The following is a 72089-nucleotide window of genomic DNA, read 5'->3' on the forward strand; positions in this document are numbered from 1 at the left end:
AAACACAGTTCTCATTTTCTTTCCCTCATTATTAATTAGTCATCCAAAACAGGAAAAGAACTTTTTTTCCATTCATTTCTCTCTTTCTCCCTCTATCCAAACAGACTGTAAATCTCAGGCAAGTTTCCATGGACGGACAATATTATTTGTATTTTTATCATTTCTAAGAATTCAAATTTCTATTTTTAGAATCCAGCCTGTCATGCCAATGGGTGCAAAGCCTCTCGTGCTTCCTATGACTTTGAATTTTATGGTTGCGATAGGATTGTTTAAGACTTAGTTTTTTTTTTTTTTCTTTTTTTTTTCTTTTTGTCATAATGGAATTTTTCCATTTCGAGTATTGCCTTTAATACAGGTTCCCCTTTTGCTCAGAACTACCAAACAAAGGCCTTGAATTAAAAATGGGAGAGTTGCCATTCTGTTCACGGAGATTTTCATAGTGAGCCTGAGGGTTCCGCAATAACTTACATAGCTTTTTAGAATTATTAAAATCTTCATTGCCTAATTAAACAGAACCACAATTTCTGTCAGGTCCACTGTTAGATGAGTGGAAGTTACCATCTTGTCTTCCAAAAAAAATAACAAGAAAGATACACTTGACTTTGTTAGTGCACTTTAAATCTCTTGGGTAACTTTTTTCTATCACTAATGAAAAATGTCCACTCATCTGATGTAGAAATTAACAAAAAAAAAAAAAAAACGGACGAACCGATTTGGCTGCCATAAAAATATTAATATTAATAGCCAAAATTACAAGGTCAAAATTGACTACTGAACATGAAAATTTAATTGTGTTGAAGGTATTTTAGTCATTTTACCGGGTTAACCCAACTTAGGTCAGTGATAACTAGTTGTTTCATTTACATCAGGTTATTTTTATTAACAGTCGAGTGTATCTGTTGCTTATTGTCAAATCTTTGAATGTAATTTCCAGTCTATTGTTATTCGAAATTGGATGGTAGTGCGCTGGTGCTATCACCGATTTCGATGTAGCTCAAAACCTCATAGGCAGGGAATGAGGGGGTTTTCGGGTCTCTTTTTTCAAGTGAGGTTGTTAAACTGTCAGTCATCCTATAAAATAAACAAGTTAGCTATTACTGTCCACCTCATTCAAACTAAAAGACCGCCAAAGAGCTGTAGATCATTGATGTCGCAATCTATATGTACATTGAGAAACAAAATCCGCCAATTCATGAGAACTTGATTTGCATTTTCCGGTCTATTAAAGGATGAATGAAGATATGTGCCAAAGGATGAATGGAGATAACCACTAAAATCAATAAATGATACTAGTTAGACTTGATTGACTTCTAACTGGTCCTGCCGTCCGATAGGGTTTAGATCCTGGCCAGACTTGACCTGCTGCTTCTTTTCTAACATCATTCCCCACACGGATTTGAGCTGGTTTGTGCCATTACATCGAGGTTCATAAACAAACGGTCCGTGCCTGTTTTAGGTTTGTTCATTCTCTAGTCCCACTTTTAGATTGTGTTTGATAGTCTTGGATCTCAGATCTTCATGCTGTGTGGGACCCATTTTTGAAAACTCCAAACCAATATATGGTTGACCTCAGCATCAATGAGATCTGTAGTTAGCAAACACACCACTGCTTGATCTTTAATGCATTTATTTAGCTGTCTGGAATCTCAACTGCCTCTCTGATTGTTGATCGACGATCGAAGAAAAGACATACCAAAAATCAGATCTAGAGCATCTTCCTCATTAAAAGTGTATAGGTTTCTTACTTTTTAAATAAGCTATGACATTGCACCTTTGTAGCCAGAATGTGGACAAGGAACATAGCGGTGCAGCAAATGCAATTGCACCAAGAATAAAGAGGCTTAATCCTTTAATCTTACTTAGTTCTTGCATTGTTTCTATGCTAGTTGAATGACTCAACTAAAATGCTAACCTCAAAGCTTATGTTGGTAAGAATTGGATCTCGGAAGCGCAGCTTAATATTATCTGATAAAAGGAAGAGTCTGCCTAGCATTTCCCTACCAATCCACACTCCATGTCCGGAAATCTGGTAAACCCAAGTGAAGAAAGGGATGTTGGTCTTATATCCCCAATGTTTTGGAAAATTTTAAATTTCACATATGATTGTTTCTCATTCATTCATTTCGGCCTTCTTAAAATTTTGATAAACAGCAGTAGCTAGTGAGCGTGAGAGGCACACTCCATCCTTAGTTTGATTTTTGTGGGTATTATTCTTTTGGACTGCAAATAGTTGTATGTGCAATACTTGAGTTGAAGGGTATACCGTAATACCACTCAAGTCTCGAAACAGCTCTGATTGAGACTAGGCTGCTGGTGATTGTTCAGTGAAGAAAACCCGATATACCCGTCATGCATCGGCACCAAAGGTAGTTTGGGAGGGAGCGATCTCTACTGATAATCAAATATGTTGTAGTGCAACAACGGATGATTTTCTTCTATGTGCTCTTAGGATGGAAAATGGAGATACGGACACTTGCTCTTTTGAGTTAGTAAAAAATATAGACTATGTTCACAAGTGCACTCATGAGAGTACAGTTAACATATAGGTAAAAGTTAACACATAGGTAAAAGGTTCTTGCGGCTGTGCAACTCATAGTTGGCTGACTTGTTGGGTTGGCTCAAGAATCGCTTAAGTCAGTTTGGATCACTAGAAAATCTGGCCAAGAGTCAAGGCTATCCTGTGTCCCCTTTACTTGCCATAGACTCGGCCGGACTCAGCCCAACTCGCCCTTGACTCGGCTGATTCAGCTTAACTCGAGCTGACTTACGTTATTTTAAAACTTGACCGAATCTATGAGTCAACGAGTCAACTCACTCACTGACCCAGTCATTTGCTGATCCGAGTTAGAGTCATGGATTTGCCAACTATAGAGCAACTTGGTAGGATTGAAAGCGAGTTACCTAACGAATTCGATGAGCCAGACAGAGCATCACTTTCATGGAGCTCGAACTTCGATCCGTGTAACATCGAGCAATATGATCTTGCCTTGTGCCTTTCTGTAATATACTAGCACTAGTCGAGGTGGCGTTTGTTAGATAGGAACTTGTCTAGCTGCATGGAGAAAAACAGTCCTGAAATTTCACAATTGTTTGAGAACACATGGAAGGGGTGAATTTTTTTCACATAATGCCGCACCGTTCCGAATTTTCACCCGCCCAATGCACCAATAAAAAGATTTCAAGGTTATCGAACACGACCTAAAGTTAGGAACGATCAAGTGACAAAAAATGTGTTTGAAATAGATAAAACAGCCATTTTGTTTTGAAATCAGAGCATGTTTTTAAAAGGCCAATTTAATTTAAATATAGTATTTTGCAGGTAAATCACATATTTTAGATCACCTTCCTAAGTATTTCGTTTTACCATCTAGAAGAGAGTATACGACCTGCTTTTGGTGCTTTGGAGTGCCGCTCCCGCTTCAACTTATGTGTTAGTGACTCCGATTCTATAACACAGAGACTTGACGTTTCAAGGATGCAAAAGAAAACTAGTCACCTACCAGCTCTTGTTTCGTCCATTGCACCAATCCTTTTGGCGACAATTAAGTTAATTCATTAAACAAGATTTTTAAAACGTTGAAAATCAGGATTGGATTTTTCATACTAAATAAAAAGATGGTTTCGCGGAGCAGATTTTGTTTTAAAAAAAAATTGAATCTCAGGCATTGGGTTCAACTTTGAAGGGAACTGACTGATTAAATGGTTTTGGTTAGATGGTTAAATGACTTTGAAATGCTAAAGTTACTATTGGATATATATATATATATATATATATATATAACGAAAAAATCATGGCCAAACATCGATCAGTACCAGTAAGTCCATAGTTTTGCTTAATTGCCAAAGAAAATGAAAAACAAAACAATCATGCTGTCATAGATAAAGGAAACAAAGCACTAAAGGTTGGTGATTGTTAGGGGGCAGTGTGAAAGGAGGAGGAAGTTGGCGGTGCTGGTGACTGTTGAATACGCGTTTTCCTGATACGCGTTGATGACTGCCTCTTAAAGAGAGAGAGAGAGAGAGGAGGGGCGAAGGGGGAGCGAGTTCATTTAGCATTTTTAATTTGAAGAAGAACACTGCCCTTTAATACTATCAATATAACACAATACTATCAATATAGCAATCTCTAAAAATCAAACTAAAGACATAGTTATGACAATGCACCCAACACAACCAATTGAGTTATCCTGAGAACTTTACTTTAATTCACTGGTTTTTTATGGGACCCACGTATCCGCTTATCACATTGAATCACATTGAATCTAGAAGACGCCACTCCTGAAGACCAAGACAAGATTGATGGAGACATCATGAAACACGGGTTCTTACCAAATGACTTCATCAATGGAAGATGGGCATCTGCCCCGAGTCAATTTGACCTGTTGTAGATCGAAGACCAAGTTCACTAAAATCGAAATATCTTTTTTCTTTCTCAGACTCACCGGCAAGACAATCCTTTCTCTCATGGTAGCCATTCTTCATAGCTGGCGGCTCAATCAGAGCGTTCTAAAACAGACACAACTCAAAAGAATATGCCCAAAAAAATTAGTTATGATTAGTCAACTGAACATTACTGTAGCAAAAAGAAAGAGAAAAGGTCAGCAAATGGAATCGCTTAATACTTGAGGCTTTTCCTTCCTTGATCTTTCCACCTTCCTCCCCTTCAAGCCCTCTCTTCCTTCCTCTTCCTTCATTCCCTCAAACACCCTTCTGAAGAAACCACGATTACAGTCATCAATTGGAACCATCGTCTGATTCCTGAAGCGGTTATGCTCTTAGTTGGTCTGCACCAACCAAGGCTTTCCGCAGCATGGTACCTCTGAGACTGTAAAACGAGGCACCGACGCAAAGCAGTAATGAAGAATTCCGTCAAATCATCATATAGACAACTGCCCGGGAGGCCTTCTCTTGTTCAGGAGATGGCAGGTAGGCCTTCTCCATTCGCCAAGGAAGGCGGTGAACCCAAGAAGAAATTGATAAGACTTCGATCGGTTAAAATCGCGGACAGGGGAGGCATTAGATTACCAACGAAACAAGGAAAAGGAGGAACCAATCAGTCAGGCGTCCATGTTGGTCCACACAAGAAGAACAGCTCCGCGCGGAAGGTGAAGAGAAGATCACCAAACTACATGAATCCCACAAGCAATTCAGATAGGAGAAAGGAGGAGAGCTTGCAGGTAAGCACCCATAAGCAAACCAGCGATAAAATTCAGAGTTCTATACACCTGAGTCATGCTCGCAAGAAAAATGATATGAAATCCTTGTCGAGGGTCTCTAGTTTGAAACCCAGAAAGCCTTCAATGAAGACATGTGGTGTTCCATCGTATTTGGTACCAGATGTCACCCGTGCAACGTGCTCCTCCACTCTCAAGGATTCAAAGTTCCCCGACTATGTAGACCTTAATCCTGGAGGCACTGAATCTGAAGGAACTTCAGTCATGAAGGTCTGCCCATATACTTATTGCTCACTCAACGGCCATTGCCATAAACCATCACCTCCACTAAAGCGCTTCCTATCAGCTAGAAGGCGCTCGCTCAAGGCCCAAAAGAGCATTAAGATGAGGGAAGCCATAGGATGTAAGATTAAAACTGTTATGAAGGGTAGGAACAAAACTGATACAGGTTTGGACTTGATGCCTCAAGATGTCCTCAACTCGCCAAGATCGCTGGACAGTTGGGATGAGCAATCGTGCGAACTGCTGACAGAAGATTGGGATGATGATTTTTTTATAGAGATATACGCAAATTCAATTCCTGATATTACAGACCCTGAGATATTTGAAGAATTTGGAGTAATGGAGCATAGCTCTTTAGATGTTCCTCAAGTTACCAATGAGAAAATGGATACCACGGTTCCCATTGATCCATCAGTTGTGGCATACGAAAAAGTACATTCTGCATTTGGAAAGAGGGCAGTGACAGAAGTACAAGAAGATCATTTAGGGGAACCAGAGAGTGTTGTTGATAGTTCATTCTCTGAGCCAAGTCTTGTTGATGTTGAGGAAGATGGAAACCAACAAGATCAAAGTACTGATTCCTTCTTTGCACATGAAGAAGCCATAAATGCATCAGGTGGGACTTCTGAACCAATTGATTGCAGCAGGGAGGAAGAGAACCCAGCGTCAGTTGAGAATAGCAGCTCCATTCAAACGGCCGCTGCCAAAAGCAAATTCCCTGACGATGATTTGGTCTCTAATAATGAGTGCGATCTGACGAGCTCAGCTTCAGAAATAATATTCATGGCTGAAGCAGGTGGGACTTCTGAACCAATTAATTGCAGCAGGGAGGAAGAGAACCCAGCGTCAGCTGAGAATAGCAGTTCCATTCAAACGGCCGTGGCTCCTGAAATTTGTGCCAAAAGCAAATTCCCTGACGATGATTTGGTCTCTAATAATGAGAACGATCTGACGAGCTCAGCTTCAGAAATAAAATTCATGGCTGAAGCAGGTGGAACTTCTGAACCAATTGATTGCAGCAGGGAGGAAGAGAACCCAGCGTCAGCTGAGAATAGCAGTTCCATTCAAACGGCCGTGGCTTCTGAAATTTGTGCCAAAAGCAAATTCCCTGACGATGATTTGGTTTCTAATAATGAGTACGATCTGACGAGCTCAGCTTCAGAAATAATATTCATGGCTGAAGCAGGTGCAACTTCTGAACAAATCGATTTTAGCAGGGAGGAAGAGAACCTAGTTTCAGCTGAGAATAGCAGTTCCATTCAAACGGCCTTGGCTTCTGAAATTTGTGCCAAAAGCAAATTCCCTGAAGATGATTTAGTCTCTAATAATGAGTGCGATCTGACGAGCTCAGCTTCAGAAATAACATTAATGGCTGAAGCAATCCCTTCTGACGAAGATATCGTATCTTATGGCCCGGAAGAGCCGGTTGGCTCCTCTGACGAGATCGCTTTTCCTCCAGTAGAGGACAACAACGCTTTCTCTGAAAGCTTAAACATTGGTACAGTAGCTGCTCCAAGCGACGGAACATGCATAACCAAGGGAGATGACGGTGTAATCATGGAATTTCTAGATATCAACACCACAGGTGTTGAGTGCATTGATAACAATGGTGAAATTCCTAAGTCAGATAATGGCCTACCTGGAGAAGCTACACCAGTTGCAAGTAGTAACAAAATTCATGAATCGGATGAGACTAACGACATGGAAGAAAATCTGGGAGAGGTAGATGTGGCTGACGATCAAGCAGGCCTAGATTTGCAAACGTTGGACGAGGAAAACACAGATGGGTCTGGAGATGATCTTGTAGCGGACCACGGCATGGTTGCATGTGCTTCTAAACCTGACTCAGCATTTCGAGAAGTCACTGAAGAGGACCAGAAAAAAATGAATGAACCAGGTGATACTCCTGAAGACCAAGTTTATGATTCTGTCTTGGTTTTTAAGGCAAAAGAAACAGCAGTCACGGAGGTAGATAATCTGAGCAACGCGGAAAAAGATACTAATCTTCACCAATCTGATTCGGCGAAGGGGAAGAATGGATATTGTCAGAATGTCTTGGATGTCGGAACTTTTCCAGTTGAGCAGGAAAGCTCTACAACTGATGGAGAAAACTGTAACCAAGAAACAGATGAACTTCAAATTTCTCAGGATGAAAACATGTACAGCCCTCCAGTTAGTTGGAATAGAAGCTACATTTCTTCAGAAGAACGTGCTGGAGAAAAGGAAAAACAAGCTTGTACTGTCAAAGGTTCGTTTGAAAAAGGTGCCACAAAGCAAATTAAACATGCTCTACATCAAGATGCGGAAGAGCTCCTTCTCGGTGCTAAGACGAAACATTATGCCAAAGATGAAAATGAGTTCATCATTGAGAAGATTGGTTGTCCAATTTTGTGCAGAGGGAGTAGTCTCAAAGAAATAACTAATTTTGAAGGAAAGGAACAAATTGAGGACGTCAGTAAGGGTGGAAAATTCATGATGCCCGAAAGAGTACTACGTCTAACCAGAAGTTTCAGCGCTCCAAAACAAATAAGGAGAGGCAGAAGCAAATATGTGATTGAAGACAGAAATGAGGGTAGGATGTTCAACCCAAGAAGGCCAATGTTTCTACCAATTAATCCTGACCCAGAGAGGGAGAAGGTTAATCTTAGACACCAGATGATGGATGAAAGGAAGAAGGCAGAAGAGTGGATGCTGGATTATGCACTCAGGAAAGCAGTAAGTAGGTTGGCTCCATCTCAAAGAAAAAAAGTGACGCTGCTTGTTGCAGCCTTTGAAGCAATTATGCCATCATCAAAGTGTGAAGCCCGCAGGAATCCTGCTGCAGTAAGTTCCACCTACACACGATCACTTCAGGCGTGCCACTGATGATACAAACAGGTAAAACACTCATGTGTCTGTTAACGGCTCAGGAGATGCTTTTGCTTTTACCATGCAGATATCCAACGGACGTCCCTTACTTTCTAAATTTACAGGTGAGAGGTTCACTAGGTAGACATATCCCAACTGAAGGTCAATAGAGTTTGATTGCTAGCATACACTGAAAGGGGGTTACGAAACTGTGCTGCCTAGTTACTAGAAATGACAGTTTTTCACTACTACCAAAGTTTGTAATTCTGTATATTTGTACAACATGATCTTATATATATGGTTTGTGCTTCAGTGCCCAGCAAGACACTCGAGAAATAAGTTCACTGGATTTCATTTGCTTATTTTTGGTAATTATGATGACAATATGGGTAATAAAGTTTTTTATCTGTTTCCCCATGAACTGCAGCACGTGCAGCACGTGCATGAGCTTTAATAATTTGGTGTTTGGGCTAAAAAGAATGCTTTGTATGATCTTCAATTTCTGCTTAATGGTGACTAAGCAATTTCCTTCCTAATTTCAACAATAAGTCCATACCTACGAACTTGCTTTTAACATTCATTATCAGACACCGGTTGGTCTGTTGAATAATGTAACAATACATTTTTCTTGTCATATGTAATTAGTCCATAATACTATGTAAACTCATGAACTGAACGATGATGAATTGCATATTACTGCTCTAAGTTCCTGTCTTCCAAGCACCTCATATGCGAGCCGAAAAAGAAAACATTCCTTGTAATTCTCGATTATAATTTGCTCGCAAAAGGTAACTAATATTTAGTTAAACTAAAGGAGAAATATATTTCAGCTTCTTAAAGAGTTTGAGGCCCATTCCGTCGAGCCCCTGCCAAAGTAGTTTACTCTCTGAACATACAAAAAGTGATGTTCTGGGCTGTTGTTTGTTGCTTACTTTCTTTCCCACATAATAATTTTCTGAAACTGTGGATTCTGCCACGGGAACTTCTTCAGCCGCACAAAAAGCGGAGTCACATTTGCTTGATTCAAGAAATTGAACCAGAAGACAGCTGGAAACTTGAACTTCAAATATAAACCTGATGGATTTTTCAGCTATGTTTTGTCTGTATTTCAAAACGTCTGTGTGGGGACCTTTACTGCAGTGTTCCAATCCCACCACTGCATAATACAAATACTCAAACCATATCAACTGAGGCATGTAATAATCAGAGCATGAAACTTATGGCACGAATCACTTCCCCCAATTCACTCGAATATAAGTCTTTCCATCAGACCGTGGTCGTCTATAATGCCCACAGTAACTGAAGTTGATCACTTATGAAATGCCTGCACATAGAACGCCAGTTCTGTGAAGGGCAAACAAGGAGGTGGCACCTAGAGGGTAGTCTTTTTTCCCCAGGTCTTAACAGTTAGACTGGTCGATGATAAGTTGGTGATAGCGAGGATGTGCAACTGCTAAAGGAGGTCAATGGGCATAGTGCGTGCAAAGATAACCTATACTTTCACTGTTTCACATGTTCAAATGGGATTTCACCAATTAAAGGCGACAGAATCTAAACAAAAAGACTCCCATATGAAAGGTTGATTCTCCGGTGGTTCATGATTGAAGGCAACCTGTTTCCTGAGAGGGTAGATTGCAAGGACTTCAGAATAATTGCATAGCAAAGATTTTGAGAAATCTTCAAGAATTATGCATGCATATCACTAATTGTTTGTGTTTTGTGTGTGTGTGTGTGTGTTCTGGTAGCCATTTGAAGGTGCAAACAGGAGTTAGCGCGATAAATTATAGGCCACATAATTGGCTACCACGCTATAAGCCACATAATTAATTACCATTGCCTTCGTAGGAATTGACACAGGTGCACAGGCAGTGTAAGAGCAAAAACCGATATATCCCAAACAGCTATATCTCAGGGAGACAACCATTTGATCTGGTTCCGATTTCACCTTCTTAGCCTAGACGTAAAATCTATTGCTTTCAGGATCTACGAAAAGCAATACAAGCAGCTATGACACCTTTGGTTTGGGTGTAGGGTTTCAGTGCACTAGTTTCACCTGCATGCACTTGTTGCTATCACTCACTTCTGGTTCAGCTTCTAGGGGTACGCACCGAGCAATTCACCATGTCATGACTTGTAGATCCGCACTTTTGATAGTACTTGATCATTGCTACATACTCCATGGTTCAAGCTAGACACGCCTTCAGCAACATGAAGTTCCACCCATGCTGTGCGCAGAAAAACAAGTGGAACTTCTATCAGCAAACCATGTCTCTCCACCATTTTAGTGATGAAATTTGCCCCAATGAGCTCCATCAACCCACATTTGGATTCTGCTGGAGGCTTCAATCTTTTAGCACTTTCCCTTGCCACCACCGATTGGCAACCAGAGGCAACAATAGATTTGAGAGTAGTGAATATAAAATTGTAGTTGTACCTGCCACACCTAGTCCCTCCAGTGATTACAGCTACAGGTGAGTACTGGAACAGTTGGATAATTTGCTGATAAGCTTCCTTGGATTTGTGTAGCCGTTTTCTGCGGTAAATCTCCTGCTTCTCCAAAGAGGGAATGTGCATTTCCAAGCTATCTTCGACATCACTCTAAAATATCTCCGCCCCTCTCCGCCCCTCCATGTGCACCAGGTTTAGGAGCCACCGATGACAAACTTCTCAACCTCCATTACGCCTTCTCGGCACCCCTCCACACCTTCGCCCTGAAATCCTCATTTACCCATGTTCATGGAAGCCTTCACCTGTCTTGACTTCAATTCTAGAAGCTCATTCCCAAGCAGGGTCGGATCTTTTTTTAAATTCAAATGTAAGTTTAAAAAAAAAAATTATTTATCATATACAAAAATTTATAAATGATCTTAACATTCCTATAAAAAAAGATGAAATTATAATTCAGCCCCCACCATGACTTGCTTGTCATCTCTAAACCATCTCTAGCCCTTTCGGAGGACTGCATGAAATGCATTCGTTTTAATAACATTTTTATGCATTTTTAATGAGATTTAGCGTTTAAAAATTAAAACTCTAAGTTTGTGCTGTGCATGGTTCAGGGAGCCGCTGTTCGTATTTGATAAAAAAAAAAAAATCGAATTTAGCGAAATATATTTTAATCATTCGAATTCGGTTTCCAAAGGTTAAAGTAGTAATTTTACATTCTACGATCCGAAGTCCTTTTGTCTTGGTCTCATATTCTTGTTGCATGTTATTTATCTCTTATTCTCGTTGCAAGTTATTTAGTCTTAATAAAATTAAGATGAGCTATTTAGTAAAAAAACAACTACTTGACCCCATGGTGAAAAAAGAGAGTTAATGGATTTTTTTTTTTTTTTTTTTTAGAATCTTGAAATTAGGAGAAACCTAACCCGTTTGAGTGGAGAAGCCTATCATCACCTTCTTTTGGAGCCGTTTGATAGATTTGAAAACTTGAAATAGGAAAAAAAGAATGGAAAAGATCATTTCCATTCTCGTTTTGTTGTGTATGTGACGACTAAGAAACAAGTTTTTCCTTGAAATGAAATGAAGATCGAAGGCACCATTGAATGTCATGGAGTTTTAGCATCTTCAAACGACTACCACACTTAGAATTTTGCTTCTAATTTTCTTTTGTTGACTTTCGTAACAAATGAATATGAACCTTTGTAGTAGGATTTTCTTATTTCATTTATTTTTATTAGTGCACACACTCCTGTGTTTGTTGAAAAGGGTCTACGTAACACTATGGACCGTTTTGTAGAATTTTAATTGCATATAATGGAAGTATTTCTTTTAAGTATTATAACTTTTGTTCTGTCTTGAATTCACCAGGTTTAATGGAAGCGTTGGTGTAATCTGATAGATATATGAATCGAAATATTTGATTTGGTTCAAGTACTGATCTCGTTCCAAATGTCAAGTGAAAATCAATGTCAATGGGGCTACATTACTGAAATTATATGTCAGCTAGTCATTTTGAACTAATATTTTTATCATTTTCTTGTCAAATTTTCTATTGCACATATATTGAAACAATACTCAAGACTAGTGTCATATATGCATACATATAAATATCCATGTGGAATTCAATCAAAATGAGGAAGAAATTAAGAGGTATATATTATAAGTCATTCACATCAAGCCACATACGTTGTCTTGCCTAGTTGCCTATCTCTTTATTTCTCCATTCTAAAAAAATAATTCATACTGACCTCTCTCTATTTCTCTTACGCATGCACATGGATACACAAAAAATGAAAAATGAGCAGGCAAGGGGTGGAGCCGCATGTGGGCAATTGCCCGCGCTGCCTAATAAAAAATTCTCTTGTTGGTACTTAGTTCTAAATTGTTATATATGTACATATAAAATGCTCGTTAAATACATAATGAGTGCATTTAGCCAAACATATCCGGCGCCTCGCCTCCACTGCGAGAAAGCCTATTGAAAAGCAGATGTTAAGAAATCAGATGCATGAAAAGTTTTCCATGTCCAACCCGATTTATGTATAATAATAGTAATAATAAGCAAGAAACGTTAGTGCACTGTTTGGATTGAGGGAAAGAGAGGGAAAGGAATGGATGGAGGGGTGAGGCAGTGAACTGAAAGGGAAAGGAGAAGAAAATAAAGGAAAGGAGTGTCCATTCCTTTTCCTCCTAATCTCTTCATTTTTGTAAGGATTGGAATTACATTAAAAAAATCATTTCCTTTCTTTTTCTTTGCACCCAAACACAGTTCTTAGATTTTCTTTCATTTCCCTTTATTAATTAGTCATTCAAATACAAGAAAGGTCTTTCTTTCCATTCTTCTCTCTCTCTCTCTCTCTCCCTTCAACCAAACAGGGTGTAAGTTTCCATTGTTTACACTTTCAGAGAGAAGCATCTTCGGGGTCTTACTCAATTGTTATATATAGCCTTTGGATATATGGATCTGATTCTGGAAAGAAATTCATTACTGGACATGATCCTCTCGTATGTTTAGGTCTTGGCATGCACGCGTGTAGGCTCTGATCACCACACTCGGTCTGGCTTTAATATAATTCTAGTGCTAATTGTTCAAACACCCTGTTTGAATGGCTGGACAGGATGTCCTAAAATGTATTATTGAGGCATTCCACCTCAGGTAAACAATGTGGCCAGGGAGAATGCCATGAGACACTTGGTTTCCATTTCCCAAATCTTAAAACTGTGAGTAGAGCGGGAGTGTTTGACACCACATTCTATTAGTGGGCATCCGAGATGGAGTGCATAAAAGTAGGGATGTTCAATAAGTGGAGTCAACTCGTGCTCGACTCGATTAAACTTCGACTCTAGTTTGACTCGAAAGTTAAACGAGTCAAGTTGAGGCTTATAATTGATAACTCGAGTTTGTAAACAAGTCGAATTTGAGTAAGTTAGTCGAGGTCGAGCTCGGACTCATAAGCGAGTCGAGCTCGAACTGACCTCATAAAGCTCAAGTTGAGCTCAAGCCGACCTTGAGTCAATTTCTAGCCAAGCTTATGCGACTCAAGTCAAGTTCGAGCTGGCCGAGCACTACCTTGTTGTACATCCGTATCTAAAATACCCCATCATGTCCTTTAATGACGTCTTAATAACCAAGAACAGATCTGTCCTCAGTGCTTACTCTAGAAGTCCAAGTGGACGGCACCACAGCCACAAGTTCAATTAGTGGTGGGAAAGGAGCATCTCCTTCAAGTTGACGCATAAAAGGGAGGGCCCTTTGTAGGTGTTTAACTTTTTTCCTTTTCTACTAAAAGCTCTTTTTTATGATTTATATATCTTGGTGTTGGATCTAGCCTCACTTTTGGGTCTTGCGTCATTTGAGGATATCACATATGTGGTCTCTTTCTCAAGTATTGGGAAAAGTGACTGAGAAATTGGTGTATTTGGACATTTGTGTACAAGAGATCATGGTTGGCAAATTCATCTATCCGAGTTGTGTATCACCTAAGTCGATTAGGATCATCCATTTACTAGATCACCAGTCAGGGCTAGACGAATCAGCTAGGGGTCAACATGAGCGGAGTCAAGTCCGAACTCAGTCAGCTCGAGCTCGGCTCGACTAATGAAACCTTGAGCTCAACCTGACTCGAGCTCGAGAATAGCTTCACGCAAGCAGCTCAAGCTCGACTCGGCAGTTGCGTGTTGAGCTCGAGCTCGACTCAACAAACTCATTTGAATAGAATTGATATTCATCGTTACTTATTAAGCTTAAGCTCGATTCGATTAAGGCTCGACAAAACTCGTTTGAATAGAATTGATATTCATCGTTACGTGTTGAGTTTGAGGTCGTCTCGATTAAGGCTCAACAAACTCATAAACTCGTTTGAATACATCGACTTGATTAAGGTTCGACAAACTCGATTAAGGCTCGAGCTCGACTCGGCAGTTACACATTGAGCTCGAACTCAAATTGATTATTTGAACGAGTCGACTCATGAACTCGTGCACGACTCGTTAAGCAAATGACTCGACTCAAATTCGTTCACAAGCCGAGCTTTAACGAGTCGAGCTCCGTTGTTCACCCTTAGAATCAGCTAATTATATGTACTTTTTTTTGTTGTATGTCGATAAGTACTGGAGTTTGTTGTTTTTTGAATTGTAAAATATCACAAACTTTACTAAATATATAAAAGTACTCATGTTACAAGTTATTCAGTTTTGGTTGATGAAAAAATCAAACGTAATACTCATGTTACAAGTTACTTATTGGTTATGTTAAAATCAAACATAATACTCATGTTACAAGTTACTCATTTTCGTTGGTTGATGAAAAAATCAAACGTAATACTCATGTTACAAGTTACTCATTTTCGTTGGTTGGTGAAAAAATCAAACGTAATACTCATGTTACAAGTTACTTAGTTTTTGTTGATGAAAAAAAATAAAACGTGATGTTTTGACGCTTTATCTTCTTCATTTATTTATTTATAGAAAAAATGCACTATAAAAATTTATGATCTAAACCCGCCGAGTCGTCGGTCAACTTATATTTAATTCATTGACCAATCTTCAGCCGATTAGGGTCCGAGTCATGAGTTCATAAACTATGCAAAGGATAAAAAAAAAACCATCATCGTGTCATATAAGCAAGTGTTTTCTTTACTATACATATCTGCAACTAAGTCTACTAGCATATAGTTTATAATGGCGATGCCGGTACAGTAACCAACGTCTGGTGATGAACTTCGAACAACATAATCAATACATTCAAAGAAACAAGTTCATAAATCACCGTTAAGACATTGACAGATTTATCAAAATATGTTAGTTTTCTTGCTGACTTAGGTGCAAATTAACAAGTCTGATGGTTGGCCATGGTGGCCACTTGCCCACATGACTTTATTGTGATAAAAAATGTCACTTATGAATGAGAAAGAGTACTGAGATTGCCTACCGTGTCATCAAAATTTGTTTGAAGGGATTCTTTGTGTAGGAGAGACATTTTTATATTTAACTCTCTCCAATGGGTGTAGCGTAGTTTATCAGAATCTAGTCATGAGTTTGATTTCTATAGTTGTTATTCTTTTAGACTGCAAATATAAGATGTGCGACATTTTAGTTGACAGATGTATTGCTTCGCTCCTAGATCTAAAAGCAAAGAGAAAGTAGCTTCAGGCTATGTCCCCTTGTCCCATATTTTACTAGCATACAATTTCTACCTAAATATGATTGCATTTATAAAAAATTAATGATTTCTCTACTATGAATCAACCGTTAAGGCCCTGGATTCATATGAAAATTGGTTTTGTGGAGTTGCAGCTTTATAAGCTGTTTGAGAGACATTATTTTGGGTTTTCAGGTAGTTTTATTTGACTTGCAGAAAAATCAACCTTGATAATTATCCATAATAAGAAAACAATGAAGAGACACCAAAGTATGGCTCTCCACAAAGAACGTTTAGTTCTTTAATTTGAAGATTTGTTGTCACTTACTGTTTACATCTGATATTGAAAATTGTTCATGTTGGTTGAATTCTAGTAACTTAAACACCAAAGAATGGGCACTACTGACTGATTGAAAAAATGTGCCACTAGCATTTTAAATTTTAAATTAATGACCACTTTGGGAAGATGAAAAGTGAAGGAAATGTCAATCTGCAATTAGTTTAAGTCATGGTACAAGCATTGGCCTACACTAGCCCCACAATTTTTCTTTATTTTCATACAAGTGCCTTCATATATTTACTTATGTATATATACAGGTGCCTCTTAAGGAATGAAGATGTCTGAATTGGTGCCTCTCGGCCAAAAATTTCTTGCTACACCACTGAGTGCAGCAAGTATAATTTTCTAAGGCTAATGCACATATTTGGTGGGTGGTTTTTATTCAATCCACATCATTCTATTCTTTATCTTTTTTAGGATAAAGGTGAACCACAATTACCAAGCATTATGAGTAAGCCTAGGCATCGGGCCCGATCGGGCTCGGGTGGTTTGATGGGGCTCGATTCTGCCTGATTTATTTTTTATAATGTTTTTATTTAACTGTGTATATATATATATATATATATATATATATATATATATATATATATATATATATATATATATATATATATATATATATATATATATATATATATATATATATATATATATTATATATATATATATATATATATATATATATATATATATATATATATGTGTGTGTGTGTGTGTGTGTGTGTGTGTGTGTGTGTGTTTCATATTCAATTTTTTTTATTTTATATTTAAATTTTTTTTTTTATTTTAACCGGACCAGGCCCGAGCTCGAGTTTCGGGTGTCGGGTGTCGGGGTGGCTCGGACCAATGTCCAGTCCTACTTATGATGGCAATAATAATGTTCTCTTTTCTCTTGCTATGGAAACCCATTGTTTGTTTAAATAGTTGGCAGCATAAAGCAATGATCTGAATGAGATCTGTGGGGAAACAAACACATCCTTAGTGAGTGACCGTTTGGCATTAGGAACAATTCCATAAGACTAGCTTAAAATTGCGGAAGATTTGTAGGACACTTGTTCAAGCATCCGCTCTTAGGGTCTCCAACTTGACATCCATATTTTCCTCTTACTAACTAGAGGCGGTTCTTATTTGGATCATCATATTGTAACTGAAAACATGGTCGAGTAGGCATATGGTATCTTTGTTGGATCGACAAGTCTTAATGGATTTCTTATGTACGAGATATGTAGAGAAGACATTTTTTACTTGTGGAATCCAAGTATATTTTTACTTGTTGGATCTATGTTGCATTATGCTCATTTGTGTACACCAATCATATCATGTCCAAAGGTGATGTCCAGTATAAGATATTTTTCATGAACCCAACCGCACAAGTTCAAAGTTCAAACCCATAAAAAGTTCCCACAATTAGAATCCAAGGCCATTACTAAAAACAATTCTCATTTACACATTTTGGATATGGAAAGTTTGAATTATGCATTTCAGTCTTCATTAATACTGACAAATCATGTTTTTGATGAAATAGAACTGAATTGAATTCAAGATATATGCGAATCTTGATTTGGAGAGACACACGGAGTATCTTGGTGTTCTCCAAAGTTGTATCAATTCTGAACTGTAAAATTTATTCAATACCAATATTGATTCGTTCTACTTGTACATGTGAACAACATACTTTCCAAATTCAACTCCGAATACAATCTAAAGGAATAAGAGAAACCCAATTCATGCATATTGGAAAATGGTGTAACTACAAAAAGGCTTAAGTTCAAACTTTATTTCAAGCCGACGACTAGTTTTTGTTCGACAACATACGTTATTGAGTTCCATACATTAGCATGATTATGTAAGAATGATGCCTCTGCCCTACAGTCCACACGCTCCCTATATATATATATATATACACACACAAAAAGAGAAAAAGAGAAAGAGAGAGAGAGAGTTATTGAAATTTGTCGTGCTGGACGACCCCACTTCTCATGTCTACAATTTGGATATATTTACTTTTGGTTGTGTAATCTTTTAGTGCTAAAAAATGGTAATATTACTAAAAATAGCTACCCATTGAAAATTTATTTGGATTTGAATCTCATTTGACCGATTCATTAAGTTGTGTTTGATTTCTTATGGATCTCAGATGCAAGGAAATCTCAAATTCATGATGATTGAAATCAGTTTTTAGTTTCAATTCAACATGAACAGCATTTTAATGTAAAAAGTGTGGATTTAAAATTGAATTGGAGAGGTAGGGTTAGACTTGAAAACCGCAAATCTCAAATCACTCACTTGAGATTCGTGGTAATCAGATACGACCTTATTTTTCTTCCAGTCCTTTTTTATATCAACTTTTTTTTTTTTTTGAGAAAAAAAGAGATTTGGCTCGGATAGAGAATTTTACAAATAAATTTTAAATTAAAGTGATAATACATCAGGTACAAATATAGATGACCATAATGATGCAGATATGACAATTTAATCTGAAAAATAATTTTTAATACCTGACTAACAAAAAAAAAATAAAAAAGTAATCCATGTTCAGCGAAAAGAATGGACAGAAGACAAAAATGGCAATATTACTAAAAATAGCTACCCAGTGAAAATTTATTTGGATTTGAATCTCATTTGACCGATTCATTAGTCGTGTTTGATTTCTTACGGTTCTCAGATCCAAGGAAATCTCAAATTCATGGCAATTGAAATCCATAGTAGTATTAAACTGTGGATTTCACTTTTTATCTTCAATTTAACATGAATTTCAAGAAAACGTGTGGATTTAAAATTGAATTGGAGAGGTAGGTTTAGACTTGAAAACCGCAAATCTCAAATCACTCACTTGAGATTTCTGGTAATCAATCAGAGACACCACCTTGTTCTTGTTTTTTTGAGACAAAAAGAGTCGATTCGGATAGAATTTTACAAATAATTTTAAACTAAAGCGATAATTAGCGATCAGGTACTACAACGACTTGTATACACGACGATAATGACGCAGATATGACAATTTAATTTGGAAAATAATTTACTAAAAAATAAAAAAATCCATTCTACAGGGAAAAGAAGAGCGACGACTGGGCGGGATGTTTGGCACGAGTAACACGCCACCTTTCCTTTTCTCTCTATCCCTCGCTTCGCCACGTATGAAACAAACCCGTTATCCTTCCGAAATGTTCGCACGCGAAAAGGGTTCTGGTTAGTGCGGGGCCCTCAGAACCTCCTTGACGTTATTTTTGCAACCGCACCTTCGATTTTTATGATTTATCAATAACACGCGCCACGTTTAACAAGGAATTCAATTGACCTCAACTTCTTCGGCCCCCGCACCAAGCGCATCTCCGGCTCCCCGACTGAAAATCAAAATATACTATGAGACTCGATTGGGTTATTCCTTGTAAGATCTGGGAGCGAAGACGAAAAGGCCTTTTGCTTCCGGGAAACGCCTCACCTCCGTTTAAATCCGACGAGGATCCGCGTCACCCACACTCAACCTGTGAGATCTCCTCTCGCTTATCCCCATCCTCCTCCCCTTCAACTCTCTTCACCTGACATGAAAACAAAGGTGTGGGGGGGTGGAGAGAGAGAGAGAGAGAGAGAGAGAGAGAAGGGTTCGATCGATCGATCGATCGATTGATTGATTGATAGAGAGAGCGGGTTGCATCCCCATCTGTTCTCGAGGCCATCTGCAATCGTCTTCGTCCTGCTTCTTGGTCTTGTTGGCTGCAGTGATTGGATATGGAGATCACGAGCGAGCCGACCATGGATCCGTTCTCCATCGGACCGACCACGATCGTGGGCCGAACGATCGCCCTGCGCGTCCTCTTCTGTAGCTCATCCTTCCGACTGCTCAGGCACCTGTGGTTGGTGGCGCTGCGGGCTTGGGCGACGAGGGTGAAACCCATCCTGGCCTTCTTTCACCCCAGGAACCCCCATGGCATCCTCTTCCTCGTCGCCCTCCTCGCCCTCTTCCTCCGCCGCTGCTCCAATGTCCGGTCCCGCGCCGAGTCCGCCTATCGCCGCAAGTTCTGGAGCAACATGATGCGCAGCGCCCTCACCTACGACGAGTGGGCCCACGCCGCCAAGATGCTCGACCGGGAGACCTCCAGGCCCAGCGACTCCGACCTCTACGACGCCGACCTCGTCCGCCACAAGGTCGCGGAGCTCCGCAACCGACGACGCGACGGTTCCCTCCGCGACGTCGTCTTCTGCCTCCGCGCCGATCTCGTCCGCAACCTCGGCAACATGTGCAACCCGGAGCTCCACCGAGACCGGCTCCATGTTCCCGCCCTCATCCAGGACTATATCGACGAGGTGTCGGCGCAGCTGCGCATGGTCTGCGACTCCGACTCCGACGAGCTCCCCCTGGAGGAGCGCCTCGCGTTCCTGCACGAGGCCCGCCACGCTTTCGGCCGCACGGCCCTCCTCCTCAGCGGCGGCGCCTCCCTCGGCGCTTTCCACGTCGGGGTGGTCAAGACGCTCGTCGAGAACCGCCTCCTCCCTAGGATCGTCGCCGGGTCCAGCGTCGGCTCCATCGTTGCTGCCATCGTCGGCACCAGGACGTGGCCCGAGCTGCAGACCTTCTTCAGGGACTCCTGGCACTCCCTCAAGTTCTTCGATCAGCTGGGAGGCGTCTTCACCGTCGTGCGGAGGGTTATGACGCACGGGGCCTTGCACGAAATCCGGCAGCTTCAGAGGATGCTCCGGCACCTCACCAGCAACCTCACCTTCCAGGAGGCCTACGACATGACCGGCCGGGTCCTTGGCGTCACAGTCTGCTCGCCGCGGCGCCACGAGCCTCCCCGCTGCCTTAATTACTTGACCTCCCCAAATGTGGTCATATGGAGCGCCGTGACCGCGTCCTGCGCCTTTCCGGGGCTTTTCGAGGCGCAGGAGCTCATGGCCAAGGACCTCAATGGCGAGCTTGTGCCGTACCACAGGCCGGTGCTAGACGGGCCGGAGGCGGCCGTCAGCGAGCAGCGCCGGTGGAGGGACGGTAGCCTGGAGAGCGATCTGCCGATGGTGCACCTGAAAGAGCTATTCAATGTTAATCACTTCATCGTCAGCCAGGCCAACCCCCATATCGTACCGCTCTTAAGGCTCAAGGACCTCGTCCGGTCCATCGGTGGCCAATTCGCCGCCAAGGTACGACACTCCTTTCTACTCTTGATTTGTGATGCCATGAACCGAGAAGTTTTTTCTTGCCTCCCCAACTTCCGTTTCCCTTTTCCTGAAATTGGTAAATTGTCTAGTCCCTTTGGCTAATTTGGATTCCCGGATTCTTCCCACTTTCCACAAATTAATTTGGATGGTTTTGAGAACCCCAACAGGGAGAGCCCATAACAGGGCTGCACTCTTGAAACTCAAGGCGGAGAGCTTCCAAACTGTGCTTTGAAAAGAACCCATAATCGAACCTAAGTCCGTGCACAAAGAAAAGTTAGAACTATCATTCTATAAAGTCCACTGGTCAAAGCATTTCACAGAAAAACATTTCTTGATCAAAGGCGATATGCCATCTGATACGGCTATTATTCTGCAGCTCGCTCATCTAACAGAGATGGAGGTGAAGCATAGGTGCAATCAAGTGCTGGAGTTGGGTTTCCCACTGGGTGGGCTGGCCAAACTGTTTGCTCAAGACTGGGAGGGTGATGTGACCGTCGTCATGCCGGCAACACTTTCGCAGGTAATTGGCGATCCTTTTTCTTGGATAACAGAGGGGAAAAGCTGTAAATATTCTGGGGATTAAACATCTCTTTGTCTGCTCTGTTCTATCTGCAGTACTCGAAAATCATACAGAATCCTACTTATGTGGACCTTCAGAAGGCAGCTAACCAGGGAAGACGATGCACATGGGAAAAGCTTTCTGCAATAAAAGCGAACTGCGGGATTGAACTTGTTCTGGACGAATGCGTCGCCTACCTCAACCACATGCGGAGGCTTAAGCGCAGGGCTGAAAGAGCTGCAGCGGCGGCGCAAGGCCTAATGAATGGCGGTGGTATGGTGAGGATCAGCGCCTCCCGCAGGATACCCTCATGGAACCGCATTGCACGAGAAAATTCTGCGGGATCTCTTGACGAGGAGAGCCTTGCAGAAGGCCTTCAGGTTGGTGGATTACAATCCGGTCGCAATGCAAGGAACAGCCGAGGCAATCACGACGGCAGTGACAGTGATACAGAGAGCACAGACCTCAACAACTCCTCTTGGACAAGGTCAGGTGGTCCTTTGATGAGGACAGCTTCTGCGGATAAGTTCATCAGCTTTGTGCAGAGTCTGGAATTTGGCCTGGAGCAGAGCAAACATTTGAAGGATGAACAACTCTTAGCACATGCAATTACAGATGAAACTGTGAGAGAAACGCCTCAACCAGATCCTCGTGCTGTTCAAATGGGCAGCAGACCTTCTGGAACCGGTTCCAGTATCACAGTTTCTGAAGGTGATCTGTTACAGCCTGAAATGGCTGAACATGGAATTGTCTTCAACGTTGTTAGGATGGAGGATTTATCTCAAGTTAATAAAAGCTGCGGTCCTGAGCAGTCGTCGAGTCATCCTGTTGCAGAATGTGTGCAGATCGATTGCCCTGACAAGGACATGGAAGGTTACAATGCCAGTTCAACCTCTGATGACGATTGTGAAGGAAAATCATGATGAAGACATCTGGCAAATTCTGTGTCGACTGCAGATTCTGCTGAGACAATAATAACCTACTGTACAGTTGCAATAACCGCAGGTACTTGCTGCATCCCTCTTCTCGCTGTATTGAACCCCAGCCGGTGAAGGGCCACCGAAAGGTCTCACAAGGAGCCTCGAAAGTGGGGGCGATGTATATAAATAGCTAAAAAAACCATATACGTATTTAAAGGAGGTATATAACAAGGAAAAACGGCCAACCTTATAATGCTTCTGTATCGTATTCGAGCATTCTTTCCTGGTGTAAGAGTATCATGTACATACTTCATCAGTCGACTTTTGGACAGTTCCCGTTTTTCAGATGGATCTGCATGTTGCAATAAGATGGGGACAATGCCGTTGTGTAGTGTTCAATAGAGTGTACATCTTGGCTGTTAATATTACATCGAAATGTCACTTTGCTTCTGTAATCATTTTTATGTGCTACAGTAATTCTTTTCCATTAGTCTATTACCTCCATAGTCTGCATGATTTCCTCTATTTTCTCATTTCTTCCCTAGTCAGGAGCAGATTCATCTGCAAAGTTGATGATAGGTCCTTACCTCAGTCGAGATACCATGAAGATATGAGTTACCACTAGCGGGCAGATCTAGATACGGGCGCATGAACTTTTTCAGCTCTTCCGTAGGCAAAGACGTGAAACATCGGGAAAATGGAAATATCACCTTCCACATATAGGCATCTCCAATTGCTCAAGCTGTTTGAGAATCTCTTGATGATTCAAAAATTACGAGAACTAATATTGGTTCCAGGGGCGGGGCAGGTGTGGACAATTAATAATTTTTCACATTTACATCTTGATGCCCGCATGAAAATTTAAAATTTATTTACCAATGCTCCAAGTTCTATCTTTACCTTTGATTAGTTCCGGACCGGTAGACAAGTTGGCTGACTAAAAGCATGAGTAAGAGGACCGGCCATTGACATACGCCAATACAGTCATCATTGTGTAGATTCACGTAATAAAAGAAAACTCTCATCATTCACTTTTGGGGTTGGAAAGGAGAGGAGAGAGAGAGTGAGAGAGAGAATGTTGAAAGAGAGATGTTTAGACCAGAATCCTTTTCAGCCTGGTCCAATCGGTTTCTTGCTAAAACTCATTTTGGTATCCCACTGAACTAGCCATACCATGTAATATTCCCATTCCAAAAAGCAGGAATGTAAGTTTTCAGTTTGTTTTGATGTGCAGATAAAAGCTCCTCTATTTGTTGAGAAACAAACTTTTTACTAAGTTTTCAAGTTTTTGAACTTCATCCATATATAAGAAATACTTGAAAACATGAATTTCAACCAACTGGACAGGCCAGCCTAAAATAGAAGCTGCTCCTGCACATCTTACATACACTACGGTGCATGTGCATGCTCTGCATACACACACACAGAGGCATATGCACAAACACGTAGTAACCATACCATACTGGCAAGGTTATAAAGGTCGCCACGCAAATTACTCGAGAAACATGCAGATTCTGGTAAATGGCACCAAGACCTTTACTGTTCAACTGTAAATACATGTTACATGAGCCGACATCCACTACCAGAAGGTCTGAAACTACGTAACGGCCTGCTTGCAGAACTCTGTCAACCAGGGGCCAGCTATCGCGAATAACTGGTCACCGAGTCAGGGAGAGGGCATCACCCGGACACTTGGTTTATGCATTTAACAAGGTTTGGTAGAATGGGCGGCAAATTCTCCCCACATAAAGTTTCCTGAAATGTTAAAAACCTACTTAAACTTAGTTTTCTCACCCCACCGCTATCAAGTCAGCAACTTCCCATATGATTTTCATGCACTGGTTAGTGCGTAACTACTTCCGCAGCGTTCAACATATGAAACCACAGCAGCTTTAGTGTACCATTGTTTCTCCCTTCATTTACCACGGTCTCTATTTTTCAAATAATTTGCTATGTAAATAGCGATAACCAACAGCTCAAACATTTCATGTGTTAACTAATGTCCAAGATCCTGCATTGAATCAGCAGATCCTGCTAGCCATGGATGGTCGGTTTGGACTGAGGCAGAGCCCATTTAAGAGGCAGGTAGGCTCAAAGCAAGTCAAGCCCCTTCCAGATCATTATGGAGCTTGGTACAAGGTTTGGGCTGTGAACCCGGTGCCGGATCAACTTTGTTCAGGCACCCATTCAGTTTGATATTCCCATAACTCTTGCCGGATGGATACCTGGAAACCCTCCTGAAGTGCATCCAGTCTCTTCTCAGTCCCTAAGATTTCTCCCGATGGCCAACGTATAGCTCAAGGGGAACTTGATTGACAAACCATTACACTGAACACTATGGCTTCTCCATATTAAATTATGAAAAACATTGTGGAGCAAGCACCAGACTGCACTCCCGACTTACAGGAAAACACGACACTACAAGAGGAAAACTAAAGAAGAAAGGGGATGAACTTATTCTAGAAACTGCCCACCAAGAAATTCTCCATTTTCATCCCATGGGCGAGTTTTGAATGACTTACCAATGATACTGCGCTTCTTGTTTATCGTCCCATCCTCGCACCTATACTGGGGGAAAAAATCCAAAAACTTTTTGCTTCCTAGACTGTCTACACCGTAGAAGAGAAAATCTCTCACCAGCTCCTACAAAATTAACAAAGAGATCCTGAGTGAGGAACGCCATGTTATTTTGACAATGTTAGATGAGACATCACTAGCATTCTCATTATCATCTTTATTAATGTGAAACTTAATCCAAATCGCTCTTATGCTTCATAAAGTAACTAAAAGTACCTCGGCAAAGGACTCCCCCACCAACTTCTGTAAGATTTGCCGTCCAGGGTCCTGCTTGAAACAAACATGGGAGAGATTATCTAAGAAACTATTCATTAATTAAGCATTTTGAAGATGTTACAATAAGAACACCTCTTAAACACAAAATCAAGTTCTCATAATGGTCTTATAAGCAACTCTCAGAGCAAAGCAACTCAAAAGTGCACCAAGGCGCAAGCTCAATCAAAGAGTCACAGAAAGGGCAGCTGTGCTCAGTAACACAATCATTAAAAATCAATAAGAGGCTTATTAGATGCCAGTGCTTAGAGAAGCACAGCTGAAAAACAGGGGAAGACCCTTTTATAGGTAATGCAGCAAGGGGCAGCAGAGCTCGCTATTGGGCCAGCTTCACGAGCTAGCTCAGTCTGAACAAGTTCTATTCTTGACCAGATGTAGCACAACAAACCGAACAAGAAAATAAACAGGATAAAAATTAATCTACAAGAGAAGTATATAAAAATATACCTTTTCCTACTACACTGTACACATGTACAACATTGGTGGTTGTATACGATCAATGTCAGGAATATATAGTAAATGTATGTACACATAAGATTTCTAACACCTTTCCAACTAACGATGTTACAACTGAAAGTTCACTGAGTAAAAAAAAGAAACCAATTTAAGATTTCAAACAATGCCTTGGTAAAAAAGCTGACCAGTTGAAACTCTGAGCATAAGCAAAATCAATATTCTTTTCCAAGTATTATTCTTTAACATAATGGTAATCCTTCTCAATATGCTTGGTCATCTTATGAGAAGTATGATTACTGAAAATATATGTTGTGCCCACAGCATAACTTCATAGAGCCTTGTCAGGCAACACCCATATTCTGGGTCAATTGTTTCCTTCATAAGATCTTCATTGTAGTTGTAGTAGTCATTGCTTTGTACTATGCTTGAATATCTGTTGATGCATTGTCACATTTTTATCGAGTATTTTGCTGTGTTTCATTTTTTCTTTTTTAACATTAATATCATTGTGAATTCAACTTTAAACTTAAATTAAATTATTTATCCATCATTATAATAATATTTTTGTCAATCTCTCTGGTTATTTTTGTGCCTTGTTAGTTTCTCATTTATTTCATTTGTACCTAATCTTCAGGATTTTCCCTTTCTCTAAGCAAACTTTGCTGTGATTCGCTCGAGAGAAACCTCACCATTAGAAACCCAAAAACAATATTTATGGCTATGGTTTGAGCAGATATAGAGTTTTTTCAAATAAGACACCTTACTTTGATAAATTTTCATGATAAGAGGAATCTCCATATAAACTTTTTCATTTAAATTGCTATCCATTCTTAGCATACACTCATATATTCAGTAAATATTTCACTTCTAATTGATGGATTAAAACAAGGATTCTAATGATGGCCATTCTAACAACAGGAGCAAAAGTTTTTTTCGTTTATGCACTTACCAATATCATTTGGAAACAAGTCTTGATTTATGCCTTCTTAAAGTACCACAGTTTAAATTTTGTAACCATCTACAACACATAGCCTTCTTTCTTTTTGGTAAATCTTGAATATTTCATGTATGAGCCTTTTCTAGAGATTGTAATTCTACTTTTGATAAGTTTTAATTTTACCTAGTAAAGATTATCTTAGCTTCACTGTTACGGCTCATGCTGAGAATGAATAATGAGATATAGGAGAGAAAGATCTAATCAGACAAAGCTCTTTATAATTTTGAGAATTTTATAAGACCTCCTTAGACTTGATTCGTTTATTAGTAAATTTTCATGTATTTTATAATAAAAAGTAAGAATGTTGTCTCCTTATGAGCATAAGACTCTAATTTCATTAAAACATTCATTAATGACATGACGTTTATCATTCACATGATTTTCATTAAACACATTATTCATGCTATTCTTAATTGATTCAATGTCAGTATTACATAAAAGAATATTCCACTTATTTGCATCAAGTTCCTCAAAACCTTTTCAATTTAAGGTTTCTAACAGTTACATGTGAAGAAATTCGCCAAAAAGAACATTTCATTTTACCCAAATAGAATAGTGGAAGGCAGTGTTGTCAAAATCGGAGTGAATCAGTCAAAATCGGCCAATTCAAATTGAACCGGCTATTCTCCGACTTGATTAAAAAGCCGATTCGAGGCTCTTAAAAAATCAATCTATTTTCACCCAAATCGCTGAGATCGGGTGAGAATTACCGGATTTTGCACTGTCATTCAATTACTTTGCCTTTTCCAAGAAGATGCAGCTTTTGTCAGCAGCACAAGAGTGTTTCTTTAACATTAAGACCCATAATTTTTTTTCAAATTAAAAACAATGCATCCTTTTTTAAGATTGATGTTGTTCCTTTTTTTCCTTTTCACAAATTAATCCACCAAATGTGCAAATAAATTAAGTTATTCCAAATTTCTCACTATGTTAATAAGTTAAAAAAAAAAATCATATGCAGGGTGAGGAATTTCCATCCTTCCACACATCACTAACCCTTAATTTCTATGTTAACTTGGCATACTATTATCAGATTATGTATGTCTTTCTTAAATTTTATAATTTTTTGCTTTCTAAGTATTTATGCTGTTATATTATTTAGTTTTTAGATTTTTCCTTTTTAAGTTTTTTATTTTTCAATTTCAATTTAACTTTTTATCTTTAGAACACATTTTTCACCAATGTGATTTACAACCGTTCTAATTCGATTCACCTATTTGCTGAACCATTTGACTTTCCGATTCAAATCAGAAACCAATTTTTTATAACATTGGTAAAAGGGACAAACTTGCACCTGATATCACCAAACCTAAAATGGCAGATGACATTATGGCAGGAATACATGGTTACTTTGGAAGTGATCACATGGAATTGGAGGCATACATTAGCCCACGATGAGGACAACCATTTGACAAACCAACAGTGACCTATTTTTCTGAGTTTAGCATCAGCATCGCAAATGCATGTTCCTCTCCCAGCCACATACAAACCTTCTTACTGGTCTTTGGAGAACCAACTTCTTGAAGGCACTAAAAGGTTATGCTCAATCGGTAAAACAAACTAGAGCTATAGCCATTAACACTTCTTTATCTGATAGCAGGAGCGCCATCCACCTTGCTAGTGGTTCGGACTTTGGACTCAAGACCTTCAAATTGTAGGCAGCCAAGATATCAAAATTATAGTGCTTGTCTCTTGGCAGGGTCACCAAACCCCATGTTGCAAATCCAAAATAAGGCAAAAGAAGGACTTCTATAGCTCGAATTCATTATCGCTGCCTTCACATCAATATAAAACTTAAAAGCAATCTTTGAGGGAAACTGGGTCCAGATTTTCTGACTGCTATCAGGTTTTCTCAACAAGATAAACATGATTTCTGAACAAGTTCATCAGTGGTTTGGGTAAAAGCAGAATGCCTAGAAGTACCAAATAAACATCCAGAAAATTTACAAGAAAATAAAGATACCATGAAAATTTCTAGAGGAATCTTTCATAAATATTCACTTTAATGTAATTCCATAAGCATGGCAATCAAAATAAATGCACTGGAACAGAAAAACATAATGCCAAATAAAATAAATAAATGAGATAATGTTATGACAGATAAAGGAAACTTAAGAGAAAATTGTAATCAAAATAATAAACTATGCATTAGGACAAAAAAGGATAGACAACTCAAAAACTATGTCAATTATGAAAATGGTACCTTTTCCGTTCTCCATGTTAGGTATTTATGCTGGGCTTCACGGTTAACCGAAATATGAGATGCATCAGCATCAGCAGTTGCTCTATCCAGCAGTTCAAGCCAAGCCTGTCATCCAAGTTAAGAATTGGAAGCCTATACGCTAACCAAATAAACAAAGACAACTGCCTGACAATCTTTTGAGAATAAGAAAGCAAATTTTAGAAAATTATCTAAAACTTCAGTATCTCAGCTATAATTTACAATTTTAATACTAATTACTAAAAAGTTTCTTATTCATGATCTGAAGAATCTTATTTCTAATGTCAATCAATCATATACTTTGTTAGTCTCCCAGTGCATAGAACTGAATTGCTACTATTGTTCATGAACAATTTTGTTGTTGCAAGAACCTGCTGTCTTAGAAGGGAAAAGGATATCCAGAATTGTACCTGAAAATAGTCTTTGAAAGCAGAATAGAGTATATCATGTTTTTCCTGACTTGAAGCAAACCTTGTCCATAGTACAATCGGCGAGAAAAATCTAATAGACTCAGCCGTAATTTGATCACCCCATGGAAAAAGCTGCAGCATATTTCCAAATTAAGTGAAGCCTTTTGATTGATATGATCTTGGGGAAAACAACAAAATGCAGGAATAACCAAAGAAAACTATTCTACTAATTTCCTTCTTACCTCAGCATATTTTTGCCCAAGAGGAAGTAGGCTTCTATAGTACTTCTCCTTGTAGTTGTTGTTGTTTATGACATCATGCAATGGATTGAGATCCCTAAAAATATCAAGCAAGGCTGAGTTCGAGATTCCGTAAAGCTTTAGAAAATGCAGGACCAAAAACTGTTGCAAAGGACAAAAAAATTATTAATTTGGCTACTTAAGTTTTAAAAGACAAAGGTAACTCATGATAGTGGCAGACACTAACAAATAGAAGTGTGACGCAAAACTATAAGAGTTATTTATCTGGAATAGAACAAGATTGAGAATGATAGGATAGAAAATATAGCCAGGACAAACTGGTACATGTAAATACATGCTCAACCAACATGTAAATATATTAATTTCTTTGAGCAAAATTTTATTAATTTTGCAAATAACCAATGACTTTTACTAACAAAACAAATCAATTAACTCAACATGGTCATGCCCAAGGGGCAACCAAAACCCGCATTCACACTTCAAGACATGCATATGGCCTTGGGTAAAACGTAGGGACTCAAGTTATGCCAGTAAATGTTATTAAAATTGTTTATGAATCAAATGAAATAGCAATAAGCTGCAATTAGTCATCTGTGGAACCTATCAGAATCATTTTTAAATGATTAAAAATCAATTTTTCATTCTTTTCCTAAAATAATAAAAATAGTTAAAACAACTAAGTAACACAGACCTGACCAGTACCGGTAACATGCCAAATGACATGACTCAGGGGTGGTTCAGCTTAGGCGTGTGCCCACTTAGTCAACATGAGTAGGGTGCAGTGAGCAGCACCTCCCTATTTCTGTCCAAAAAGGGTGCACACAACCAACTTGAGTCAATGGTGAGTCTGTATGGTAGCACAACTCCCGTTGGCTACCTTTCTCACTGGAAATTCCTGTAGAAAATGGCAGAAACCTCCAAATACTTACACACACACCTCACACAGGCTTAAGCTAAAAGAGGCTCAACTTCATATACCATGCATAACTCTAGCGTTCACTTCAACCCTCTTCATATATAGGTGATTAGTGAACAGGTTTTACAAGACTGGCTGACCTGACCCGAATCCGATTACAAAACTAACCCAATTTTTTTCTTACAGCTACCATTGCCCCTCCCTTGGACAACCACCTTGCCCTCAAGCTGTGAAAGAAGGAAATCCTTGTCGTAACTGGGTGGAGTCTTCCCATGTTGGTCTAGTATGGTCATCTCCTTGCTATTCAACCAACCATTGGGTGCTCATACTTTCTGCATTTTTAACAGATTGCTGAAGCAGCACTCTGAAAGGAGTGAGGTCCTACTGTGAATAGCTGAGCAGAGAAGTGACTGATACTGCAGGAGTGAGATCCTAGTAGTGGGGTTTCAAGTGCAAAACGTGGAAAATAGGATCAATATTAGAATTGGCAGGGAGCTGCAGCTTGTAGGCAACTTTGCATATCCTCCGAGTGATTGGAAAGGGGCCTGAACAGTGTGAAGTCAGCTAGTGCACACCTGCTGTTTTCTATTGTGGCCTCCACTGTTCATCGCACTGAAAACACAGGCTCTTCATCCTCTTTCCTTGATTTCTTCAGGGTTCAATTTCTTTACTACAATATGTTCGCCTTCATTACCGGTTACACTTAACTGTTGCAGTTGGCAGTTCAACCATTTCCTTCCCGACAGTCATATTCTTCCATGGTGAGGCCTTGGCATTCTGCACTTCTTTCAGTTGCAATCCCCATCGTTTACTTTTCTCCTCCACAATTCTGGCCAGTTTAAATGCTTCTAGTAGGGACTGCGGTTGTGCCTGAACATGTATTCTTATTTCTTCTCACAAGCCGCCTATAAATGCTCCCATTATTGCTATTCAGTCACAGTCCATTTCTGTTTAATTTTTGATTACTTAGGTTAAAGGGCCAAACCAAACCGCCTGGACCTCCACAAACTGTGTCCACCGCAGCTTACCCTGTTGCGACACTAGCCAACGATAGCATCATATGGCCACACCTTTAACATACAATACAACATGAGTAACCCTCTGTTCCTAAAAAATGCAGCCGACGTTTGCTGCTCTGTGTGCATCAATCTCATCCATTGGTCCACCTTGAAAATCCTTGCCCCAGGTCAACACAGTTTTTCTTTCTATCCTTCCAATGATGCTATCATGACTCGTGAATTTCTTCGGTATGCTTTCTGAAACATCCCAACACTGACATTGTTTTTTATAAATCCTGAATGTCTGAACATCTGGGTGGTATGGTGATGGTCTGTCCTCACGCACCTGCTCTGTACCACTGGTAGCAAAGCCCCTGCTGGCTACCTTTCTCATTGGAACTTCCTGCAGAGAACGGCAAAAAAACCTCCAAGTACTCGCGCACACCTCACACAAACTTAAGCTAAAAGAGGTTCAACTCCATATTATTACACATAACTCTAGGGTTTACTAATTACTTCGACCCTCTTTCTATACAGGTTATTAGTGCATGGGTCTTGTAAGACTGGCTGACCTGACCCAATTTTATAAAATTAACCTGATTCTTCTCTTAAGGCTACAACTGTGTGTGGTCAAACCTTGTTGGAGTCCACTTTTACCCTCCAGCTATGTCACATGGGTGCTAGTCCTGGTGCTTTTCCGACACAGCACATCTGGTTCAGTCAGTTGAAACTGGACCAAAGCTGACCAATTTAAATGTGCACATAACTAAACTATGAACTATCTCTAATGCAAAAAGTTTGTACGTAAATATAGATGAGTAAGGTCACTAAACAGTTAAATGACCATGTAACAAATGATTTATATACATGTATACACACACACACACATATACATACATCCTTGCCACAACCACACCTAATTTTTCTTTTGAAAAATGACTGGACCCGCATCTGCACTCGCAACCTGCACCCATGTGACATAGCCCTCCAGTTAACTTAAAAAAGAGAATGAATTGGTGTCTGAAGTTCATCATTTTCCCCCTTCTATGTGCTGCCTACCCCCCCCCCCCCCCCCCCCCCACACACAAAACCATCTCTCTTTCTCTCTCTCTCTGCTTCTAGCGCATCTTTGCTGGAAGCTGACGACCAGCAAGCAGCAGGATAACTTTTCTGTTATCTGTTATAATATGCTTTCCTCTTTTTTTTATTTCTTCTGTTTTAGCATGTGATCTGCTTTTTTTTTTTATTATAATCTGGTTATAAACCATAATGTCATAATCTGTTCATGTTGTAGTTTTAATCTCTTTGTTGCGACCCTGTTTTAGCTGACACAAATAATCTCTTTTATTTTATTATCTAATTGGTTTTATATGTAGTGTATATATATATATCAAACCAATTTTCATAAGGTCCACCTCTACAATTTGCTCAAGAATCAAACACTTTTACTTGTTGGTTCTGTAATTACAATCCTCTGGACACTAATACCATGTGCAATTGCAGTATAACAGTGCACAAGATGTATGACATAACCCTTATTTGGTTCAAATCTTCCTGGAGAATTTCCCTTCCTGAATTGTTGTACCATTCTATAAATGATAAATGGAAAAGTTGAATCCTGAAACCATTCCAAAGTAGTAGAAAAAAACTGAATAAACTCCAAGCTTGACAAGGTGGCCCTTCCATGACAGAAGGATCCCAATGAAGAGGACTCACCTACCATAAAGCTTTGCCATACAACTTCCAGAGATATTTGGTTCCCCTTTGAACAACTGATGTGCTTCCATATTTCCACAACTTTGTGAAGATAATGGATTTGACCTCAGGGACATGGTAACAATTTTCAGTTTCGCGTACTAGTGTCTTTTAGAAGATGTACATACCAATAGGACATTCTGATGAAGTAATGAATGGCTGGCATTTGGGAGGAGATGAAAGAGCTGGATGGTTAGTAAAGAGGTATGATGATATTTATTTTTTTTAATTAAGTACTACTGCTTGTGTTCTTGTTAAACAAATGAACAGTATAGCCTTACTCCATTTTCTAGCCTGCTCTTACATAATTTCAAATATGTTATTAAAGGATAACAGAGAGCATTAGAAAGACAATTCTAACAGGCAAGATTGATTAAGAATCATTAAAGAAAGTAAAAACTAATTCACAGATGTGTTGGCTGAGTCATGGATCCAATGCCACCTAATAAGATGGAGATTATCTAGCTTGAAGCTGGATTGATAAATGGTCCATTATAGACGACAATGAATGATGAATAGAAAAGGTTACTCTTGTAAGATGTGATTATCCTGAGAGAGAGACAGAGAGAGCAATTATTATGTGGTACTTTTTCACGTTATGATGTCACAATATTCACAAGAAAAAACGTTTCTATGAAAACAAAGGCATAAGCTTAATGCTACAGAAATTGAAGTGACATGTCACTTGATTTTCAGCATTCAACATGAAATAGGATAGGTTAAACCCATGGTAAAATTTCTAAGATGATCAATAAACATAAAGCTGACTTTGTTGTTCATCCAATCAGCATCAAGCAGTTACTGGATCCAATACAAATCATTGCAGAATGCAGTCATTTCACCAGCTAAGAAAAGCATTTCACAAGTGCTGATAGAACCATATTTCAATAGGACTATGAACTCACAAGACAACTATGTTCCTCTCTGCAGCAGTGAAGAAGTTAGCACAAAATATAGGAAGGTCAAACTCTGGTTCTGGAAATGCTGCAAAGTCCAACACCTGACAACGAAAATGAAGAACTTTAAGAACTGATGCAAACTAAGCAGCATATAAATGTCTATTCATATGCAGCACATTCTTGAAGACATGCATGTCAAAATAGATAAACACTTAGACTAATCAACAAAAGAAATTCGGCATTATCACTTTAAATGTATGATATCGTGTAACAAGCCTACAATCCAAGGTGATGAGATTGAAGGATCATAATAAAGAAAATTCTAATAGATTAACTGAAACACTTAAAGTTCATCATTCAAGTAACCCATGCAAGTCAGAAGTCAGAACCTTGACAAAATTTCCATGCATTACTAACATGATACAAACTTAGAAGAATTTTAAAATACAATACAAACAGATTAATAGAACAAAACTTGAATCTCATAGCACTAAGATTTCTACAAGTATTTAATGCCTCTTATTGTCTTATTCTTTTCCACAGCCATTTTGAATCCCATCTCCATATCACCATATCTTTAGCAGCATCTGCATGACATATCTAGACCATCTACAATTACTTACGGAAATATAAGACATAGTGAACAGAAAAGATGCAGAATCAACAAAGGCAGCAGTTATAGCTTGAAAAATATAGCCAGAAAAGAGGTGGACTTATGACAGCAGTAGTGTGCATGTTAACAGCCTGTTTGCATAAGAGAATAAAGAAAGAGTTGTGACAACATGTGAAACAATGAATCATTTGTTTTTCAGCAAGAAAAATAAACGTGAGTTCTAATGTTCCTAAAACTCTAAGGGATATATCACTAGTTCGCACACCATTTTCCACTATATACAAGTTACATTCTAATGGTATATGATTATAATTCCCTGAATCTGCTTCCATGTTCTTGTGACACAGATAAGAGGAATTCTCCTTGTGCATATTTTGGTTTATACACTCAGAGGCATACACCTTTGCTAGAAACCAGGAGCATAAACATCCTCACAGCGAAGGCGCAACAGTAGCTGCCTGTGATATTTTTGTCCCTCTTCACCTTTTGTCATTTGACAATATTACAATCTAAAATTTTCTTACACCAGAAAGAGGAAGCAAATTAGTGGGAAAATATTAACAGGCCACCTGAATGACAAGGACCACAAAGGCTAAAGACTTTGGTAATTTCAAACCAGGTGTTAACCAGGTTGTATAGATAAGCTTTAAATGTGTTTGAAAGCCAAGTTGAAACATTTGGGTGACAACTACAAAACAAGTTTTTGTCGATTTCCTTCCCAAAGAAGAAAGTGCTAGCAACAAAATGTGATGCCTTCTGAAGGAAAATCAAGCTCTTCCTCTTCCAATGAAGAAGAGGAAACGTCTATGGCAGCGAGATTGACAAGTCAATCTGCAAGCTTGGATTGTGGTGGCAATGTCAGCTCTATATCTTCATCATATAACTTCATATAGTTGGAAGTAGAAAAAGAAAACAATGATGGAGTAGAAGACCCTGGTGATGAGCCTGACCTGGCAAAGCCTATGGATGTCATCAATCCTTTGACTTTGTCGCCTGTGGATGCAGAGAAGTTGAAATCCCTTGCAAGTACCTCAATGTAGAGGAAAAATGGCCAGTGTGCAATGATCAAGTTGACTGGAGTAGGGAAAAGAAAAAAAGGAAGAAGGTGCACCTAACGATTCCATTGATGCAGCGTTCCAGAATGAATATCTAGGAGATTAAGTTTCCCCATTTGCCGACTCATAGAAGCAGGCCATTGGCTTGTTAACTCATCCACCAGCCAAGAAGGTGGCTGATGAACGTCCTGGCAATTGAGTGCCTCATTGTCCTCCCCCACCCAAAAGCCTGTGCCATTTGTTGTTCTTGAAGAAGATAAAAACGAAGGGAGAGGAGACCATGAAACCCCTTCCCTAAAACCTGAAGAAGATGAAGAAGAAGGAAGGCCTAAAAAAAGCTAAGGTTGATGAGGTGAAAAAGCTGCCACAACCAGTTTTTCCAAAACTTGGTTTAAACCCATTTCTGAAAACAATGGCTTTTGTGTCGTCCAAACAGAAGCACAACCCAGTTTTGAACTCAAGACTGGGTTTTGATGTCAAGGCCCAAAAGCTTTTTTTCCATAGAAATGTGCAGAAGACCACATTCAGAAACATGCAAGGCACATTCCAGTCTTTGCATACAATTAAATTCATGAACACTAGACTAGATGAGCCAGTGTAGTAACATGAAAAGTTGTCATCTCAACATTTTGTACTACAACACCTTTTTTTTGTCCAGCTAACTTCATTCTCATCCTTTTTATCCTGTTGGTCAAAATCAGATCAGTTTGCTATTCATCTTTTGGATGGATATGCTACGCTTTTAAAGGATGATCCCCACAGATTTCCGTTCATGATTTTTATTTTGACAAAATAGTCCTCTGTCACATAGATTGATTTTTCAACCACTAGTTCTTTTGTTGCACCTCCTAATATGAGAACCTTGTATCCAACTAAAACCATAATGAACATTGTAACCAGATGAGATTTACAATGTAGCTCAGCCACTTAAGTAGCAAAGGTTGTTCCATCTTCAGTCTCTTTATTACAGCCTCAATCCCCGTGTGTCAAAAGCAATCAAACAATGGACATGTGCAATGAATTTGGACTTAGGAATACCGCCTTGGCAGAAAAAAAATCACAAGACACTTAAGACATCATTATGGTTTCTGTTCAAACTGGCTGAACCTTGGTCCAGGAAACAGAGTACAAAGGGATGCCCAATTCCAGATAAGACAGCCCAGCTGTCAGCCAGGAAGAGGCCAACTCAAAAATAGTCAAGTGGGCATTATAGAAAACTAGTTGGACCCTACAACAGATCAGCTGATCTTGAACTAAATAATCCATACACCTCTTTGCATCCATAAAACTCATACAGTCAATTCCACACAACATCATGTAAGCTGAACCTGATGCAACTCATTCAATCACATGCTAATCTAATAATCTATAGATATCAACTAGCATCAACCAAACAGAAAACCGAACCACGTACTAGTTGTTTACAACTTTACAGTTAAACCATCAAAACAAGTTAATGAAAACAGAATAAGTATACCTCGAGATGCTTTAAGTACCAATATACACAATCATCAGGTACTTACCCATACTAAAAAAAACGACTTTGAATAAGATTTGCATAATACTATTTCGCCCTATCTTCACAGAGAAGTTTCAGCCTGGATGTTTGGTAGTTCATTTTGAAAGCTGACCCAAAAGTCTCTAACAGCACTAATTTGGTGACCAAAAGTCTCTAACAGCATTAATCTGGAAAATGTAATTGGAAGCTCCTTAACTTATTTGAATGTCGACGTACAAATTAATTGATTCTATTCCAAGAAGCATCAACCTACGAAGTTCACCCTCATACACTCTAAGGTTAACAAAGGCAGTTTTTCTGGCCGAATTGGAGCATTTTCAGTAGTTTAAATGAATTTTATTGTGAAACTGTATTTTATTTTGCTATGAGCATGATCCTCATCTACAATGTCAGTAACACTAAAACCTGACGCACACATGTAGTACGGTCTCTCTCAGAACAGAAGCAAAAAACCAACAAGTAAATGCCAAGACCTGCAGTAAGGGCCCTCCATCAATTGCCAAGCTGCGCATGTATCTGATCTTGGGCGCATGAAAAGAGAGAGTTCGTAGCTCTGTCCGTCCATCTGAAGCTTTCAACACACTGAATTTTTCCTGACAATGCATACCACCATAAACTAAACTCCTAAAGACTTCATGAATATCAAAGTCAACAATCGAAAGCACAGAAAAAACAGTGCCCACGAGTATAGGGATGACGAAGAAGAAAGGAGGAAGCGAACCTGCAACTGCAAAGGACTCAGGTCGGCGTGTAGCCGCATCTTTTCAAAGGCAAAATGGAGGAACCTTTGGTAGAGGAAAGATGAAATTCTTGCCGGGTTTCGATTAGGAAGACGCACTGAGGAGGTTCCGTCGGATCTTCGAAGCGTTAAGGCACCACCATGAACCAAACATCCCGTCCCTCTCCCGTCCTGCAAGAGGACGCCCCTCATGGCATTCCACTTATCCAAAGTTAAACGAGTCCCTCAATCCAGCAGGTGAAATCTGCAAATACCCCACGCCTTCCAACTAATCCCCACATCTTTCCGATTCCTATAACAAAACGTGGCTTCCTCGTAGCTTCACTACACACAAATGGCTACCGTCTATCGATAGAAGGCATTGTGAAGTGTGAAGTCAGAGTCACAAAAAGCGCAGATTTTTCGAATTATAAAGAAGAAAATTTACCAGACAATAAGAACCGCACACGAGTCCAAACTAAACGCGTTCGTTTAATAAATCGTGATCACATGCTTGTGAATGAATACAAAGATTACGTATTCTTAATCTCCATTTCATTTACTCAAATGAAAAGAATATTTAATGCTTTCCTGTGCGCAGTGTTTTGTAAGAAGGGATTTTTTGGGCACATAACATAGTTGGGGACTAATAGATAGAAAGTGCGTTGGGCGCAGTGACATAATGCAGAACCCTTTCAAACCTTTGCTGGGCGGTAGGTTGCGTGTCATCTGCTGGCTGAAGAACAAGAGATCTATTGTCAAAGCAGAGCAGGAACTCAATGTTGAATGGATATGTTCACCGCACTCTCGCCCATTTATAACTCACGACAGCGTGGATGTCATATTGGTTCACAATATCCAAATTTTAGTCTGTAAAGGCCACACCGGACGAGTTCTTCTCCCTTTAAGCATGTCCCTAATTTGAAAGAGAAGATTGCTTTCAGAATTCAGGGTCCATTTGGCAAACATAATAATATGTAAATGTTACATGAATATGGCATAAATATTGGTGCAACAAAAGAACAAGTGGTTGAAAAATCAGTTACCTTAAAAAGTGTTTTATGAATCCGCTCAAACTTTTGGGGTGGATTTATGAAACAGTTACAAGCTGTTCTATTTACCAAACAGGTCCCAAGTGAACAATTGAAATTAAAAAACTTGTGCTAAGAAGTCTTGGTACCTGAATGAATCCTTATCAAACTATACTATAATTAAAAATTTGCCTTTCTAACTGTGCGGAGTGGACTTTGATGCTCATTATGCAGTTATATGTCATTGATACATTTGATGGAGACTTCCCCGTTGCCTTGGTTTTCATTTTATATACAGAGGAATGTAAAGTCAAATGCCAAGAAAATTAGGAGAACTTTTGTGTTTCGATTTCTTGCTTTCCAAACGGGTACCTTGCAATTTGTCAAGTTTTTTGGTTACATGATGCTTCTCGTTTCACTTGGTCAAGATGATTATCATCTCAGTTTTGTGCTTGTGAAGTTGGACGAGATATAGCAACATCCGAGTCAAAAGTATGTTAATCTCCTTCATCTTGGGACAGATGCTTAATTAACCTTTGTTTCACATGGATACTCGTAAAGAGCTGTCAAACTTGTGTTGACACAAATTGGGTGCCGGTGTGGCTTTGACACGGTGAGTCTGCTGCATAAGCCGAACTAGGGCAAAAGTAACCATTTTATATGCGCACTTGATTGAACTAGCCCCAAAACAAAAAAAATGTTTATATGACTAAAATGTAAGTATAGATAAATAAAGTTATTAAACAGTTAATTATATATATATATATATATATATATATAAATGAACCATGTCTCTGACATTTATTTGTCCAAATGACAGCTCATCTGAGCCATCCGATCTTTAGGTTGGATGGCTCCGATACTACTTACTGTATGATTATTTTATTATTTTTATCACTTTCTGTCTCCCCAACCTTGCCCGATTTTTTGAGGTCCGTCCATCCCCCTCCTTGTTTATCCACCATCACTGGCGGCTGCCAGCATCGGCAAAAGGCCGCTCGCAGCTGCCTCCCTAATCATAAATCTCTCAAGCATATATTTTCACAAAAATAATTGATCCTAAGACAAAAGAGATAATTGGAGTATATGAAAGATTATGACTTTCAAAAAAAAGTATCATCTCGGCAAGGCTAATGTAGTGGCCGACACACTTAGTAAAAAGACTCATACTAAGGCTTGTGAACTATTACTTCAGACATGGAAGTTAATAGAAGATCTTACACATTGGCATCTAATGCAAGATGATAATGAAAAGTTGAACTGTGTTGCATTGATTAGAGATAAGTTCCTTGAAGAAATTATTGAGAAGTAAAAAGTGAGTCCTGAATATGCGAAGTTAGTGCTTGAGTGCGAGAAAGCAAGAACTTCTCATTATCAAAATGGAAATAAATCCATATGGTTTAACAATAGATTGCGGGTCCCAAATGATATAGAAGTGAAAAATAAGTTGTTGGACAAGACACAGAAAACAAGATACACTATACATTCTACAAACACTAAGATGTATCAAAATATAAGGAAGAACTTATGGTGACCAAGAATGAAGAAAGAACTTGCCAAATTCATCTCACATCGTTTGGTGTCCCAACAAGCTAAAGTGGAACACCAGAAACCTAATGCAGCAAATTGAGATTCCTTAGTGAAAATGGAAAGTCATTATCATGGATTTCGTAGTAGGGTTACCACGTACTCGATGACAACATGATGCTATTTGGCCAGTGGTGGACCATCTAACAAAAACTGCATACTTTCTATCTATCAAGATTTTACAATCACTTGAAACCTTGACTAAATTATATGTTGAAGAAATTGTTAGACTCCATGGGATTCCTAAATCAATCATTTCAGATAGGGATCCAAGATTCACATCTAAATTTTGGAGGAGGCTACAGGAAGCTTTAGGGATAAAGCTGAAACTGAGCGCAACATTTCATTCCCAAACCAATGGATAGTCAGAACAAACCATCCAAACACTAGAGGACATGTTGAGGGCTTGCGTGCTGGAATGGAAGGGTGAATGAGATGAACATGTGAAGCTGGGTGAATTCGCTTATAATAATAGCTATCGCTCTAGTATTAAAATGGCTCCATTTGAAGCTCTCTATAGTCAATCACCAATTGATTGGACTGAGATTGGTGATAACAAGATTGAATATCCAATGGTCATTAACATTATACCGATCAACTTAACATGATAAAAAAGAAGCTTTTATTTGCCCATAGTCGCCATAAGATTTATGCATACCAACGATGGAGAGAGTTGGCTTTTGAAGAATGAGTACATGTGTTCATCAAAATTTCACCAACCAAAAGTGTTGTCCAGTTTGGAAAGAAGGTGAAACTTTGTCCAATGTACATTGGACAATTTGAAATTTTGAAGAAGATTGGAAATGTGACATACGAAATTGCTCTTCTGCCACAAGATAGTCATATCCATCAGGTATTTCGTATGTCAATGTTATGAAAGTATGTTTCAGATCCTTCACATGTTATAGATTATGAAGAGCTAGATTTGCAAGAAAATATGACAATGGAAGAACAACCGCTTCAGATCATAGAGAAGAAGTAACATGTGCTACAATTAAAGCAAATTTTGTTAGTAAAGGTGGAATGACAAACAATATTTTAGCCATAAAAAATGGCTTATTAAGCTTGAGTAAACAATATTTTAGCCACTTGCTGCTATCATATTGGGAAAGGCTCTTGTAGCAAAAAGATTAGAGAGAGAAGGAGATACCTTTCATTTTGTTGCTGCATCCCTAGTTGAAGTCTAAGTTGAGGGTAATGACTTGTTCTCCTATCATCTCAGCCACGAAATGTTAGAGAAGGAAGTTAGTAGGTTGCTGATTTAGATTCAAGTCATCTCTGTTCAAGTAAATGCTTTGCTTCGTTTGGGTTGAAAATCTTGAATGTAAAGATATGGTTATGTGCAAAAGGCTATATGGTGATCTGGACATATATGATTATGTATATGTAGTGCAAGGAAGGAGAAGGAGCTGATCAGTCGTAGTCAACCAGTATTGCCTCTGTCCATAAATTCCTCAAGTGCATATTTAGAAATAGAAATAGGCCCATGTTTGGACGTCTATTCAGTTTTGAATGAGTATGTTATGATCTGATCATAAATATACACATATATATGTTGCAAGGGTGTAGCGAGAGAGCTATTGCAACAATTATCGTAGACTAGAGTGTTGGTAGCGTGCACTTGAAGTACATAGATCCATGGGCAGATTGAGTGAACATACCTTATATTTTTCAGCCATACACATATTTAGACCTAAGTGCAATATGTAGTTCATGTATATTTGGTGTATTTAGATGTATATAAAGATATGTAAATGTTTATATGTGCGAAATAATATATATATATATATGCTTTGTTAGTAAGCAAAGTTAAGCATGTGTTTGTTGTTAAGTAGGGAATGATGTTATTTGTATCAAAGTCATGTTAAAACTGATGTAGTGTGTAATTTTGTGAGACATGTCTACTAACTTAGAGGAAAAAAAAACGAGATAATGCAGTTTATGTATATTTGTATACATGTTGATCACATTGATGCATTAGAGACAAAAATATTGTTTGTGTATATTTGAATACATGTCAATCATATGGATATATCATGGATAAGATAATCTTGTTCTTACACGTATACTTATGACAATCATATAAATATATTATAGATGAGATAATACTTTTTTTGCTTGAATATATATAACAATCATATGGATATATCCTAGATGAGATAATCTTGTTCACACACACACACACACACACACACATATATATATATATATATATCAGAGATGAGATAATATTATTCTTATATAAACATTTATGGCAACCATATAGATATATAAGAGATGAGATAATATTGTTTTTGCTTGAATATGTATGACAATCATATCGATATATCAGAGATGAGATAAAACTATTATTATATGAATATATATGACAACCATATAGATATATCAAAGATGAGATAATGCTATCCTTGTTTGAATATATATGGTAATCATATAGATATATTAGAGATAAGACAATATGGTTCCAAAATAAATATATATGACAATCATATAGATATATCAGAGATGATATAACAATCATATGAGTGTATTAGAGATGAGATAATACTGTTCTTGCTTGAATATATTTGACAACTATATATACATATCAAAGATGAGATAATGTTGTTCTTACCTATCAATATGACAATCACATGTATATTTTAGAACTGAGATAAATGTTGTCATATATATATATATATATATATATATATATCCCTGGCGGCTATTTGTGCACGTTAGAGTTGAGATAATGTTATTCTTACACATATATACTTGGCAACCTTATGTGCATGATAGAATTGAAATAGTGTTACTCATATATATTTGTATTCATGAAAACTATATGAACACACTAGGGTAGAGATAATGCTACTCTTACATATATATATATTCAAGGAAATGTTATATTGCAAGTATAAATGAAAATGAAATTTGAAAGCTATTCCCCTAGAGATATGCTGACCATCAATGGTTAGAGCGATCAAAATTCTATAGGTAATGTGTTTTGAGGTATTTGAACTTGTTGGACTTGAGAATTTTGCTCAAGGCTGGGTTCCATGAGGAATTACTTGAATATGTTTTGATATAACAAATCCTTTGTTGGTACACAAAATAACACTGAATATGTCTTATGCTATGGCACATGTGAGTGCGAGCAGAGTTTAGTGGTTGGTTTGTCCCGAGAGGTTATGGGGTGGCTTGAGATAACTATGGTTGTCAATTCCTCTGTCTGCATCAGAATACCCATAGGGTATTGGGCAGCACAAGGGCCCGATATTCTATTTCTATTTGCGTTGGAGAGTGAGGCGTCTCCTGGTCCTTCACCCCAAATGCCAAGATGGGTCGGTCTACCACTTGGGCTAAGTCTGCGTTGTTGGACCATGCTGCTGCTACGACAGTTTGGGATATCTTAGGAGGCTTTGCTCTATGTTATTCTTGGTCTTTGTGAATTGTCTGGTGAAGATTGGTTCTATTGTGCCTGTGTTTGTGTCCGCAGTGACTTTTGCTGATGCTCGTCATTATGACCATGATTGGTGGTTGTTAGACTATCGGTGTATCTTTGCAACCCACAATGATTCGTGCTACTACATTTGTGGCAGTATGCTTTGTCTTGGTGAGGTTTCGGATTTCAGCTCATAGGTGGTGGTCTTCAGCTGCATATTGGTTTTTTTTAATATAACTATATATCTAATTTGTCGAACTGTGCTCTACCTATGATTAGATATTTTAATACTCATATCAATCTGACCATTTTTTCTTTCTATCTCTATAGGTAGTTCTTGATTAATTATTGGCTTTTGAACATACTCCCTCAGTTTTGTGATGGACTAGCATTGATGATCTAGGCATTGAGTGGAGTCTGTGATTTTTGTGACTTTCTTTTCATTGAGATGTTGTAGTATTTTTTTTGGGCTCTACATGGGTCATTGTAATATCGTTCTTCTTGTGGGATCTATTTCTACTTTGGGTATTACCCAATATTTGATTTTATTTTTAAGACTTGATGTTCATTTCACAATATATCTATATTTTTCTTTTTTTTTTAAAAAAAAAGGTCTTGAAACTTGGGTTGTGACAATAACACTTACATTTAGCCACCAAGTATACTTTGGTAGAGAAGTTAGCACCAGTGCTATTTTAGTGTCTGCTCTCAAACTCTGTACTTTATTTCCATGGTAAAAAAACTAAGTATTAGTGTTGTGATAATTCTAGCACCAATTATTGTATGAAGTTCAAATTTGATGAAACTCTATTTTTATCATGTTGTGAATTGCATTATCCTACAAAGCTACTTTTGTATTATTGGTTATTGTCTATGCTAATTATATAAGTTTCCTTCAATGAATGAAATTGTATTTTCTCTTTGTTAGTATTTAAAGGCATTCTACGATGCCACAAATATTTTCTCCACTATTAAGCATGTAGCAGCCAATTTGTTTTTCTATAGTGTGTATAAGATTTACAAAATCTTATATAATCATATATGCTTACTAAAAAAATATCTAAGGCCATTAACATATAGAATACAAAAGAAGTTTGACAAAGATCGAAACACATGCAATGTCCTCTTTGTAGTCACACTTGTTTTGAGTCCAAGGTATAAGTTGTATCTGAATTTTTTACTTGAGAGTTTGAGTAGAGTTGAAACAATAGATCAGCATAATAAAAGTTTCATGTACATTATGCCAAGCATTAATTGTGCATTTTATGAGTGATAGTTAAACTAGAACTAATAGTTGTGTGGTAGCTAAAGCTGGATATTCTTCTACTGAAGTTGATGCCTCCAAGGCATATTACTTGACTTTTTTGCTCTATTCAAATACATCACATAAATCTAGAAGTATGTTTGAATGATACACTATATGAAGTCACAATTTATGAATATTTCAACATATTATCTTGGTGGAAGAAAAACAAAATAAATTTGGTCTAAGATGGCTTGAGATGTATTGGCAATTCCAATATTTATATTTACTTTAGAGTGTGCATTCAATACAAAGGAAAAGTAGTTGGTGACTTTTGATGTTTAAGTATTGTTCAAACTATCACATGCAAAATTAAATTCATGATGAAGACAGTAATTTATGTGAAAGGTAAGATATTCAATGTTAGATTGACCATTTAAAATGTTTTCGTAACATATTAATTTGCGTATAATTTATTGGAAGGGAAGGAATCTTCTAGTGATGAGGCATGATTGTGATTCATTATAATAAATGTTTTCTAGCTCTACATAGAATGATCATTTTGTTCTATAATAAACTCCATATAATTTATGTGAAAATAGGGAATAGGTGTAGTGCCTTTTCGAACTTCTAAATGTGTTCTTGTTGTATTGAAGTTCATTTTATTTTATACATATTGTGTGTTCTGTAATAGTTCCTTTGTTCTTCTATTTTATGTGCAAGTATAATATCTATGATAGCATCCTTGCATTGTTTGTTTCCTTGCAATGTTTGCCATTAATTACTATATTATATTTTGTATCATTGTATCTATCTTAGTTGGTAGCTTGAATTTGATGCATAGTTTTAGTTATCTCTTGTTTTGTGATTGCTCAATTCAATATAGTCTTATAGTTTTTATATTGTAATCTTGATTACACTTGCTTTTGGATAATTCTTTATTGTTCAAATTGTTCCATAACTAAACTAAGAAACCAAAAATCTTAAGACCTTATAAAAGTCAATTCTTAAATAGTTCCGTGTTACTAAACTGTAAATTCAGATTTGTTTAGTATGTTATCATTATGTAAAAGTTGATGTTCGCAAGTTATCAAACTGTTGTTGTGTAATTAAGTGCAATAAATTGTTATTATCTTGTCTTGCTAGTCTTCTAGTCCATGCCAACTTAATTCTTCATACTTAATTTCTTGGTTTGCTTAGGCTACTAGCATGGTTTTCCTTCCCTATTTTACCAAAAAAAATAGTTTTTTTCTTTTCCTAAAAGAAATACTAAGGAGTTGAAATGAATTGAAGATGAGTTCAAAAGTATGATAGTTTCCTTTTAGCTGAACTTCCTTTGATGGGGTTCAATTTTTGGTGAGAGCATATTTTGATAAAATATTTTAAGGTGACTTTTTATGTATGACAACCTTCAATCTTCTGCAAATCCTTGGCCCAATCCTACCAAATGCGCACCCTTTGAAAGGGAAACCAAAGGGTGTCACTTGGCCTATTGGCAGCATAGCTAAAAGGTACAATCTTGGGCCTTGAAGTAGCAAGAGGCGTCAGCTATGTTACCCAAAGGGTGGTTTTGAAAAGTGCATCTCTTAGACTCATACTTATTGGTTTTGTGTAAGTAGGGAGCCAAGTCTTTGGGCAAGGTATGTGTAGCAAGTTGTATTAGCTAAGCGAAATTGTAAAAGGGAAGAATATGAACTTGGGATAACTCTTTGTAATTGTGCATTTGAAAAGTTTATCAAAAGGGCTTTCAATGCTAAGTTGTTAGAAATATATATTTGTTCACATCAAGTGTTTATTGAAGCCTTAATGCTCGATGGCATTAAGAGAAATGTCGAGTCGAGACATGCAGGAATTAAGTCAAAGCTTCTTTTGAGTAAGCAAGCAACTAAGAAAAAAACAAGTGGCACTTAAGCCATATGGGTGCCTTGCACTGGGAAAAAAAAAGAAATATTACCTTGTGACAGTTGGTTCCAAAGCTCTTACCTTGAGGAAGAAAGCATGTTGGCTTTGTGGGTGCCAAAGAAGCAAGATATAGTAACTTTTATATTTTGTGAAAGTGGAAGCAAATGAATCAGACTCATGTATGCGTTTGGAACTTAGACCGAGACTAAATTAGGATTGAGTAGGAGATGATGACTTGTAGGAAGTGTTTGATCGAATAGGCCATTACAAAGCTTCAATCACCTACAAACCAAAAGTGCTTGAAGGGACCATGGTGCATTTGTCTTCTATGGAAGGGTGAATAGTAGACTTTTTTGAAAAGTAAATTGGCAAAATAATGGAGCACTTTTGAGAGGAAGTGCTATAGTAATCTAGGACTGATGGTAGGTACTCAGAAGATGTCTTGAAGGGTGGGTCAAGTAGTTTGAGATGGAAAGCATTGTGAAAGTCCTCAAGGCCAAATTCAACATAATAGCATGTTTTGGAAGAGGACATTGTTGTGTTGGAGAAAGGCCATTGGAGTGGCAGCCTAAGAGGCCTAAGAAGGGAAAAGTGCTAGAACCGAGATGTGCATGGCACATCAAACTAAGAGATCTTAAGTTAGACTTAAGATCCACAATTAAGATCCTTATTTTATCTTTTCGTATTTAGAAAAAGTCAGATTTAAGGTCGGAGGGGGAAGCGTCTAATGTCAAATTCATGGTTTTTAGATTTTGAGGAATTTATGTCAAAGGTAATCAAACATACCCTAAGGAGTTGGAGAACTACATATGCTATATGAAGATGTAAGTTAAGATTCCATTGACTTCCTGATGATTAAATGACTATTACTAGAAAGAACTCCAAGATCATGCTAATCTTTGGTGGAGACCGTGGCTCAATGGAAATTCCTATTTTTAATATGGGATCAAATGAAAGAGAAACTTCAAAGACTATTTATGCACACAAATTTTGCTTGAAACAACCCATGAGACCTCATATAGCATTGAGCTTATGTTCCATGCTACAAACCAAGCATCATGTTCCTTTCAGCCACATTGAACACCAACATCAGCAATGAAACGTATGGAATCCAAGGAACATGAGGAACCCCCATATAAAAGGGGTCCATGTTCTGAGTTGTATCCTTCCATATGCTATGAAGCCCTCTCTCTCCCCCTCTCCTCTCTCTTTTGTCTCTCCTCCCCTTGTTTTGCAGTAGTTACGACACTTCCTCTCTAGACACAACACTATTCTCCTTCCTCTCTTCTCTTGCTCCATTCCCACCTCTCTTATCATTGTTCGTTTGATGAGAGAGCATCAACCACTAAACAAGAATAACTCAAAAGCTTCTAGAATATTTCATGTGAGGATTCTCTATTCTCTCTCTCAAACTTTATTTTGCTTCTTGATGGATTTTTCCCTTTTTTCTTCGATTCTATGTTAGATGATCTTGATTTTATTCTATGTGCTTGTTGATAGGGAAAGGTGACAATCATTTGGTAAATGCACTGAATAGAAACGATCAAGTTCATTAATCATCTTAAAAGGATAGTTCGAATTTCATGGGAGGCCTTCATTTTTTGTTTTAGTGTGTTTCTCATCTTTGCACAAAAATTGTTCATTGAAATGCCCATTTAGCGATGCATTTCTTCTATTGTCAAACACTTATCCGTATTGTTCCATTTCCCTATCAACAAGCACATAGAATTAAACGTCCCATTTCCTCTTGTACCAAAAACTGCTACTAAACGAGCTTTCAGGAAGACAGAAGAGATCAAAATAGTTAGTGACCACATCAACGAAGAAGTGAAAAACATGAATGAGGATTGCCATCTCTTTAATTTTTTATTGTGGGCTTCCAGGATGGGCACATACCAACTTTGAAAACAATAACTAAATGACTTGGGAGAGACCATTCAATAGCCAATGGCATGGTGGACCTTAGTGAGAACTTTGGAGGGAAGATCTCCAAGTTTAAGGGGAACGCTACAAAAGCAACTAAAAAAGGAAATAAAAGTTACTTCAGTTGGAAAGAAATCAAGATGCAAGCCTGCCTTCTCCAATAGTTTCTTTATTTGTAAACAACTAAACATGGCTAAGGACTACCCTCATAAAAGAGCCTTGGCCATGACTAGCTTAGAGAAATGACAAAAAATAGTCTCCTTGGCCATGACTAGCTTAGAGAAATGACGAAAAGTAGTCTGCTACTTTACAAGCACAGTTAATGATGTTGTGAGCCGTATTGTTAGAAAGCAAGGTAATGAAACTTGACAAAGTTGTTGAGATTGACTAAGGATCAAACCAATAGTTCAACTTGAAGAGGAAAGGGCATAACATGTCCAACAGCCATATATCAAGGTGAACGAGATTGGTGCTTGTTGCATCTCATTAAATAATACACTTTTAAAGATTTTGAGAAGACAATGGGCTTATCCACTATCAGAGCAAGACTTTATGTCTCAAGTAGAGACGGCCATCGGTGAACAATCCTTAAGAAGATGCATGATGCTTGATGCCCCTTGGGTTGGACATCGGCATTAAAGAACTTTGGTGCTTATTGGTTGAAAATATTATTGGCCAAAGATGGGTAAATATGTTGCCAACTTGCTTCTGTGGGATCTCAATGCTTGGGGTTGTTTAACAACACCACATTTTGGACAAGGACTTGGTGTTCTCTCTTGTGATCAAGTGGAAAACGTCCTTGAAAACCTATGACTTTGACAGATCCTTGGAGAGATCCTGAATTCTGGCCTGTTGAAAGCATGTAATCTAATGCTTCCTCATTTTAGTTTGCTCTCACGTTGTCATAATGGCCCACAAAATCATTCGTTTATGAGAGAAGCAGACATCATTTTGAAGAAGAATGCGGAAGAAGGAGCTTTGCCCAAATACAATTGATCTATAAGCAAATAAATGAATTAAGTATATGAGTTTGTATGCTTGTAACATGCACACCACACATTTTTATGCCATTGTTTTTAGTCATTTTTCTTTATTGGTTGACGTTTTTTCTTGCATCAGCTCATATGTGTTAAGTAATTCTGTTATGATTGATTAAGGTTGTACTCTACTTCAGCTTTTAAATATGAATTTTAGATTGTGATTCTTCGAATATATTTCTTATGCCTAACCTCCTCATATATATATATATATATATATATATATATATATATATATATATATATATATATATATATATATATATATATATATATATATATATATATATTTCATCCACATAAACGAATGTTAAATGTTTAAGTTAAATAAATAATAAAATTACGTAAACCAATGATAAGAGGAGTTGAAGGCAAGTGGAAGCTGTCATACTGCCTTCATGAATCAGGTCGTCCCAAGTTTATTTTAGAAAGGTACAACAAGTAAAAAAAAATGCAAACTTCTAAAGAAAAAATACCCATAGAAGACTAGCTAGCTTTGTTCTTTAGACTTCATTTTATGGTCTATATACAAACCGTCTGAAAAACAAGCGTTCTAATATTTTTCTCACTAATGTTTAGATGAAGGCAAGTCATGACATTATCAATGCAAGATGGAAAAAAATTATTTTAGTAGTCATAATGTATCTCTTCTCAAACCCAGTCAGTAGTCTACTTAAGTTCAGGCTGCTCTTAAACAAGTTGAACTACTAACTCTTACAAATTGATACACTTATGTTAAACAATGTGAAAATGGGTCTTCATGAGACGACTCCAATGATTTAAGCATCTAAGCAGGATTCGCCTTGACCCATAGAATTACTTTAGAGCAATGTTCTATTTTAGTGGGAACCCTTGAAGAAGTGAAAAACTGATGAAGAAGTTGCTGCACTAGTACCGTCCTTGCCAATGGAAGCGCAACTACAGAAACAAGTTATTGTTACTCTCAAAGGCATGCTTGATCCTTTGGAGGTTCATTTGCTTGATTTTCCAAATATTGTGATCCAGGGGACTGAGTTGCAGTTGCCTTAATTTTCAGGCTTGCTTGAAGATTGAGAAATTTGGTGATTTAATTCTAAAAGCTATAGATAGAGCTGCAGATGGCTATTTACAATATATTTTGGTTATTGGCTGAAGAGGATTTCTTTATATATTGCATTGCTTTTTAATATTTTAATGTATTTTTGAAATATATAAACAATAATCTTTTAAAATATAATTACTTATTTCTCTCTTTCTCTCTCTCTCTCTCTCTCTCTCTCTCTATATATATATATATATATATATATATATATATATATATATATATATATATATATATATATATATATATATAGCTGCTATTGTAGGTCATCGCTGCATCAACTACCTACCGTTGTAATATGGATGGCAGGTGTTATAGGTACAATTTTTTCTTTCATTCTTCACCTACACAGCATAATTCTTGCACCCTTAGACTTACCAGCCTATCACCACCCATATGGAAACTCAAGGAGCAAGGGACAACCAGGCTTTGTCTCAACTCGAGGTCTTAGTCTTCTTCTTAATAGCAGAACTTTACAAAGACTCAAAGCATTACAACTCATCCGACTGTACATCGCTCAGCCTGGTTTAAGTACTCGGTCAGAGCCCTTACAGAGTTTCAAATTCAAAACCAAGGTGGTGATACACCCCAACCTTGAGTGATGCCAAGTGCAGCCGAGGAAGCTGCCGATAGACCCAGCAGCAGTCGGGCCACGGCCGCCCGTCTAATGGTGATTGTCACTGAAGGAGTTGAGACTGCTGCCGAGACGAAAGGAGTTGCCACAGCCAATGTCAAGAGACCGCGTAGCAGTCAGGCAACAGCCGAACCGCCTAGCCTTAGCAGCAGCCGAACGTGCTGAGGTCGATGCCGAAGCCGACGCAATGCATGTAGATGCTACCAAGAAGTGACTAGGGAGGCTAAGGGAGTTACCACAGCGGCAACCGATATTGGGTGACCAAGCGCGCCTATGCAGCCGAGCCAAATAGGTGCGGTCGAGGCCGGTGTAACTAGGAGCGAGCAGCAGCCGATGGACACGGAGGACAAGCAAGGAGGACAATCTTCAGTAGCCTAGGGCAAACCTAGGCACGTGAGGGCGAGAGCCCAGTTTACTTCTAGCTGAATAAAGAAGGACTTGGACCAGGACGAGCTCGGGTGCAACCCGAGCAAGTGCGGGCTAAGCCCGGTTTACTTATTTGTTCTTGCTTTTGCTTAAGACTTAGTTGTTTTTTATTTGATTTGCTTTTGTACCATATCATCTCGAGACAATGTGTGAACCGGTTGGGCCATAGACTATAAAAGGTCAAAACCATGTAACCCTAGGGATTATGTGAAAATTAATCAAGTTTAAGGTTTTCTTCATTGGCGGCTACCATGGAGTTTGAAACTCATGACTGGTTCATCCCTATCGTGAGGATATTGTGTGAATTTCCAGAGGAGCGGCGGACGGCAATCCGCTACCGGATATTTAAACATCGTTTTCTCCCATTTTCAAGTATTAATGTGATCATCAGTGCAATCCCCCCAGCCACAGAGGTGATTAGAGGCCGAGTTCACCATTGGGACAGCCGAGGAGGAGGACGATGCTAGAGTAACCGGCGGTGGCTTCCAAACCAGCTACTTCGACTACCGGCAGATCATCTACTTAAGATAAGTAATCGAATCTCCTGATACTTACTGTAGAGGATCTGAATGTTCTGAATCGATTGACCTAACGTTACTGACATTTCTATGATTCCAGTTCTGATTGGTCTAACGTGAAACTAGATCGGACTATTTCAATCTGATTCGAAGGCCAATTACGATCGGCGCATTCAAGTGTTCTCGGACGGGGGCTAACACCGGTTTCCTTCTAATTGGACTCGGCTTTGGTGCAGCAACTTCGTCATTTCATCCTTAGTGATTTGTTTGTTTCTTTTGACGAAGGAGCAAAGGAGATGTATCGAAAACCGGCGGCCAATAACACAACCATTCGGTCGCGGTTTGCTTGTTGGAACCGAGAACTAGGCTGTTGTTTCAGTAGCTACATTCGGCATTGGGTAGGCAATCATACGGTGAGACCTGTCCCACAATGACTTAAAATCATCTACCTTGCGGTCGGTCTTGATGTTTGTTCTTCTTCTTCACTTGTTTTCTAAATCGAGCAATCCTAAGCAAGAATCCAACCTTGGATTCGAGCATAGCAAAGCTAGAATAAGAATAGCTTGTTTGCTGGAATTTGGAGTGGAAAAGAGAGTTTCTCACCATGAAAATCCTAAGTAAGGGTTCACTTAAGCACCATAACTTAGCAAAATCAATGGAAAATATAGAGGAAAATGAAGAAGAAAATGAGAGAAAGGAAGCTTGGACAAATTCTTCTTCTCCTCCTTGGCTTCTCCTTCTTGGCTCCTTAGCTGCAGCAACTTGATACCATTTCAAAATTTTCATCCTCCTCCCTGGTGGCCAAGGGTAGGTTTATATAGAAGAGGAGGTGAGTTCAACCACCTTCTTAACTCACCATAGGAACTTGCTTCAGACCTTGGGGACTTGTAAAATGGGTTAAATAGGGTTTAAAGGCTGTAATTGAAAATTCTTAGCCAATTTACACGAGCAAGGTGGGATGGGCTAGGTTTGGTCAACATTTGTTTAGACCTAGCTGACCAACTTTGACTAAAATTTGGGATGAAAATGCCATTGCACAGGGTTTTTTCTTATTTTATGCTATTTATTTGTTTCTTTGTTTGAAATCGAGCTTGTTAGGTGAAAACCTAGTTACTAAGCTCCAAATGCCATTGAATTATGATAATTCAATTCAATTTTGAATAAAATTTATAAATTCTATCAAATTTGGTTTGAAAAGGGTATTTTCATCCATAACTTGATTAAAGATAAATTTCAATTGAATTAAACTTTGGTTTGAAATATTGAATTTTAATTTGGTATTTGATTTATATATTTAACAAATTCAAATATATATGTGACTTTCATAAACCAATTTAGGCTTTGTAATCTCAATTTGACCATAAAAGGATAAAATTATCCAAATTGGTCAATTTCGACTAATTGACCAAAGTAAAAGCTCATTTGCGAGTAGTTGACTTTGTTTGAGGTAATTTGATAAATTTGAGCTAAGAAAACTCTTAATTGAGCTGAATTGTACTTCGACAGAGTCTAGTCAAAATGGGTTTGATTCGGTCAAAGTTAAGGCTGGGCGTCGGGCCGGGTTTGGGCCAGGAAAATCCCGGCCTGGGCCGGCCCGTTTAGGTCTGGTAAGTTAAAAATATATATATTTTTATTTTTTTTGTTTTAATAATATTTTTTTATTCTTAATAAATACATTTTATATTAAAAAATGTTATTTTATAATTAAAAAATATTTTTAAAATTTAAATGGGCCGGATCAGGCCGGCCCGGCCCGATACCCACCCTTAGTCAAAGTCTATTTTCGTGCACTGATTGGGTCGCGGGATAAACCAACCCTTTTGACTGTGCTCAGCCAAAGTTGACCGAACCTAGCTGAAATTGGCACCATATTTGGGTGCACCCAGTCAAACCTACTTGGATTAAGTAGGTTATGTGAGATTGACCAGCCTAGTTATTGTTTTTGAAAATTGACTTCTCTTTAAAAAGGACCAGGTTAAAAAAAAGAGAGAGACATAAATGTTTATCTTTTCCTAGGTTTCTCATTCATTTCTCCTTGAAAATGACTTTTTTATTTAATTGAGAAAAAAATATTACTTATTATTTTTTTTAAATGGGGGGGGTGTGACCCCTAGGGGACTCTTGACCACACGGGCTAGGTGGGGCCCACACGTGGGTCCCACGTAGCATTCTAGACTAAATTAGATTCAATTCTTGGATTTAAGTCAAAATTTGAATTTCGCAATTAGATTTGGATTTCAAATGATATTTGCACATAGTTTGGACTCCTAATCCTACATTGGAATTTATGTCACAGGTTAAATTGATTCTAAATTGTTCTTTACATTCAAAATTAGCTTTGAAATTGTAATTTTTCACAATTCTTTTGTAAAATTTTCATATTGCTTCAATTTTGATGTGAAAAAAAATTTGGGGTGTTAACACCGAATTAAAATGAATCCCTAGGTAACGAATAAAAGTGAGTTTGCCATTCCCAAAGTATCAACTTACTACAAACAAAATGGGGTTGTGAGGCTAATACAATCGTAAGTGATACATATGATCACTCACTCACTCAGCCATACACATCATCACAACATACAACCTGCCATGCATGCCTAATTTTCGAACAAACCATACCCTTGATCACCCTTGGGTTAGGTTGCAAAATCCGAGACTGTGTCCTCGGCAAATGGTGCCTCAGAGGAGTCCACTGTCAATTGCAAAGGCAAGGAGTCGGTTGATACAATCACACCCTCCCTGTGTCTATAGAGGGGTCAGGTCTGATCTACCGAAGCCTTGTCTGGTATCTCCACGAAGCCACAAATGAGATGAGATTAACAACCAGGGATTGAATCTCTCTCAGCTATTCAACAACAGATTCTTCAATGGCTGATTAGGCAGCAGCCTTCTCTTCCTCGCAGGTGCACCTTGTGTTCAAGTCAAAAAACAAGGAGATTACTATTCTGAAAATTATAGTAATAACAGAAACTGTTGGAGGAGGTTCGTCACCCGATATCAGAGTTTACCCAAGTGTGTGATGAATTAGGGGAAACAGTCTTTGGAATGGCACCGATGATCGCCCTTCTCTTCCTTTCAACGGATGGATTGTATCGTCGTCCTCTGCCGACCTGCGCTTGCCTGTGACTAAGTTCACTTCCACCAAAGAGAGGAAGCAGTCACTGTCATAACATAAAGATTTCTCAGGTGAAACCAGGTGTTAGGTTGCTTCACCAGATAGCCGAGTAACCCCAGTTCTGTATAAGACAATGGGGGAAACAAGCGGCGGCTTGGCGCCGACGTACTCCTCTTCACGGGACAACTTCTCTGCTCAAGCGATGAATCTCCTGTTGTCAGCTATCTTCCGCCTTAGGTTTCTATGACAGCAAACTCATAGGCCACCAGAAGTCACTGCAAAGTGAAACATGCCGGAAATTGAAGGTTCCAAGAGGTTAAGAGCATCACTGATAGTTCGAGAGACCCCTATTGTTTGATGTTAAGGGGAAGGCGGGTGTCCGTTTAGTGCCGGCAGCGCTCTCTTCCAGCTGCAGATCTTGCTCGAACAGGTTCACTAATAGCAACTCTCTGTTGTTGATTTAACTCTAGAAATAACAAGAAATCAGAACATAGAAAGATCTGCTCAAATTCTACAAGTGAGAGTCATGAAGAATGCACCAGATTTAAATCAAAACCCAAAGCTGTAAATAAATTCGGGAAAACAAGCGAGAACCTCTCTCGTAGGTGTGGTTCCAACTTCCAGACCAACGATAGCTCGCCAAATTTTAGTTGTTCATCCACTAAATTCTCACAGGAAATAGTCTGTCGCAGGAACTTCTTCTCCAACACTCGAATTTGGGTGTTTTTCTCAAATTGAACCGGAATGTAATCAAGATACAAATTTGATATGAAATCTAAGCTCAAAATTGTAGAAAAAATCACCAGGGATAATTTGGACTCCATTTTCTGTGAAAAATTGGGACGCAGTGCCTCAACAGTAGAGGAGTTCTTCAATCACCGCCGATTATCGGCAAATTCCTGCCGACAATCAGTCCTTCGTCAATGCTTGTACGATTGAGCTCAAATATGTAGAGAATGTAGCTCTAGTTATGGCGAAGCTAATACAATAGCTCTCGGATGAAGATCTGGTTTTGGTGGCTGGAATTTCTGCTCTGATCAGATTCTGTTTCACAACAATAGCAGGAACTGTGGCCTAACTGTCATCATCTTCACCCAACAGCTGGTTCTACCGGTTGTTTCTCCTTCGTAGCTCATCACAGATGTATTATAGGAAATTATAATTGAATTGCGACATAATAGATCTGATCTAACTGAGGGAAAAGCTGATTTAAGATCAGTGTTAGGCGAATCACTGTTGACAGTGTTTTGATTCACCGATGCCTGTTAGCACTCTTCCTCCAGCTTGATCCTTCGACTTCAGATTGCTTGAGACGATCTACTCTTCCTATTAGACGAGAATAACTCAAATCACTCAGAGCGTCAGCGTCCTTCAGAATCCTTGATCGGATCGAATAAGAACTTCCTCAACAAATCAACCACGAAGAAGGCCGACTTATTGATAGACAATTCCTCTGGCTGTCGGTCTTGCAGATCTAAAAGTCCTCGGTTAAGCTGCGAACATAACCGAATGTCTCCTTCCTTCGATGTCAGCCTCTAGGCATCCATAGTTCTTTGATCGCTTGCACCGTGATCAAATCACATATCTGCAACAAAATCCATCGTCTGTAGTTTCGGTAGTGAATCTCAACGTCGCTCCTCAGGTTCCCGCTTTCTCATTTCGACACTGATACAAGTTTTATGAATCTAGCAGAAATTGAACATAAATACATTTCTAATTTGGTTTGAATTGGACTCAGCCACCACATGCTCAGGTTGGCCTGAGCTCTTCCTCATTGGTCTAAACTGTGTCGCTCTATTGGATGCACCCGTTCGGTTTGGTCTTGCCTTGCCTGGGTTCCCCCTAGGTTGTTGCAGTCCTCTGGTGACTCGATCATCCAACCTTTGACCAGTTTGCCTCTGACCTACTGATCGTTATCCTCTCTCGCTATGCACTAGCTAAACCCACTCGCATCTTGGTCCATCTCAGGTGGCTGAACCTTGGCTGCTACAGACTGCTGCTCACGACCTCCTGACTGCACTTGTTCCACTTCATCCACAGTTGGCAATCTACCCCGCTGCACTTCGACTGAACTCAGCCCAAGCTCCTCTAGCTCGAACTTAGTTGTAACTCGTCTTTCGCAATCTGTAATGCTTTCTGAGTTAGCCTCACAAAAAAAATCATCGTCTGTATCAGCTGGTCGTTCCTCGTTACGCGCTAGGCCCGACGCGTCGGTTGTATCAAGCGCGTATATAGTCTCACTTTATTCAAATTGGCCCACCTCAATATGCACCACTACGCATTTAACCTCACAATGGTTGCGACATATATCCTCAACTGGCCCGCTACACCTCGTTGTCTCTCGACTGCGTCTGCAGCCTATCCTCGGTGGTGGTCTCGGCCATAACAGCGACAGTAGCCTGAGTCTCTTTGGCATCCTTGGTAGCCTCCTCGGCGGCACTCCAAGTGGGTGTATGTCTGATACGTGCCTAATTTTGACAATGCCGTGGCTAGTCTGTAGTGTGGCTGAGGACACTCAAGCAGAGCTTACAAGCTGCGTAAGGTGTAGCTGGGGGCACCGAATACCGCCTGACAAGCCGAGATCTTCATTGCCAAGTGAGGTTAGCTTCAGCGATGAGTGCCGAGAGCAATAGGACGTGGCACAACGCACGGCTGGGGATGGGCGAAAGCCGAAGAAGAGGCATGCGAGGGCGGCCACTAGCACAAAGATACGCTCGACCAAGGTGATGACGACCATGCCAAGGATGGTCAAGGAGGGCCGAGCAGTTATGGCCGAGGGTGTCAACCAAGACACCCAAGTGCGCCAAGTCAAGCGCGCATGAGTTGGAGGATCTTTTGGCAAGGTACCTCTCGAATTCAAGGCACCCAATGTCGTTCCTTGAACTATGTCAACAAAGCAGCCTAGGGCAAACCTAGGCAGGTTACCTCTCGGATTCACAAGTTCGAGATCTTTTGGAGTGGGTACAAAGGGATCAACATCGGCGGACATGTTTGATTTGCTTTAGCACTTGGTTTTAGTTGCTTTTGTACTGTCTCGGTTTGAGACACTTAGACTCATTTTGCTTTTGTCTCCTCTCGAGTTAGTGATTAAGAACCGAGATGCTCTTGATGTATAAAAGCTTGTACTTAAGGGGAAACCTAATCACGTTTTTGCCTAATAAAGTTTTGAAGTCTTTTTTCTCTCTTTCCCCACGTAGGAACTTTCTTCTCCACTCGTCCTCCACTGGTGATGGCCGAAAACCTCTTTTCCAATCCCCACTGGTGACGGCAGGTTCTCTCTTGCAAATCCGTGGCTTCTTCCTCTCCTTTCTTCGTTCTCTTTTCTTTCTCTTCTCAAGTCGGCCATTGGTACTACAGTCGAAGGAGCTACGGAAGTCACCCACGACTAGCAACCACTTCAATCCATGATCCACCCCAACTAGAGCACAAGAATAAGATCACAGTGCATTCCTCCCGAACCACAAGGAGGTTTAGAGGTTGGATCTTCAATCGGGAAGGCTGTCAAAAGTTGCTTTCACCTGTGGTTCTGGTGGAGTCTTCTTGAGGCAGCAACATGACCTCCTAAATCTCTATCGGCATTGCCTTCAGTCTTGGTAGTATTTTTCGAGTTACGCATACTAGAAGGCCTCAAGACATCGACCTAGACCCGAGATCGGACGTGGAAGGCGTTGTTGTAGATTCTGCTATACACCAAAACAGACCCGTCTGATCAAACAGTGTTTTCAAAATATCTGTCGTGAGTTAGAGGACAAGCTATATAGAGATGGAATCGCCTCAGAGTCTTCTAAAACATATCTGAATTTGGTGGTGATCGAAGGTCATTTGGGTGAGTAAATCGGTGGTGGAACAGAACGACTATTACTGCCGCATCCCTGTTGTGACTAGCGGCAGATATGCTTGATCGGAGGCTGTTTCTCGAAGATCTGTTGGGAGTTTGGAAGAGTTCTTGGTACTGTTGGATTCTTCTCGATCTCATATTCAACATATCCAAATTTCATGATGATCGGATGTCATTTGATTGGAGAAACAACAGTTGAACCAAGACTGCCTACAGAGGGTCCTGCACCGACGACCCTGCTGGAATCAGAGTTCTAGGTGGCAACTGCTACCTCCTCCAGCGGACTTGACCATTTCGGAAGTTTTGGTCAGACATTCCAGATTTTCCCTTGAAACATAATTTTATTAACAACATGTGGTAAATTGATGAAGGGTAAATTTGTCATTGTTTGAAGATAGCACCTAGGGTTTCTTAACCTTAGCCGCCAGCCATCTTTGGGGTAACTCCTTAACTGCGATAAATTTGGAAGGAGATCATTCACGCCCTAGCCACCTCGCATGTTACCTTCCAAAAAGGGCAGAGCCACCTCCACGCACGCCTCTTTTGGCAACCGCTATCTCTTCCTACATGAAAGGAAGGTGCACCACCTCACAGCTGTTATCTCCCTCGCGTGCAAATTGTCCTCGTCGTAATGGTCCACCAAAAAGGCAAGTCCCCTCTAGTGCATCCCACTTCTAGCCGTTCCAAAAAGGTAGGAGCCAGCCTTCCCCACGCGCTTTCCCTTTTCCCACTTTCCATAACCGCTTCGAGATCCTAGCCCGTGAAACCTTAACACCAAAATAGTAAATCTTCCATGTGCCAATACCACTTACCATAACCCTCCCCTCTCCTTTTCCACGCGCCATACCTTTCCATAACGGCCCACCATCCTACCTTTCCTATCTTGTCAACCCTAGCCAACCGTGCCATCTCATCCTAACCTTGCGAACGTGGAGACCTTCCTAACTTAGAGGAAGTGTTGACACCTTGCGCCATCTAGCCCTAACCCTAATCTTCACATTTCCCATCTTACCCTTGACCTTGACTGAACCTACCTCCTTAGCCTAACCAAACCCGCCACTTAGACCGAGCCCAACCAAGTCCAGCCCGACCTCGCCCTTCCCCACTACCTGGGACCTAACCTAGTCCAACCTCTGACCCATGCGGAGCACCTCTCCAACGAGGTCAAGCAAGGAGACATATTTTTTTGGCGTCAACGAGCATACGTCCACTTGCTACTACTCGATCGACGGCAAGGCATGCCACATCGCAAGAATTGTTGCAGCCAACGGCGAGCGCAACCTCCAACACGACCAGGTGTGGCCGAGCCTTCTTCCTTCCGTTGCTGCATTACTCGAGGTAGCGTCCAGAATTCACCTTGAGTCCCTTGCTGTCCTACACCGGGACCGACCGGCAGGTATAAATTCTCAACTCCCTATAGCAACGGGGTTCATCAAGTGTTCTTTGCTTTCATATCCGGCTTTGCCTTGGCATCTGCAGCAGTACCACGAAGGCACGAGTGCCAAAGACACTACCACAGGTTGTTAGACCACCTACGGGACCGGGTATGGTTTGGCCGTCTCTAGGCATGAATGAATGAATGGTTTACATAGTTTGTTGAGTGAGTTGTGAGTGTCATTTTGTATCACATGCATTTGTACCAGCCTCCCAACCCTTTAGCATTATGTAGTAGGTGTAGCCTCTTGGGCAGGTAACCTCACATGTGTCCACTGTCCTAGGAAAAATTTGAGATGGGGTGATTGTCCGGCCAGGTATTCATCTTGTAAATAACTTGTTTTTGGTTTTCTCCGATGGCTCCTCCGATAGATCTTGTGAGAGGATCGGCATCTGACAGAGGTCTTGGTCGACGTCGGGCCGGGTCATATCAGTATCAGCACTACATTCAAATTCCTTCCATCTGATGCTACTGTTACGGGCCCAAGTAGAGGCCCAGACGCATCTGAGCCCAAGCAGGGTGAGCCCAGTCGCAGGAAGCGTAAGGCATCAGATTTATGGGGCTCATTCTCTTCAGAAACTACTCGTATGTCCCAGGGAGGTTGAAGCAGCACTTGATCCAGTTGCAGGGTGGAGCGGGCGGAGCAACCAGGTCCAAGTGCACGCGCGAGTATGCAGATCCTCAAGACTCATCTGTGCTAGTTGTAGGATTCCGCGAACTAGGAATGTCTGAACCCAGCGTGAGTCCAGTATCCGAGTCCCTTGAGGCAGTCTAAGTCTCCGAATCTTAGGCAAATTGCTAGGTCATTCAGACCAAGCCCTTGTCCCAAATCCGAAGTGCGGGCGGGTCCCCGCACGAGGTCCCCACCCTGGGCTCGCAAGGCTCAGGGGCGGTTTAGTTACTTAGGCATTTATTTCAGCTTCACGTTTTGGATTTGGGTGAACCTAGTGGAGCGGGGTTGTGCTCCACAATGCATTTGGATTTCGGATTGGGTATTTCTCTTGTAAATAGGGGAAGGTTTAAGCTCCAAATGTAATCGGGTTTCGGGTAGAGGAACCGGTCAATTCATGTGACCCGGTCCCAGTAGGACTTGTATATAATGTTTTGGATCTCCTTGTACGGTATGCTTTTTGGAATTAAGAAAGTTCATTTGAACGAATTGACTCTCTCTCCTCTCTCGAGGTTGTCTCCCACACCCTCTCCCGAGCGTGAGTGTTGTGTCTCCTCCCTCCTCGCATCCCCTACCCCCAAGACGTTTCCAATAGTCCCTTGGAGAACCGGCGTCCTCGTAGGCAAAGACTCAAGGAAGAACGGCTCAAGGCGGATCATCCTCTCCGGCGGAAGATCCCTCCTCGTGTCCACTGCATCCCCCATTCGTGCGAAGATTCCAGTAGGTGGCTATCTCGTCGGGCTGCAAGCTTAAAGCTTATCCGCCATTTGAAGTTATGGTTGGGGATGGCGCCCGCATCCCTTGCCAAGAAGTTTGTGAAGATGTCGGCCTCCGAATCCAAGACACAAACTTCCGGGTAGATCTCTTCGTGCTAGCACACTGTGGCACGGATGTTATCCTAGGGGTCCAATGGATCAAGACCCTAGAGGAGATCACATTCAACTTCAAGGAGATGACCTTGAAGTTTCCTCAAGCCGACGGGCAGCATGCTACATTGAAGGCTTTAGACGGACCAGTACCGCCCAAGGAGGCCCTCCGGGCACTACAGGCCCAAGAGCCGGCTTACCTATTACTCTCTTGTGTGGAAGAGCAGCCGGTCGCCAAAGGGGACACACCCGAGCCCGTTTCCTTTCTCTTGGGCGAATTCACCGACGTATTCCAAGAGCCCAAGGGGCTGCCTCCACCACGGGCTCATGATCATCACACCCAGCTCGTCCCCGGTACTATGGCAGTGTGTGTACGCCCTTATAGATATGACCACGCCCAAAAGGGTGAGCTAGAGAAGCAAGTCCGGGAGATGTTAAAGGAGGGGCTCATCCGACCCTCCTCGAGTGCCTTCTCTTCCCCGGTCCTCCTCGTTAAGAAGCATGATGGATCTTGGCGGTTTTGCGTGGACTACCGAGCACTTAAAGAGGCCACTCTCAAGGACAAGCACCCTATCCCCGTGATCGACGAGCTCTCGGGCGCCCGCTACTTCTCAAAGATAGACTTGCGGTCAGGGTACTTCCAGATTAGGATGGCTTCCGAAGACATCCCCAAGACGGCGTTCCACACCCACGACGGGCATTTTGAATTCATGGTGATGCCGTTTGGTTTGACCAATGCACCGGCTACTTTCCAACGGTGCATGAACGATATCTTTAGAGCCCATCTTCGCAAGGGGGTCTTGGTATTCTTTGATGACGTCCTCATTTACAGTGCCACCCTTGAGGACCATGTCAGACACCTCAGGACAGTGATAGAGCTACTCCGCGAGCATCAGTCGATACTCCAGAGGAGGCTCAAGCAACTTAAAGGGGCCAAGTTCCCGACTATGCCTTAGGCCGAATTCTAAGCATAGAAAAGGAATTGCTACAAATGCGTAGCGACATGGCTAAGGTGGAGAACTTTAGGAAAAAAGACATGGACCGACAAAATGCAGACCGTCAAAAAGAGATGGACGAAATTCGGGCTATGTTCCGTCAAATGGCCACCACCCAGGCCCAAGCCATGGCAGCGGAGAGGACCACTCAAGGTCCGAATGCACAGAAAGGAAAGGGTTTGTTAGCAGTACCTGGCTATCAAACTGACACTGAGATAAATCCCAACAACGTTTTGCACATTGAGACAAGCACGGAAGGGGGCAGGCTCATGCGTCCCCCGCCCGACAGGTATCAACCAGAGCCCCTTAGTGAGTACTACAGAACTCCTCGTGGCCCAAGAATAGGCCAAACTCTTCAAAACCCCATGTATGAGTTGTCTGAAGGAGAGGACAAGTCACCCCTTCGTCCTAGAAGAACTCGAAGAGATCCCTCTCGTCTAGAGGAAAGGCGTACACCCTCAGTGAAGTATGACTTTCCAAAATTCAACGGAGAGCATCTCAGAGAGTGGTTATTTATGGCAGAACGGTTCTTCATGTGCCACCGTATTCCACAAGATGAGTGGATTGAGATCGCCACAGCCAACATGACTGGCAAAGCTACCACCCACTATTTATGGTTTGAGCACAAAACAGTCGATCCCACATGGAAAAAGTACAAAGCTAGTCTACAACTTCATTTTGGAGAATCCACGTTTATCGATTATGACGAGGATTTCAAAAATGTTGTCCAAACTTCGAACGTACCCACGTATCAGAAGCAGTTCGAAAGACTAGCAAGTATGGTCCAATGGCCAGAAAAGGCTCTCATTGGAGCATTCAAGGGAGGTCTACGAAGCAATATCAAACGAGAAATGAAAATACATCGCTTTGATCACTTAGAAGAGTGTTTTGCTATGGCCAGACTGTATGAAGAGCGAATTGAAGAGAGAAAAGAGGAAAAGCGAGAGAAAAAGGCTCGCAGGGCAGATAAACAGAGGAAGAAACCCTCCTTCTCCTCTGCTTCTCGTACTAAAGTAAGAGAAAACAAAGGAAGGGAATTGGTTCCCTACAACCGAGGGAACGAGTTTAGGCCGAACCAATGACCAGGCCGTGAACTCCCCACTCGCTACTTGTCACCTAAGAAAATAGAGGAATACAGGAAGAAAGGCTTGTGTTTTAGGTGTGAGGGTAAGTAGGATAAAAACCACCAGTGCAAAGCGCTTTTCAACATAGTAGTGGTTGATGAACCAGAGACCAGCTCTAGTTCAAAAAGCGATTCCTCCTCCAGTTCGGATTCTAGTCCCTCGTCTGATGAGGAAATCCAAGTTAGAAGAAAAGGCAAGAAAATTGAGCCTAAGGAAACGCACCAGGAAGAGACCTCGACCAAAGAGGAGAAATCAGAAGAGGTCGAATCTCTTCACTCTATCCAAGATCCCCACAAGGCTAACGCTATGCGTGTATTTGGCAGCACTAATGGCCAAAAGGTCTTACTTCTGCTCGATAGCGGAGCAACCAACAATTTCCTCACCGAGGAAGCCGCTGAAAGGTCTTACGATTCAGGGACTCGCCAGCTCCACGCGTCCCAAAGCGGCACTACGGTCCATCCAGCAGGATCAACCCCCGTGTTGGGTTCTCACATTAGCCACGGATGTACCAGTATCCAAAGAGAAGGTGGAAGAACTGATTCCACCCAAGATTCAATTGGTCTTAGACCGATTTCCAGAGGTATTTGATGAGCCCAAAGGCCTACCGCCAAAACGGGCATATGATCATCGTATCGTCCTTGCACAAGGTGCAGAGCCTGTAAATGTGAGGCCATATAGGTATGGGCATAGCCAGAAGGTGGAGATCGAACGCCTAGTCAAAGAGATGCTCGAAAGCGGCATTATTCGGCCCAGTTGCAGCCCTTTTTCCTCACCCGCCCTTTTGGCGATTCTGCATAGACTACAGGGCGTTGAATGAGGTGACCGTTAAGGATCGGCACCCCATACCAGTTATTGACGAGCTTTTAGATGAGTTGGCCGGCGCCACCATATTTTCAAAAATTGATCTTAGAGCCGGTTATCATCAGATTAGAATGTTTGACGAAGATGTGTTGAAGACAGCCTTCAGAACACACGATGGGCATTATGAATTTCTAGTAATGCCTTTTGGATTAACAAATGCACCAGCTACCTTCCAGCGGTGTATGAACGATGTGTTCAGAGCTCACCTGAGAGACTTCATCCTCGTATTCTTCGATGATATCCTCATCTATAGCAAAGATGAAGAGCAACATCAAAGGCATCTGGAAATTACTCTAGACATTCTTAAGGAGCATCAACTCTTCGCGAAGATGTCCAAATGCAGTTTTGGACAATATTCAATCGGATATCTCGGACACATTGTGTCTCGAGAAGGGGTTCGGGCAGACCCCGAAAAGTTGCAAGCCATGGAGAAATGGCCACTGCCTAAGGACTTCAAGAGTCTAAGAGGTTTCCTTGGATTGACTGGGTATTATAGAAGATTTATCCAGGGGTATGGGATCATTGCACAACCCCTTACCCAGATGCTGAAAAAAGGAGCCTTCTCATGGACTGAGAAGTCAAGAGTCGCCTTTGAGAAGCTGAAGGCAGCTCTAATGACCGCCCCAGTTCTTACTCTAGCCGATTTTACAAAGACTTTTACCATTGAAACTGATGTGTGTGAAGTCGGAGTTAGAGCCGTACTCGGGCAAGATAATCTTCCCATTGCCTACATGCCAAAGGCCTTAACTAGCCGGGCCAAGCCTCTTTCTACATATGAGAAAGAGCTACTCGCTATAGTCATGGCAGTGAAAAAATGGCGTCCCTACTTGATTGGACGCAAATTTACAGTCAGGACTGATCAAAATAGTCTAAAGTACATGCTTAAACAACGCGTGTCGACCCCCACACAACAAAGATGGCTAGCAAAGCTCTTGGGGTATGACTTTGAAATTGAGTACAAGAAAGGTCCTGAGAACAAAGCGGCTGATTCTCTTTCCCGCTTGGCTGAACAGCTAATGACGTTATCAGTAGTGGAAACGGATATTTGGGATCGGTTAACCCATGACCAACAGAACGATGAATCACTAAAGCTAATCAAAGCTTCGATCCAGCAAAACCCGGGTTCCATTCCCTTCTATTCAGTCAAGGGAAATATTCTGTATAGGAAGGACAAGGCAGTAGTCCCTCCTAGTTCTGGGCTTAAGCAGGAACTCCTGCAACATTTTCATGACACTCCAGCCACAGGTCATGAAGGGGTCGCAAAGACCCTTAGCCGCATCAAAGCTCAGTTTTGGTGGCGATGAATTAAGGCTGAAGTTCAGGCCTATGTTAAGAAGAGTGTGGTATGCCAGCGAGAGAAGTATGAGGCAATCAAGCCTCCAGGTCATCTAAATCCTCTCCCTATACCCACAAGACCGTGGACCGACGTCACGATGGACTTTATCGATGCCATGCCCCGTTCAAAAGGAAAGGAGGCAGTGTTGGTAGTGGTCGATCGGCTCACGAAATATAGCCACTTCGCCCCTTTGCCACAGATGTATCAAGGGCCACTTGTGGCCAACGTCTACCATGAATATATTGGCAAGTTGCATGGAATGCCACAGTCCATCGTCTGTGACCGGGACTCAATATTTCTAAGTGCATTCTGGCAAGAATACATGAAGAACATGGGAACGACGTTGAATTTCAGTACCGCCCACCACCCTCAAACTGATGGGCAGAGTGAAATAGTTAACCGGTCCTTGGAGACCTATTTACGATGCTTCGCAGGTGAACGACCAGCTACTTGGGTTAAGTATTTGCCATGGGCAGAATGGTCGTACAACACGAGTCTACACTCGTCAACCGGCATGACCCCTTATGAGGGCGTGTATGGCTTCCCCCCTCCATCGATCCCACGATACGAAGGAGGTACTGCAGAGGATGACAGTGTCGACTGTGAGTTGCGCACAAGGGAAGAAGTATTAGAGTCCCTAAAACAAAATATCATAAAGGCGCAAAACCGCATGAAACAGGTTTATGACAAGGGCAGAAAGGACCGGGAATTTGAGGTGGGTGACTATGTTTGGCTTAAGAGACTGCCTCTTAAGCAAAAATCCTTGATGGGTCAGTCGTATTCCAAGCTGCTGCCTCGTTATTACGGACCCTATCCGGTGATACAGAAGGTAGGGAAGACCGCTTATAGACTTGGCCTCCCCAGGACAGCACTGGTACACCCCGTCTTTCATGTCACTAGGCTTAAGCCTCACCAGGGGGATGTACCCACATTGATAGAACAAGTGCCGGATAATTTGCCTACTCCCTATCGCATTTTGAAGCATAGATATGTACAACGACAAGGGAGAATGAGGCACGAGGTACTTGTGGAATGGGAAGGACCCGACAGGGGTACTTCTTGGGAAGAATTTGGGTTGATTGTTCATCGCTTCCCCTCTTCCAGCGCTCGAGGACAAGCGCAAGGTAGGGAGGGGGAATCTGTTACGGACCTACCCAGCGGTCCAGACCCAGCAGCGACCGAATCCAGTCGAAGGAAGCGCAAGGCTTCCGATCTTTGGGCTCGTTCTCTTCAGTGCATCAAGGCCAGTCCCAAGGAGAAGCAGGAAGCGCCAGAGTTAGTTGCAGCGGGAGGAGCAACTAGGTCATCAACGGTGCTCAAATTGGTTAAGTCTCAGGGTGACTTAGGTTCCAACGTAGGGCTCGCCGAGCTAGAAAGGTCTAACCCAAGTGAGTCCAGTTCGCACGATCCTTGAGGCGTCCTAAGATCAAAAGCTTAGGTAAATGGTTCAGTCAAACCTGACCGAGCCCTTGTGACCAGCAACCGAAGTGAGGGCGGGTCCCCTCACGAGGTCCCCACCCTGGGCTCAAAAAGCTCAGGGGCTTGAACCTTTTTCCTTTGCGTGAGGGCACTAGGCCCGAGTTGTTTATATGCGTTTTTAGAGTAAGTAGGTTCATTTTAGACTTGTCAATAAGAGGATTCGAAGTAGGAACCTAGCCTAGCGGGTTGCGCTTGGCATTTTGGATTTGGGTTTTGGGTAGAGAGCGAGATTTGAATTGTAAACTCGTCTCAAATAGGATTAGTATTTAAGTATTTGGATCTATGTACAAAGTATCAAAGTTTATACTAAAGAACTCATTTTGGGAGCTTGTGCTCTCTCTCCTCCGTGTGAGGCTTGTCTCTCCCTCCTCTCTCTCGAGGAGATTCTCAAACAATGCATGTCCCTCGCCCGTGAGTGTGAGAGTCGTGCCTTCTCATCCCCTCGCGCCCCCTTAGCCCGCGGCGTCTTCTTCCTCCACTGAAGAACTTGGAGCACCGGCGGCGAATCAGCCATTGCTAGAGTTGAAAGGCTTGCGGTGGATCTCCTTCCCAAACCGACGGTGATCCCTCCCTCGTCCACGGCTTTTCCCCATTCAAAGATCATTCCAACAAGGCGTGGTACCTTCTTCACGACCACGGTGAGGATGAGAGGCCAGCACTGCTCTAGGGAAGATTGAATCCGTTCCCGGATTCAATATCGACGGCAAGAGGTTAGTTCCTTGATTTTTGTGTCTTACTCAAAGTTGCGTAGGATTTCTGTCTAGGGGAGATCACTCCCAAGGTCCCTGTTCTTCTCTCGGCCTACCCGAGAGCAGAGCTCGAGTTTTCCTCGGTGAAGACTCTCTAGACGCTCTCCTACTCGTCTTGAGGAAGCATAGCAATCGTCAGTCTAATCCTGCCCGTTTTAGAGTTGTTTTATCGTTGGAACGGCCACGAATTCAAGCTCGAAGCTTCGGCCTGTTCCCATTTTGTTCTTCTGTACAGCAGAGCAAATCCTGCTGTATCTCGAGTTCTGGCCGTGGAAAGCCAGCGCACGAAGACTGACTGGAATCGCCGGCTCAAGAGCTTTGCTATAATTCATTCCGAGCCCCATCCGCCGGCGGAATTGAGAGATCGGCTCCCTGCCGGAATCCAGCTGTTCTCCGGCCTGTCCTGCAACTTCTGGCGGCCCCGTGACTTCTGGTGTTAGAGGACGACCTGGCCCTCACTCTGGTGAAAGCACACGTTGAGACGAAAGGGGCATCTTGGTCAAACGAGGAGGCGTCTCTCAAACCGCGCCACCGGATTCACCAAGTGTGAACCCACTTGGCCTCGGCTGAACCAGGTAAGTCAAATCTCGTCCCTTGCTTCTGCCACGTGTCTCTCATCTACCCCTCCACCTCCAGCACGAGTTTCAGTTGTATCCAAGTGTCCCACGTCGAGTAGCCTTAGGAACACGTCCTCCTAGTTCTTAGGAACCTTGACGCCATCTCGCCCCTTTTTGCTTTTTGCTTAGTCTTCATCCTAGTCGCATGTATCCTTAGCCACACATCAAGCCACGTGTCCCAATCTGCTGCCTCACGATCTGGCCACTTTCCACCTCGCAAGACCACTTTTCCACCTAGCCCTCTCGGCTTGCCACCTCATCCCTGGCCTCCCCCACTTTGCGCGCCACTCCCCTACTTGCACTCTCTTTTCCTATCTTTTAGCGCAAGTCCCTTAGGACTCGCACTTTCCCTTGTCCACCTCCCCACTTCGCCCAACCGCAGTCCTTCCTAACCCTCGATCTCTCCACGTGTCCCCATCCTCTTTACTGTGAGACCCCCACGAGCCACGTCGTCCACTCCCCTCTCTTTCACACTCTAGCCTTCAGTCCGCTTCCCTTAGCGTTAGGAAAGTGCATTCTCTTTTCCTTATCGCTAGGAACCCGCCTAGCGCACTCTACCTAGTCCGTCCATCTTTACCACGTGGCAAGTATCCAGCCCCTCACCCAGACCCGACCAGTCTCACCTAGCCCTAACCCAGCTAATCCTTGACCGGACCCCTTCTTAGTCAACCCCCTTGTCGCCTTGACCCAAGCCGACTAGACTTAGCCTCACTTCGCCTAGTAGGAACTCGGTCGAACCCGAGCCTCATTAGGTTGAACCCAGTTGACTCGAGCCTACCTCGAGTGACACTATTGACCGGTTTCACCCGAGTTCACCCCTTGACCGATTCCTACCCCCCACATGGCTAACTAAGTCCCCCCAACCGAGCCTCACCTTAACCTCACTTACAGTCACTCAGCCACTCGGCCAAGCCTATCTATTAGTTAGGCTAACCCCCCCTTCCACACCTAAGCCCAGCACCCCTTCGGCCGACCCTAGCCCTTAACCCCCCTTGACTAAACCAGCCTACCCATAGAGCCCCGCCCGTCCGAGATAACCCGACCTTAGCTAGGGACCAGGCACAGCCGGAGTCGCTAGCAGTCCGCTAGCCAACGTCGGCCAGCACCTCGGCCATCCCCGTTGTCGTCGGTCCTCCCTGCCGACGCCCGAGGCCGAGCCATCCCCGCAGCCAGGCAGGTAGACGCTGCCGCTCATCGGCACTCGCCCCCCTCGGCACCCGCGGCGTCCAGTCCGTGCCTTAGGCGACAGGCGGTCGCCCATTCCCCTCAGCACCCGGTAGCAGGTGGTTGCCCAGGTCCAGCGTCTCGCCGACCCTTCCGTCCGTTAGCAGACGCCCGTCAGGTCGTTAACCAACCCGACGTCTCGTCTGCTGGTCTGCACCCGACAGCAGGCGGCTCTCCCGGCCCGCGTTCTGCCCACTTCCACCCGACAGCAGGAGGCTGTCCAGGCCGCGCGCTTCACGCCGGCCCGTGAGCTGCATTGCCCAGGGATACGGTTTAGGAATCATCTAGTTTGTTTACCTTGTTGCTTGAGCCCAAGGCTTCGGCCTAGCTCCTCACTGTGGTACCTCGAGGGCCCTTTTGCCCGAGACACGATCACAAGGAGCAAGACCACCCATTTGCTTTCCGTTGGGCGTGGTTTGTTTGGTAGAGTGGTTTGCGTGGTTTGG

The 72089-nt window shown here is 40.9% G+C and overlaps 3 protein-coding genes and 1 long non-coding RNA gene across 7 annotated transcripts; 2 read left to right on the top strand and 2 right to left on the bottom strand.

Moving 5' to 3' along the window:
• The first annotated feature begins 4567 nt into the window (after positions 1-4567).
• On the top strand, positions 4568-8720 carry LOC116248005 (uncharacterized). Of its 3 annotated transcripts, none has more exons than XM_050076198.1 (2): positions 4568-6252; positions 6448-8720. In XM_050076198.1, exons 1-2 carry the CDS (start codon positions 4857-4859, stop codon positions 8319-8321), a joined length of 3270 nt encoding a protein of 1089 aa, XP_049932155.1. In that variant the 5' UTR covers positions 4568-4856; the 3' UTR covers positions 8322-8720. The 3 variants fall into 3 exon arrangements, with proteins under 3 accessions (XP_049932155.1, XP_031476398.1, XP_049932156.1); XM_031620538.2 differs by having other exon boundaries at positions 4570-8333; positions 8429-8720; XM_050076199.1 differs by having other exon boundaries at positions 4573-6072.
• A 1063-nt stretch (positions 8721-9783) lies between these two features.
• On the bottom strand, positions 9784-11052 carry LOC126409814 (uncharacterized). Its single transcript, XR_007572595.1, has 2 exons — positions 10738-11052; positions 9784-10633 (listed from the first exon to the last, which is right to left on the bottom strand). It is a non-coding gene; the product is annotated as an uncharacterized LOC126409814 (long non-coding RNA).
• Positions 11053-19696: 8644 nt separating this feature from the next.
• Positions 19697-23398, top strand: LOC116248387 (triacylglycerol lipase SDP1-like). The gene is made up of 3 exons (XM_031621156.2): positions 19697-21364; positions 21759-21902; positions 21998-23398. Exons 1-3 carry the CDS (start codon positions 19958-19960, stop codon positions 22862-22864), a joined length of 2418 nt encoding a protein of 805 aa, XP_031477016.1. The 5' UTR covers positions 19697-19957; the 3' UTR covers positions 22865-23398.
• A 692-nt stretch (positions 23399-24090) lies between these two features.
• On the bottom strand, positions 24091-38942 carry LOC116246629 (phytochromobilin:ferredoxin oxidoreductase, chloroplastic). Of its 2 annotated transcripts, XM_031618421.2 has the most exons (9): positions 38532-38942; positions 38284-38403; positions 34630-34724; positions 30038-30131; positions 29796-29927; positions 29368-29472; positions 25655-25705; positions 25384-25504; positions 24091-24616 (listed from the first exon to the last, which is right to left on the bottom strand). In XM_031618421.2, the coding sequence occupies exons 1-9, from the start codon at positions 38739-38741 to the stop codon at positions 24567-24569; spliced, it is 978 nt and encodes a 325-aa protein (XP_031474281.1). In that variant the 5' UTR covers positions 38742-38942; the 3' UTR covers positions 24091-24566. The 2 variants fall into 2 exon arrangements, with proteins under 2 accessions (XP_031474281.1, XP_031474280.1); XM_031618420.2 differs by lacking the exon at positions 24091-24616 and having other exon boundaries at positions 24623-25504.
• Positions 38943-72089: the final 33147 nt, after the last annotated feature.

This window comes from Nymphaea colorata, chromosome 2 (assembly GCF_008831285.2).
Source record: "Nymphaea colorata isolate Beijing-Zhang1983 chromosome 2, ASM883128v2, whole genome shotgun sequence".
In the NCBI taxonomy this organism is placed as follows: domain Eukaryota; kingdom Viridiplantae; phylum Streptophyta; class Magnoliopsida; order Nymphaeales; family Nymphaeaceae; genus Nymphaea; species Nymphaea colorata.

What these genes read in the sequence shown, in the direction of transcription:
- LOC116248005 (XM_031620538.2), top strand. Translation starts at nt 4,857, where the DNA reads ATGAAGAATTCCGTCAAATCATCATATAGACAACTGCCCGGGAGGCCT.
- LOC116248387 (XM_031621156.2), top strand. Translation starts at nt 19,958, where the DNA reads ATGGAGATCACGAGCGAGCCGACCATGGATCCGTTCTCCATCGGACCG. An exon ending in GTGGCCAATTCGCCGCCAAG is followed by an intron (nt 21,365 to 21,758) that starts GTACGACACTCC and finishes ATTATTCTGCAG; the next exon opens with CTCGCTCATCTAACAGAGAT. An exon ending in TGCCGGCAACACTTTCGCAG is followed by an intron (nt 21,903 to 21,997) that starts GTAATTGGCGAT and finishes TTCTATCTGCAG; the next exon opens with TACTCGAAAATCATACAGAA.
- LOC116246629 (XM_031618420.2), bottom strand. Translation starts at nt 38,741, where the DNA reads ATGAGGGGCGTCCTCTTGCAGGACGGGAGAGGGACGGGATGTTTGGTT. An exon ending in TGAGTCCTTTGCAGTTGCAG is followed by an intron (nt 38,404 to 38,531) that starts GTTCGCTTCCTC and finishes ATGCATTGTCAG; the next exon opens with GAAAAATTCAGTGTGTTGAA. An exon ending in TAACATGGAGAACGGAAAAG is followed by an intron (nt 25,706 to 29,367) that starts GTACCATTTTCA and finishes TGTTTCAAGCAG; the next exon opens with GACCCTGGACGGCAAATCTT.